The sequence below is a fragment of the Periophthalmus magnuspinnatus genome, chromosome 1 (genome assembly GCF_009829125.3).
Source record: "Periophthalmus magnuspinnatus isolate fPerMag1 chromosome 1, fPerMag1.2.pri, whole genome shotgun sequence".
Classification (NCBI taxonomy): Eukaryota; Metazoa; Chordata; class Actinopteri; order Gobiiformes; family Gobiidae; genus Periophthalmus; species Periophthalmus magnuspinnatus.
Window position 1 is genome coordinate 16,794,930 of NC_047126.1, and position 72,089 is coordinate 16,867,018.

The 72,089-nt window shown below is 38.2% G+C and overlaps 3 protein-coding genes across 3 annotated transcripts in view; 2 read left to right on the forward strand and 1 right to left on the reverse strand.

Annotated features, from left to right (window-relative positions):
- Window positions 1–3,026: 3,026 nt before the first annotated feature.
- LOC117394120 (collagen alpha-1(XVII) chain-like) lies at window positions 3,027–20,940 on the forward strand. The gene is made up of 54 exons (XM_055232497.1): window positions 3,027–3,117; window positions 4,906–4,978; window positions 5,360–5,389; window positions 6,651–7,169; window positions 7,736–7,783; window positions 7,861–7,914; window positions 8,014–8,061; window positions 8,465–8,608; window positions 10,304–10,408; window positions 10,593–10,658; window positions 11,075–11,152; window positions 11,407–11,457; window positions 11,530–11,691; window positions 11,774–11,854; window positions 11,941–11,985; window positions 12,067–12,189; window positions 12,769–13,089; window positions 13,213–13,251; window positions 13,326–13,352; window positions 13,434–13,460; window positions 13,541–13,603; window positions 13,781–13,885; window positions 13,968–14,030; window positions 14,114–14,149; window positions 14,223–14,276; window positions 14,365–14,436; window positions 14,577–14,639; window positions 14,719–14,790; window positions 14,902–14,928; window positions 15,009–15,044; window positions 15,125–15,160; window positions 15,240–15,356; window positions 15,432–15,611; window positions 15,681–15,770; window positions 15,859–15,909; window positions 15,997–16,059; window positions 16,151–16,219; window positions 16,307–16,324; window positions 16,399–16,458; window positions 16,533–16,595; window positions 16,834–16,953; window positions 17,032–17,112; window positions 17,579–17,728; window positions 17,803–17,901; window positions 18,002–18,127; window positions 18,197–18,268; window positions 18,344–18,478; window positions 18,553–18,702; window positions 18,888–19,022; window positions 19,095–19,235; window positions 19,306–19,464; window positions 19,535–19,606; window positions 20,397–20,441; window positions 20,542–20,940. Exons 2-54 carry the CDS (start codon window positions 4,915–4,917, stop codon window positions 20,592–20,594), a joined length of 4,908 nt encoding a protein of 1,635 aa, XP_055088472.1. The 5' UTR covers window positions 3,027–3,117; window positions 4,906–4,914; the 3' UTR covers window positions 20,595–20,940.
- slkb (STE20-like kinase b) lies at window positions 20,832–48,876 on the reverse strand. The gene is made up of 18 exons (XM_033967182.2): window positions 48,034–48,876; window positions 46,246–46,410; window positions 39,130–39,178; window positions 38,553–38,702; window positions 36,689–36,761; window positions 36,080–36,274; window positions 35,494–35,575; window positions 33,918–34,049; window positions 32,749–33,462; window positions 32,102–32,232; window positions 31,582–31,705; window positions 30,028–30,207; window positions 26,693–26,822; window positions 24,965–25,089; window positions 24,498–24,689; window positions 23,793–23,918; window positions 23,286–23,399; window positions 20,832–22,759 (listed from the first exon to the last, which is right to left on the reverse strand). The coding sequence occupies exons 1-18, from the start codon at window positions 48,181–48,183 to the stop codon at window positions 22,613–22,615; spliced, it is 2,979 nt and encodes a 992-aa protein (XP_033823073.1). The 5' UTR covers window positions 48,184–48,876; the 3' UTR covers window positions 20,832–22,612.
- Window positions 48,877–53,910: 5,034 nt separating this feature from the next.
- The window catches only part of LOC117394130 (SH3 and PX domain-containing protein 2A-like), a 122,257-nt gene continuing 104,078 nt past the window's right edge, over window positions 53,911–72,089 (forward strand). Inside the window, exons 1-3 of the mRNA XM_033992158.2 lie at window positions 53,911–54,032; window positions 56,895–57,029; window positions 69,838–69,918. Of these exons, the coding sequence (XP_033848049.1) occupies window positions 56,934–57,029; window positions 69,838–69,918 (177 nt within the window). The 5' untranslated portion in view covers window positions 53,911–54,032; window positions 56,895–56,933. The remainder of the gene's footprint in view (window positions 54,033–56,894; window positions 57,030–69,837; window positions 69,919–72,089) is intronic.

The following is a 72,089-nucleotide window of genomic DNA, read 5'->3' on the forward strand; positions in this document are numbered from 1 at the left end:
AACAAAAACATGTTTGAATCTGTCAATCTTTTCACATGCCATGATATCAGTTTTTTAAGACATAACACATTTCTATCTAATAGGTCATGAGTTTGCAGTTCTCAGCCAATCATAGCAAACCAAACATAATGGTAAGCAGGAGGTATTAAGATGGTTAAAAGAATTAACATCATGTTAAACAAACAGCATATTTTTTATAATAGAATGTTAATAATAAATAAAATAATTTGATGATAATGTCTGGTATGTAAAAATAATAGTTTCATTTTGCCACTCGGATGTGACCTGTAACTTGGCCTGATGGTGTCACCTGTTGATCCCCATGGAGAAAAATACGTTTAAGGCCATACTATGAGTAACAGGTCCCTGGAGACAAGCAGCTTGCAGATCCTCCTACAGAAAAGTTACATAGTACACCTTTAAATGATCTGTGGGTAACATTTGAATAGTTACTTACAGCTTAAATAATCTTGAGGCTGCTTTTGGTGAAGACCATTAATGTTTATTTTAGAATACAATTCTATCTGAGTTACAGATAGAATTGTATTGTATTTAGAAAAATTTAATGGCAAAGAAAATGGGATAATGGTGTAAACATGCTAAAAATGAGCTATGTTGTGCCTTGTTTTAAAGAGAGACAAAGACTGAGTTTGAGGAAACTGAAGGAAGAGAGTGGATACAGCGGTACACCTTCCATATCAGGTGAGACAAATATAAATTTAGTTTCAGTTCACTATATGTAAATAAATGCTTAAACGTGTACTATGTCTTCAGGGCCGGCCCAGCCTATGAGCAGACTAAGCAGCTGCTTCGGGCCCCAAGGCCAGCAGAGGGCCCCCAAGAGCCCATACATGCACAGGGCTTGTGTGTTTGCAGCACCCTAAATATCCTTTAAAGCAATTACATTTGTTTTATACCTATAATGGCAAAATATCTACTGCTGCCTACATTTGTTTATGAGTTTATGGCACAGGTGAGGGCAGCTATGTATTTACACAGGTGCAAGGACCTTTGTATGATGTAAATTAAAGCCCACTGTCGCCAACTTGAACACATTAAAATCCACCAGAAACGAAGAAAAAAAATTCTAGCATTTTTAAAATCTTAACCCCCCTTATATGTTTGTTCCTGTTCTTGTGACTATGGCCCATCTGGATGTTTTCAGTCTGATGTTGGTCATATAAATACAAATACAACTGGTCAAAATGATGAGAGCACAGTCAAATGTGAATCATGCTGAGATGCTGAGCCAGAAGGCATCTGCTGGCGAGGGCCGCAGAGACAAATTCAGCTTCGGGCCCCCTGAAAGCTAGAGCCGGCACTGTATGTCTCTATGGAGACAAGCAAGTGGCAAATTTACACTTCACCTCTGTGGAGAGACGAGTTTGCTTACTCTAATAATGTGTGTGCATGTTTTTCAGGATTTTTTTTACCTTAAGAAAACCTGTAATTATATAAATACAAGATTGATGTTTAATGTCATATTGTGGAACAGGCAAATGGTGTGAACCTTTGACCTTAAGCACATTTGATTTATTACTAATTAATTCACTTATTTAACTTATCTGAAACACTCAGCTCAGAAAAATCTTCTTTTTAATATGATTTGTGGGGACAGAGGTGCTATGAGTCATGTAAAACCTTTTAAAACGTTTAATCGTGATAGCGTGGAGCTGCTGTCCGAACAAGATGGAGAAGTGACTCATACAAAAGTAATCTTTAAATAGAAATTTATTATGACACTAATATTTTTCAGGGAAATAACAGACCGAAGGACCTGCACATGGCACTAAAACTGTAGCCTGCAGCAGCTAAAATAAAATATATATTTTTATGTTTAGCCTGTGGACATCTCTGAACTAAACCAACTTTTATGGGGACAATTAATCAATCAACATTTTTGTATGACCCTTTACAAACTAAGTATTTTTTGTCTTTCAAATTATTTAGGAAAGGATCAAATGTAAAAGATTTGGCAATACAGTTATTTTAAAAGTTATCATGAGCAATCTTTGTTCCAGATGCTGTTTAAAAAGTATTGAAAATATGTATACTTTTACATACATATTTGCGTTGTTACTAACTGTACTAGTGTAATATGTATTGTACAGTCACTTCCTCATTTTGTCTTTGTGATTCTGTGATGTATGTTTTGCTGCGCAGGTGTGTGAGAGATCTGTAACGCTCCAATGGAAAACAATGTTCCAGGCTCAGGTGAGAACTCAGTACCAAAATAAAGACTTAATTTGAGTAGTATTACACTTTGCAAAGTAAAAACTTAGGTAAGCTAAATATATGACATACTATGAATGGACTTGCCAATGCGGGTCAAGTGTCTGGAAAAGGACACAATGGCAGCGAGTTCACAATTGGATTGGAAGTTGGAGCTACATTAATCACTGTGGTGCCTAATTTTAATGCATAATATAAAAGTTATTCAAGTAAAAAGTTACAGTGACATAATATAGTAAATTAATTTCAGAAAAAAATGTAGTGTGATAAATGACTAAATAACTAGAGCTAGCTAGAGCTTTAGTTAACTAATTAGTTAGATTAAGTTAAGCTAATTAGTTAACTTAATCAAGTAAGGGGTGCTTGTTTCATCAACTGAACAAAAAAAGTGTTTGTCCATTTGTGCTTACTTTTTGTATCTATGTGATTTCTTTTGACAATGTTTGTGAAAAAGAATGTCCCCTTGGGGACAATAAAGGTCTATCTTTATTGACTATTACATTGCATAGACTTGAGCAGTGTTTTTACAAGTTCAAGTTTACATTCATTTGATTATTCTTGAACTTATCTCTGTGTGCGTATAATACCACAAGCGTGTCTATAATTACCCAAACAATAAACCATCAAATAAACTGGTGCCTGTCGAACAATCACTTTTACTATCGTCATAACAGTTGTTTATTTCTGTCTTTGGATGGGCCTGGGGGAGGGGGTAATTCTCGCGCCCCCTCCTGTACCTGTCACAGCCCTTTCTGTCGAGACATGCCGCAGATCTGACTCAGACTGAAGCTAATACTTAAGCCAGCTGAAGTCTGCAGCTGCTCATCCAAGCCTGTTCCTTTGGGAATACGGCATCTAGGATTATCTCTACAAATTAACCAAAAGGTAAGAAAATGTATATATTTATATATGTATATATATATTTTTTTATATTTGGTGTTATATTATTGTGTACACTGTAATTGGACTAATAGTTGCAGTTAGGAGCACTATTTCTGAAGTGTAAGGAAATACAAAAAGAGAAGTTTAAAAGTTGAGTGTTTTACCTGCCTTTAGCTGCTCTGCAAACTCATATTCTTGTTGAAGCAGCTTGTTGACTCATTGATCAATATGTGTCCTCCTAATTCAAATAATAAATAATAAATACAAATATTCTGACACAGGAGATGTGCAATGTGTCATAATATATTTTCTATACTTGTATTTTCTATCCTGAAGGTCACTCTCCAGGCCGAGGTAAAGCTAGAAATCAGAATGTCTCTGTATTGGAGATGCAAACCTTTTATCCATTGAAAACAGAGTTGGAATATCTTTTTATTTTACATTTTTTGTTTGTACATTTACAAATTAATGTCAATCAAAAGGTTATTTTACACAACTTTACATATACCAAAAATACAGTGCATGTAACGCCAGTGCATACATGCCTTATTGTTATTGCAATAGGTTAAGAAAGGGTCAGAAATTAAACACTGCGCCTTGATTTGTAAGTAAATCCTGTAAAGACATGCTGACAGTGCATAGCTTTTGTCCTTTTGGGCCATGATAAGTCCTGGTGCTGCAGGCCACATCCTGCTGCTCGACTCTCGCAAATCAAAAAGTGCAGGCATCTCCAGTGAATCAAGGATTTTAATGCACCTGTCTCCATCTTTCACAAAAATGTAGCCGCAGGAAACAAACTATCTGGAATTAATGTCTGTTCAAAAGTCAGAGCTGGGTTAGGCTGCCTGTGATTTATGATTTATAAAATACATGTTTTGACTTACCATTCAGCGACACATGCACGAAAGTTTTTGTGCCAGTTGTTCATGAGCTAATAATCCATGTTTAATGCTATAATAAAGTGTTATCTAATGCAATAATTGAGTAGTTATAAAACTTAATTTAGATTAACTCAAAATCGTTGTTAAATGTCTTAAAAGTTTGTGATGACTCAAAATGTATTTTATACTCTAGACTCTAGGATACATACAATAAGGTAATCAAATATAATATAAATCAGTATTACACACTGTACATTCATAGAAACGTCTAACCGTTATTAAAAATTATTATTAAATGATAAATCAATCAAATGAGATATTGACCTTAAATATACTATAACTAATTTTGTTTATATTATTATCAAGAGCAAATAATTTAGTTCTTCAGAATAAATACATTAATTTAGCATACAATATTTAAATGAAAAACATATTTAATGAGGGTCAACAGTTTCAACAGTCCACATTTTTTTGAGTGTAGGTGGGTTTTGACTGGCCGTTCATCATCCGTTCACCTCTCTGTACATTTTTATACTCTTCAAATAGAGCTACTTGTAAATCTATATTATTGGAAGCACTGTCTGTTCCCCCGTGACACCTTTGGAGCTACTGTACATTTTTGTTCTTTACAATGTGGACTCCGCGTTCTTGTTCTGTAGCGGGATACGCCTTTTTGACACAGCTGCAGGGGAGTCCTTTAAATCAATGGGACTTCTAAAGGCCCAGAGACACAGGGCTGAAAGAAAAGAAATATGATCACAGCAAACCCAAAAATAAATGTATTCAGGAGTTTGTTTGCCTTGAGGTAAAATGATTTTTCACCATAAAGAAAAGTAAATCTGCCTTCACTCGACTCCTCTGTATTTCAGGCTACACCAGCCTCAGTGCATTTGTTGCTTTTGTGTCACAGGTGGAGTGAATGGATAATACAGTCATCACCAAGACGGTCAGCTCCAGTGGAGGAGGAGGGGGAGGGACCAAAGGTAAATGGTTAAATCTATAGTATATAGTATTAAAGGTGCACTATGTAACTTTTCTGGTACAGGGTCCACCACTTGCTTTCTCCATTGTGATGCTATTACTTTGCGTGGAATGTATAACAACATCTGTCTTTGTCAAAGCCACCACCAACCAGACTAAGAATGAAAACGTTTTTTCAGGATATTTTTGTAGCAAAAACACATACAGTTTAATAAATACAAGATAGGCTTAATGCCATACTGTGGAACATTCCATGCAAAGAAGTAACATTTCCATGGAGACACGCAGTTGTTGGACCTACCAGAAATGTTATATCACTGTATTTAAGTTGTATTTATGCTCTATTGCAAAGCTAATACAATATAAATCTTGTTTCTTTACAGTGGTCAAAACAACCAAAGTGGTAACACAGAGTAAGTTACACTTGTCCAAATACTGTTTGTCCACAAAACACTCCTGAACTCCACACATTGGTCCATCTACAAATGTGACTGCAATTTGTCAACGTAACAAAAAAGAAAAAAATAATAATGAAGAAAACTTAATGTACTTGAACTATTGTGCATTTCCAATATATTTTTCTCAGTTATATTGGTTGTGTTTAATATTTAACTAAAAACTATAAGCATCCTTGAAGTTTTATGATTGAAGCCTTTGCACTACAGAGAACTACCTGCAATGACGTACAACTGTACCAACCATTTTTTAAAAAAAGATCAAATCACTTAATTAGTTTGACTGATGGCCTTAACTGATACTAATACATATTTATACTGTAATACTTTTAATGCTTGAAATGTCCCTAAATGTGTTTGAAGCCTGCACTAGATTTACCATAAATGTCTGACAATAAAGACCACGTTGGCACATACTTAATCAAATCCATTATACTCACCCACCCAAGAAACTGCATTGTCTGAGTAAACCTTTGCCTGTACATGCCTCATGAAATACCATTCAAATTATGGATAGCTTCCTCATATAAGCCCTGTAATGATTTTCTTCTTATCTAATAAACCCTACAGGTCCCCATACTGGGCAAAAATATACTGCATTGCTCTATTAAGCATGTTGAGGCAGGGGCTGTATTTGGGGAATGTACGTTTATGAAAAAATGGGTGTGTATAAGGCAAATTCCAATGTGGTCTTGTAGGAAAAATTTAATTTGAGGCTAAATAAAAGCAATTGATCTCTGCTACCTCTTGTGTTATCTCAAATTTTGGCTTTGACATCAACTGTCAGCCTCATGTCATCTGCAGCAGTGGTTCTTTAAATGTGGGACATGTACCGCTTTGCAGTATGCGGGCAGTTCTCATCTTCACCTTATTAATGTTGTCCTATTTTGTTTATAGCTATTGTTTAGACCTGTTTTGGACCTCTTCCAGAACTTCTTAGGACAAATTGGCTTTGGCCAACAGTACTTTGAGAAAAAATATGTGCTATGTTATATCTCTCTGTAAATGATGAAAAAATTGCTAGATTTTGCCCTTGTTCACTCTTTGATTAATTCTGTCTATAGTTAGTCCTATAGTTTAATCCTTATTGTCTTGGTTGATTCTGGGTCATAATACTAGAAAGCTGCACTGGTACTTGTTTTTGATTTGAGATTTCCTTCTCTGTAGTTGAGATTAACATTGAACCTTAAGTGTGTGACCCTCTCTCTCTCTTCTTCAGGTGAGTTCTCGTCGGGGTCTGGAGCTTCTGGGGCTCTCCTGTCAGGAGGCTCGGGCAGCAGCACCAGCTCTGTCCTGCTCACATCCTCCTCCACCAACAGCAGCAGTGGCTCAGCGGGAGCAGTAGGGGGTGCCAGTGCAGGAGTGCTCTCGATCTCCTCAGGGGGCGGGGCTTCGTTTGCTTCAGGGGGCGGGGCTTCAGTAGGTGCACGGGCTGCGGGGGGATCATCTTATGCATCCTCCGGGTTTCTGAGCAGCAGCAGCAGCAGTGGAGGGGGGATAGGGTCCTCGGTCACGAAGAGCTACAGCTCTGGAGCTGAGACCAGGAAACTGTCCTCTGGGGGTGCACTGTCCTCTGGCGGTGCACTGTCCTCTGGTGGTGCACTGTCCTCTGGGGGTGCACTGTCCTCTGGGGGTGCACTGTCCTCTGGGGGTGCTTTGTCCTCTGGGGGCTCGTACTCTGCTTCAGCCATTGAGAGCAAGAGCACTCTGACTGCTGCTGTGTCGGGCGTGTTCGATGGTTAGTAACACGTCTGAAGAGGTGATTCACTGTTAAACCTGAATGTCCAACTGTGTCCCATACAGTCAATTTGACATGGTCAAAAGTACATAGTGCAGTGCCCTGTGGTATATGTAATATACTGGATTCTCAGATATACTAATATATATGAAATCTTATGATAATGTGAAAGTGCATTATGTCATGTCCATGAGTTCACTTTATGATACTGCAACTACACTGCCAGGCCTGACTCAGCATTACATGGAACATAATGTACAGTTATCATGTTCTCATCGATATATTTCATATGTGTTATTCTGTTTCCATGTATGTTACCAACTTACCTTGATTTGTTAACAACATGGTTTACTTAAACTAGTGCATTGCTGATCTCAGATTACTCTGCATTGTGTACAATTGCCAAAATAAAGTCAAAACAAATGATTAATTTGTCCCTTATAAAAAAAAATGAATGGCATCATTTTATTTTATCAAGCATTCATGTAATTTAAAGTACTAGACAGCCTGTTTTCAGGTTTATGAAATGAAATTTAGAAAATATATTTGTATATTATTTTTTGCAGAGAGTTCAAGCACCAATTCCTCCCCTGAGTACAACAGGAAAGACTACAGTAAGTGTAAACACATATGAGTGCCTGTACTCTTATGATTCTTATATCTCTTTCTAAACAATAACTTTTTTTTGCAGACATGACCACTACAACTAAGACTACGACCACTAGAGGGCGGACGCAAAGCCGGGGTACAAGAAAATACCACAAAATACTTTTAAAATATTTATATTTATATTTTATAGATTTAGTAAAAACTTGATTAATTTGATCACAACTGGATTTTTTAGAGAGTGAAATCAGGACAAGGCTTCAGAGTTCTTCTCCACCTGGAACATGTGAGTCCAGTTGTTTGGTATTTGTACATTGAAAAGTTTACATATACATATACATATACATTCTTGTTGACATTTGTACCACATTTCTTGATTGAATTTATAACTGACAAATAAGTCACACATTTTTGCCATTTTTTGTGGATTGAAAACAACCACATTATGGATATTAATTTCCATAGCATTTGACATTTTTAAAAAAGCTATAGAAAGAATGAATAGGAAATTTACAGTGTGGTTGTTGAGCTCTGTTAAAAATGATGGAGCTATGAAAACATGCAGTACTCCCTTGAAAATGTTTGTTTAATCTGGATTTTTTAAATTAAATAAAGGTTAAACAAAATAAAAAACATACATCTCTTGAGCCTTAAGTACTTGTATTTTTATGCATCTATTGTGACTGCAGGGACTGAGTTGGACGATGTGAAGCGTTTGCTGAGAGGAAACCGCTCGACCAGCATCAGCCCCCCTCGCTCCCCCAACAACACCCTCCCCATCCCCAAGAAGGCCAGTATGGAGACCAGGACCCTGTCTGAGAGCTCTGGGGGAGGTCTGTGTGTTATTGCTTTTGCCTGGAATGTTCCATAAAATGGCATAAAACATAATCAACTTCCAGCTATTCAATTACTGATGTTATTATTAATTAATAATTGGGTGCCTCTCCATAGATCTTGGCTTGGTGGTGTCATCTGCTTGTCTCTATGAAAATACTTAAGTTTAAAGCTCCATGGATAAAATGCAGTGGCCATATTAGACAATTCATGCAAACATGCAAAAATATAGCCTGATTAGTAATTTTGCAATACAAGTCATTTTGCATCAGGTGGACGGTACAGACAATACAGTGGGTGCAGAAAGTATTCAGACCCCCTTCAATTTTTCTCTCTTTGTTATATTGCAGTCAAATAATTTAAATTCATTTTTTCCTCATTAATGTACACACAGCACCCCATATTGACAAAGAAACATGAAATTGTTGATTTTTTGCAGAATTATTAAAAAAGAAAAACTGAACTATCACACAACCATAAGTATTCAGACCCTTTGCTCAGTATTTAGTAGAAGCACCTTTTGAGCTAATACAGCCATGAGTCTTTATGTGAATGATGCAACAAGCTGGATTTGGGGATCCTCTGCCATTCCTCCTTGCAGATCCTCTCCAGTTCTGTCAGGTTAGATGGTGAATGTTGATGGACAGCCATTTTCAGGTCTCTCCAGAGATGCTCAATTGGGCTGTCACGGAGTTGTCCTGAAGCCACTCCTTTGTTATTTTAGCTGTGTGCTTAGGATCATTGTCTTGGAAAGTGAACCTTCAGCCCAGTTTGAGGTCCTGGGCACTCTGGAGAAGGTCCAGGATATCCCTGTACTTGGCCACATTCATCTTTCCTTCAATTGCAAACAGTTATCCTGTCCTTGTAGCTGAAAAACACTCCCACAGCATGATGCTGCCACCATCATGTTTCACTGTTGGGACTGTACTGGACAGGTGATGAGCGGATTCTGGTTTTCTCCACACATACCACTTAGAATTAAGGCCAAAAAATTCTATCTGGGTCTCATCAGACCAGAGAATCTTATTGCTCACCATCTTGGACTCCTTCAGGTGTTTTTTAGCACTGCACTGCACTTGCACTCTGCCACTCTACCATAAAGCCCCGGCTGGTGGAGGGCTTCAGTGATGGTTGACTTTTGAGAACTTTCTTCCATCTCCCGTCTGGAGCTCAGCCACAGTGATCTTTGGGTTCTTCTTTACCTCTCTCACCAACGCTCTTCTACCCCGATTGCTCAGTTTGGCTGGATAGCCAGCTCTAGGAAGGGTTCTAGTCGTCCCAAACATCCACTGTGCTCTTAGGAACCTTAAGTGCAGCAGAATTTTTTTGTAACCTTGGCCAAGTCTCTGTCTTGCCACAATTCGGTCTCTGAGCTCTTCAGGAAGTTCCTTTGACCTCATGATTCTCATTTGCTCTGACATGCACTGTGAGCTGTAAGGTCTTATATAGACAGGTGTGGCCTTCCTAACCCAGTCCAGTCAGTTTAATCACACAGCTGGACTCCAATAAAGGTGTAGAACCATCGCAAGGATGATCAGAAGAAATGGACAGCACCTGATTTTTTATTTTTTATAAATATGAATAATCCATAAAATATTATCACATATTTTTAGAATAAAAAAATAAATAAATCCAATTGCATAAACTATTTATGGATTTCTTTAGTAAATGTATTGTCTTTTGTGTCCTTGTAGATCAGTATGGCAGCATATGGACTGGCACAGCAGGTGGAAGCTACAGCTACAATGGTAACCTGGCCAACAACAACCTGTCGGCTACCTCTACCATGTACCAGTCAGGTATACTAAACAAAAGTAAAAAATATTGAATCTCTTTAGAAACATCGAAGTGGCTACGAGGGCTGGATAATATGGAAAGAAAAGAGATTTTTTTTTTATCATAGTTTTCTATATTCTAATTGTTTGACATCCTGTATACCCTGGATACAGATAATCAAATAGTCAAATATAATTCTTTTGGTAGGGGTTCAGAACAACATGGCGATTGGAGCACCCTCTGCTGGAGGTGGACTGTCACTGAGCAGCACAGGTGAGTTAGGACTGAAAGACTCCCTCCCTATCTGCACGTTCACCTCTGTGCCTATAGGCCTACAGCTCAGCCTATCCTTGCCCCCTGACACCTACCAATCAATGCTCAGCCAACAGTTTTAAACTGTACTCTTGCTTCTTCAGTCAGCTGTTCTCTCACTCTTGCACCCCAGCTCCACCTTTGACTTCCTAATTTTTCACCTTTTCAGGCCTCTTTTTGTTAACCTCCATCCCTGTCAGGCCTAAGTGCCAAAGTGACATTATTATCTTCCTTATGCATTCATTTGTCTGTCCAGACTAAAACTAAAACATGTATTTCCCACCTCCCACATATTTTCTTCCTGTAAATATGTAAATAAATTGACAAAGAAATTAATGTTCTACATATTCAATGATGATTATGTTTTTTCTCATCAGTGCCTGTCTATGGAGTTCAAAATAATCTGGCTGGTACAGGTCCGCTCCTGTCTCCCACCTCTAGCACTGGACAAATAGGTAAAGGAAATATCAGCTATATAGACCACATACAAATAAGTGTAAGGATTTAGAGCTATGTATTACATTACGATGTGACTTTTCAATAAGTGAATTCAAAGAAAAGTAAGATAAATGAAAAGCTCTTCATTAATGAAACCTCTGAACTCGTAAAACAGAAAACATGCAACATACACAACAAATATTAAAAATACAAATATATATATATATATTTTTTATAATATAAAATATGTAATCCTTTTATCTTTTTACAGTTTACGGTGTTCAGAAGAATGTGTCAAGTAGTGGCCTGATTCCAACTACAGGTTGCTGTTCAAACATTGATCACAATAAAGATAAATATGTTTATTATATATTTATTTTGCTTGTCCTTGCAGTGAGAGCTGCCAGTCCCATTAAAGATGAATCGACCACCAAAGATTTTAAGTTTGTTTTTGTGGAGAAAGAAAATGTTCCAGTGAAGAAAGAGACAGAAGGACTGATCATGGCCAAAGACACAGGGAAGAGTTTTATGTCCTCTGCTCCTTCAAGTCTCACTGGTATTTACCTTCAACAAACAATGTATTTCACTATATAGTTGACTTTGTCTGCCTATTTGCACAAGTATTTTTTTATATTTAGAAGGCTACTCCGAAGATTCACTGAAGAGAGAAAAACAGAAGATGTCTGCAAGCACAATGGAGGAAGGAACAGACACAAAATGTAATTATTTTTTTTGTCAATGTAACTAGAACTGTAGCGGATAATTTTAGTGCAAATTTAAATTAAATGTATTTTGATATTTGCAGGTGGAAGCCTCAAGACATCAACAAAAGATAAAGCTACTTATGCAGGTAATCTTTTAGTTAGAAATTTCACTTGTGTTATTTTAGTATATTAATATGTATAATAATATATTTCACCTGTTTTTGCAGAGATCCGTAAAGATGCCGCTGGCTTGGCATTCTGCTCGTGCTGCAGTTGGTGGAAGTGGTTGCTGGGTCTGCTGCTTTGTCTGCTGCTCCTCCTCGGACTCCTGTTTGGACTCATTGCATTAGGTTGGTTAGGACTGGTAAACATTTAGGCTACTATGAACAATTATTAGACCCACAAATTGTGCTGGGGCAGTGCAGGGAGGAGGCATCTACATCCCCTTTTACTGCCTTTCAAGATGCAGGGCCAACTGGTAGATAAGATAAGATAGCCATTCTGTTCACTTTATACATACTGGCATAAAAATTAGGTGTGTAGTATTTTGCGTAAAAATCTAATAAATAAAAAATACTAAGCATCAGGCTGTTCATTACAGCTGGGGATGAGTCCTAATAGTATTGGTGGCAGTGGCTCGTTAGTGGTGTGTGCATACGGTTTTTGTGTACTTGGACAAGGCATTACTGTTTTTGTGTACCTGGGCAAGACATTTTGCCTAGTATAAATGTGGTATGTGCATTTGTGGTTGAAAAAGTAACTTTAGAAGATTTTAGCTATCAGACAGCTACCCAGTAAACAGAAAAAATAGTACATGAATACACTAAATCCATTGTAATTGTATGTATTGAAAGGAATGCCAAGTATAATTTAGTTACATTTTTATGGTTACAATTTACACCTTCTAAAACTGTACGAACCTCTCACAGGTGAAGAGGTCAAACGCCTCAAGGAGCGTGTTGACACTCTAGAGGCCATCACTGGTAGCGCATCCTCCGCTCACACCAGCCGCCTCTCTTCCTCCTCTGGAATAAACATTATCGACCCTCTGGACACAGCCTACATCGACAGGAGCTCTGCGGGGAACACCCTGACGCGATCTGATCCCAACAGCATCAACATAAATCTGGGTTCATCTGGGGCAGGTGCAGGAACGGGGGCAGCTGCAGGTGCAGGACAGGACAGTGCCGCCCTCCAACGGACCATACAGCAGCTGATCAGGGCTGAACTCCGATCAGACATAGTAAGAGGTAAAACTGAAAAATAGTTTTGGTAGTGAGAAGCAATACCAAGACTGGTCTATCTTATTTAGGACTTGGGAAAATATATGTAAAAATACAAATTCAAATATTAGTGTCTTTTGCTTTCTGTAGAATCTCTAAGAGGGGCAAAGGGAGATCCTGGTCCTAAAGGTATGTTGTTGTACGCTATACTTTTACTCCTAATAATTTCAAAGTTAATCAAATGACTGTACTGTGCTTTTCAGGTGAGACAGGAGCTATGGGACATAAAGGTAAGCTATATACATGGCTGTTGATGTTTTGTATGTTAATACCAACTGAATACTACTCCATCTCTATGTGTGTATTTTCAGGTGAAAATGGCTTCCCAGGTCTACCGGGTAAGGTCCTAAGGATAAACTACTACTGTATTTATTTAAAATGTAAATGACTGATTCAATTTTTTGTTGATTACTGTCAGGTCCTCCAGGACAGATGGGCCACCCCGGACTGGAGGGACCACGAGGGGCAAAGGGCAGCGCAGGTGAGGTCTCCTCTGGCACAGTAAAAACTCATCTGTACAGAAGTGCATGGACTACTGATGCCTGTTTGTGTCTCTCTTATATGTGATTGCATTTCGACCTTGAAAAGTCATCAGATGAATTATGAAATGCTTGTTTAGACAGAACATAGATAATGGTTTAGCTGTTTTTGTGTTAAGGTGAACATGGGCCAGAGGGGCCTCCAGGACAGAGGGGCCGAGAGGGTCCGATAGGCCCTAGAGGCGAGACCGGTCCTCCCGGATTTGGAGAAAAAGGAGAAAAAGGTACAATGTTTGGAGATTGTAATGTGTTAGTGTTTATATAAATGGTATAACTGCTAACCTTAAAGGGACGTGTGTGTGGCAGGATCTGCAGGAGAGCCTGGTCGTCCTGGTGCTGTCGGTTCTCCTGGACCTGTGGGACCCAAAGGTGGGGTCAATATATTAGTCAGATGTTTGTTAGTTTCAGTTAGATCTGTAGCACTGACCGGTGTATAATGTTGTCGGTTTTAGGATCAATGGGAGAGCAAGGAGCTCCTGGAATCCCAGGTAATGTTTGTTGATTTTAGTTAAAGTTTGAAACGTTGTCATAAAAACTAAAAGTAATCTGCTTTTGATGCAGGTGCTCCGGGTCTGAAGGGTTTTATCGGTGAGGCTGGCGCTCCAGGAGCCAAAGGTACGTCAGACTTTACAGACTCTACAACATAATAAAGAGACATAAGAATCATTTATAACATAATTTATTCTATTTTTTCATGATAAAGGTGATCGGGGAACTCCTGGGGCCTCAGGAAGCAAAGGAGACCAAGGAGAAAGGGGACCTCGTGGACCAGCAGGTGTGTCCCAAACAACCCCCAAAAAAGCTTTCTACCATTACATTGGACAAAGCTGTTTTTATGATTTGCTCTGTCTAATTTTGTAAGGAAAAAAAACCAACACTATTCTGCTTTAATTGTTACTGTTTTGGTTTATTAAGGTGAACCAGGACAGCCAGGAACCCCTGGTCCAGCTGGACCAAAGGGAACCAAAGGACTTGGAGGTAAAACAACATGATTAAACTTTTTTTTTCTACACTTCTTATGGTTAGACACAGTGTTTAAATCCATGCTCTTTAACAGGTGAACCAGGCTCCATGGGACTGCCTGGTGCAAGAGGACCACCTGGACTTCCTGGAGACATTGGACCGCCAGGTGCAACACTTTACGTACATTATGCTGCTGCTGATATATGATGGATGTGTTATAGGATAAATGTGATATGAGCTATTTATCAACTTCCCTAATGATCTTTTTCTGTTTTAGGTGTTCCAGGTATTCAAGGCCCACCAGGTAACATTGAAATCAAAATGCATGCGTCACTTCTTCAGTTGTAGTTTGTAATCTTCTACACTTGTTGCTGGATTTCACAGGTGTCGCTGGAATTCCTGGCCAACCTGGAGCTAAAGGTGATAGTAATAGTATTATGCATGTCATAGACCGAGAACTAGAGTGTGTTGAGATCCAATCAAAATCCTTGTTATTGCAGGAGAGTCTGGTTCACCTGGGAAAGTTATCGCTGCAGGTAAGAAGATAGGTCCGAGATATACTTAATGTCACTTTGTTTCTCTGTAAACACAAATCATTTGTTGTGTTTCTCTTAGCTGGCTCTGACACTGTGGCGATCCCTGGTCCCCCCGGCCCCGCTGGCCCTGCTGGTCCTGCTGGGGCCCCAGGTCTATCAGGTCCCATTGGTCCTGCTGGAGTCCCCGGAGCTTCTGGTAAACACTGTCTAAAGTGAGGAGTGTATATCAGCAGGCAACAGGACTCAACATCATGTTTATGTTACCATCTAGGTGCCAAGGGAGAGCCCGGAGAGAAAGGGGAACCAGGTTCAAAGGGAGAGAAGGGTGAAAAAGGTGAAAAGGGAGAAAAAGGAGAAAAGGGTGAGAAAGGAGAAAAGGGAGACAAAGGAGAGAGTGGAGAGCCTGGTGCCAGCACCACCTCACAGTCTGAGAGTGCCACAGAAAAGAGCAGTGAGTCTCTAACATCAGCTTCTCCTCAAATGAATGATTCGGCATTTGACTTGTGTGTTGACTTTACAGACCTTGGCTCTGCTGCTGGGCCTCCAGGCCCACCTGGCCCTCCTGGACCCCCAGGACCACCCGGAGAAGCCGGACCAGAGGGTCCACCTGGTAAAAGCTAATGTTTTCACTATATTTGTGACTATATGTTTTGATCTGTGCACTTTTTGTATTTAAGTTGACTGTGTCATGGTTTCAGGTGAAGGTAAACCTGGTTCTCCTGGACGCAGAGGTCCTCCAGGCCCTCCAGGTAGGGAATGGGTTTAAAGTGGATAAAACCACCGCACAATATAAAAGGACACTACAACTACAATTGACTTATGCCTTTCAACCTCAGGTATTGGCACACCTGGACCTAAAGGTGACCAAGGAGAACCCGGCAGCTTTGTTCCTACGTCAGGTGAAAAATACAAAAACAAAGTGAATCAGTGATGGGTGGTGCAGGAAGATAATATAGTGTTCATATGTATCCTTATGGCTGTATTTTTCAGAGACCTTCTTTGCAGGACCTCCAGGGCCCCCAGGGCCTCCAGGCCCCCAAGGCCCCGAGGGGCCGACAGGTAAAAGACTACATTTCTTTTTCTATTGTCAATGTCTGTTGCTCTCAAAACATAATAAGAAATAATTCAGATTTACCCCTTTCATAGGTGAACCAGGGTCCCAAGGTAAGTTTTTTCTGATTGAAAATAAGCTTATTAGTATGTTGTTTTAACTATTGCATCTTTATTAATTACTCCAGGAGAACCAGGTCAACCAGGACTTCCTGGAAGCCAGGGAGAACAAGGAGAACCAGGACACGGTTTGTAAACAGACTTTTAAATGAGCTCCATTGTGAATCTGTATGATTAGTATTATCCCTATTGTACTTTTCAGGATTCCCTGGTCAGCCTGGACTACCTGGACCTGAAGGACCAGAGGGTCCCCCTGGACAACCAGGTGAAGATTTGTTTAAAGTAGAAAAGAGTGAGCATGTGTGTGTGTTCAGTTTTATCTTTTGTTAAAATAAAATTGAACACTGTAAATATTAGGTGCCTATAAGACATTTTGGTTCAGCTAGCGGTGCCATATATACAACCATGCAAAGGTCACAACATGAATAGAATAAGAAATGTATTAATTGAAAAAGTATGAAAAAATAAAGGGCCCTGACATACTGTATATGTGCCTATGACAGCTCCTGCACCCCCACCGGGCCCTCCAGGTCCCCCAGGCCCCCCCGGAGCTCCTGGTCCTCCAGGACAAGATGGCAGTGACTCTGCAGATGTGAGCCAGACTGTCGCTGAGTTATTACAGAGTGGGTTATTTATTTCTGATAAACACAAATATATGATACATCTCATCTGTTAATTCCATGACTCTTACTCCTTTGCAGGTGATGGTATAAGGCAGTACCTGTCCGGTCCGCCAGGACCCCCAGGTCCTCCTGGAACACCAGTTGTTAGCTATGGACAAGGTATTAGGCTATTCTTGCCTGACATGATTTTCACATATTGATACTTTGGCCTGACATCATGTGAGGGGTGTTCTACATGTATCTTTGTGGTGAAAAGTTCAGCTGTTACTATGAAGGCATAATGCACACATTAGCAACCATGTTTTAAGATTGTCTAAAAACTGAAGCCTGTGATCGATATGAGCACCCATGGCCATGTTTAGGTGTTTGATTTTGAGAAAAAAAACTGTTATGCTAATGCTAGCTAGATCATAACCGTACTTTTGTTTTGTGTGTGAGAGACTTGTTTAAGAGCACAAATCATAAAGTCAGTTCTTTATGGTCAGATTGTGTAAAAATAAAGCTCAGTTTAAAGTTTAACAGAGCTTCAGACAGAGCAGTGTCTACAGCTTCACACCCCGGGCTAATGTTGATGATATCAACTGGAAAGTATCAATAGCCTTTACACTAACACTTCTGCTGTTAGGTGCAGGTATTCCAGGACCTCCAGGTCCACCTGGAGCTCCAGGTACTCCAGGTACTCCAGGTGCCCCAGGCACCCCTGGATATCCAGGAGGGGCCTCTGCAGATGGGCAGATAGAGGACATAACCAACAGAATCCTCAGCTACATTCAAAGTAACAGTCCATGGGTCTTACAGTATACTCTGTTTAAATGTTTAAAAATCTAATTATATAACATATGTGTTTAGGTCAAAGATATGACAGTGGTTCTGGGGCCCCTGGGCCTCCTGGACCCCCTGGACCACCAGGAGCTGTCTCTCTCAATGATATCATTGCTCTCATGCAAAGTATGTAATGCAAATTCATTATTACTTTCAGTAATTTTTCAAATTGAAGTGTATATAAAGTGTATATATTTTTTTTTATTATTGTACATTATGTGTACAGGAGATGATGTGAGGAGATATGTTGGAGGTCCACCGGGTCCACCAGGCCCTCCTGGGGCTCCAGGAGGAGGGGGTTACTCTTTTAACCCTGTGGAGGTCGCAGAAAGAGTTCTTGCTCTCATGAATGGTGAGTTCTGTGCTTTGTAAGACCTGGTTTCAAACCAAACTGGCTCTGACTGATGTGTTTCATCTTCAGAACGAGGGCTGGCAGGTGTCCCGGGACCTCCAGGACCCCCTGGATCTCCAGGGCTTCCTGGAAGCTTTAATGGTAAAACACTGTCTATTTAGGTTTACTCCTCACTTCTTCTGTGTAAGCGACATGATGCCTGTCTTTATAATTAAGCTATTGTAGGTCCTCAAGGACCACCTGGGATCCCAGGATCCCCTGGACCAGTGGGACCCCCAGGACCTGTGGGACCACCTGGAGCTCCGGGACTGGCCAGCTACATCACCACTGATATCCGTGACTACCTGCAGAGTCAGTAATACTCCTCTGTTTGTACTTGCAGACAGTGTTTTAGAGTCCCTATCATCACTGTCCTTTGTTTACAGGTGTTGCCTTCAGGGGTCCTAGAGGTCCACCAGGCCCCCCTGGACCTCCAGGTCCAATGGGACCTCCCGGGCCTTATAATGGATTGGTTTCATATGCGGAGCATGCTGACAGAGATGTCCCCAGAGCTGAACTGCAGGACTACAAAAAGAGTAGGTCTATTACAAGTTAACAAGGGGGGAAGAATCTGTTCACAAAAAGTCATTTCAGTACGGTTCAGTTCAGTAGAGCAGATGAGGTTCTGTACAATCAGCATTGACATTATTCTAGTTAAGATAAGAGATGATGATATGATGATATTATTTCTACATTTTGAATGGTTAACTATCCATTGCAGTTGACAACTCAGGAGTGCCTATGTTCGGGCTCCCCGGTCTGCCTGGACCTCCTGGACCCCAAGGAAACAAAGGAGAACCGGGTGACATTGGGGACTACCCCAGCATGGCCCTTAGAGTGACAGATTACATCAAAAGTAAGAAGCACATTGTAACCCTTTGTGAGGCTAGTACTTAGCATTAGCCTGTGTTTTATTCTTTCACTTCAGCTCATGGACTTCTGCGGGACGTCGGTTCACAATCTATGGTCCGTGGACCTCCAGGACCCCCTGGGCCTCCAGGTCCCGCTGGCTACACCCGATGGTTATCGTCCCACACAAATGCCACAGAACTGGTGGATTATATGAAATGTAAAATTTAAAATAATTACCTTATATTCTGCTTAGTCCTGCACATAGCTGAAGCTGTGCTCTCTTGCAGCTCATGGAGTTTTCAGGGATGTATTAAATGAGTACCACAGTCACTTCCACAACGGCCTCCCTGGACCACCAGGACCCCCAGGACCGCCCGGATCCCCGGGCCACAGCCGCCTGTTCGGTTCTGATGCAAATATCACTGATTTAGTGGAGTACATCAAAAGTATGTTCATTTAAAAGTCTGTGATTTTAGTAGATGTGAAATATGAAGTGGTTAAATGTGTTCTTCACAGGGTATGGGGCCATTGTGGGGAGTCCAGGACCCAAAGGGGACATGGGACTTCCAGGACCAAAGGGAGAAAGAGGTATCAGAAATAAAAGTTCCTAAAAACATAAAACAGTGTCATGTTTACTCTAACTATGTGGCTCAAGTGCAAATGGTTGAACAATGCCATAGACTGCATTCCACGATCATCAATGTCGACAAGACCAAAGAGCTTGTCCCGAACAGTCCTGGCCCTGTTCAGTGTCTCTCCGTCTCTTATCAGGTCATTGACGTTGTGAGTAGATTCAAGTATTTTAGAACGTACATTGATGACAAGCTAAACTTCACACAAAATGTATACGAGATCTATAAGAAACCAGACCCTACATGATCAGAAAGCTCAGGGGCGTTGGAATGAGCTCACAGACTCTAGAGAGTCTTTGTGAGCCTGATTGAAAATGTTCTTGTCTTTAACATCTCTGTTTGGTTTTGTTATCTGACAGTGGCTAGCAAGAACAAGCTGAACAGAATAGTAAAGAACACAGGGAAAATCATTGGCAGAGAGAAGAGCAGAAAAAATGGGAACTGCTTTACTAATCAGCAAAGCACAGGATGGCCAAGTCCTCACTAGTGATATTGCGCATCCTGTGTGTGATGAGTTTAAGTTAATGTCTTCAGGGTGTCGATTCAGAATGTCCTTAGCAAGCACTGATGTAATGTCCATGTGTATGTGCAGCAGACATTTTATAACATATTTACCGATAATCAAGCTCTGAAGGAATTACTGTTCATGTTGTGTTCATGTGATAGTGAACCAAAGACGAATTTCCACTATGGTGGACACTAAAGTTTAAGTTAAGTTACTTATTGTTTATTTTGTGTCATGACAGGAGAAAGAGGACTTCCTGGGCCTGAAGGACCAAGAGGCCAAAAAGGTAAGATTTACACTGATCCATGATATTGAAATTATTGTGTGGGTGGTTTAGTTACACATGTTTGTGGCCATTGACTGTAATTGTAATTGATTTTTTTCAGGAGAGTATTCACCTGCAGCCAAACGAAAGAGGCGGAGTCTCAGAGGAGTTTAAAATGTTTAAATAAATGTACAGCTTTTGTAAGATTTAAGGATTTATTTTGTTAAGGACTTTAAAGCATTGTAAATGTTTTTTGTATTTTGCATTAGTATTTTTGGGATTGTTTGTGACTTCAGGGATGTTTTCACTTGGCACTTAATTTGAATGTTTATGTGGTGAAAAGTTTTTTGTTTTTGTTTTTTTTTGTAAATAGAGCTTCTATTGAAATAGGAGGCATTTGACAAGACAGCTCGAATAGAACAAATTGTTTATTTACATCCAAATGAGAAAATCACCTAACTAATACAATTGTTCTAAAATTTTACATTTTAATAACAATTTCAAATTAATTTTGTGCATTTTACTCAATCAGCATTACAATAAATGATCAGGAGCTGCTAAAACTGACAGTAAAATAAGCTACAGCACAGGCGCTGGAGTGAATCACTTCATTTAAACACCACTAAAAGTATCACTTGTGCACAGCACTGCTTCATGTAACAGACTTTTGTACAAAACAAATGTGAAACAGAGGAAGGGAATAAGACATGTGAACATGGCCTAAACCAGTCAGGTCCATGGTTTTCCATGTGAGTTTACATCATTTCATGAACCCAAATAAAAATACTTTAATAAAATGTCATGGTAATTCTTCTGTCAATACAGTTAATGAGTATTGTAGGTTGTGCTTCATTATCTCAGTAAACAAAGGTTTTTTTGGCAGGTCTATCCACAGAGCACAGTAATCCAAAAAGCCAGTTTTGAGGCTCTTATCTAAAACATGTTAAAATTAAAACAATACAAATAGCTGACAAAGCCACACAGGCATAGCTTGTTTATGAACATTACAAAACTGAGAAGGCATCTTAAAAAAAGACTGTATATTCACTGCAGTCATTTTTCTGTAAATAATTTGGAACATTTAATCCTGTCTTCTTCTTCATAAGAAGATTTAATACAAAGAGAACACATTTATATATAACTATTGTTCAAATGCTTTGCCAGAATTTGTTTTGGCCTCTCAGTGATTTCCTTTGTGTCCAATTAACAGATCCTTCTAGATCTCTTAATGTAAACACTTCATTAACTTCAGACAGCAAGTGATGAGAACAACAACTCCAATAAAAAAAAAAGTGACACTGCAAAATATAAACACAATGGCAGGTTGTATAAGTGAGATTAGATGAATAAGTTTCTTTTGAATCAAATAATATTTAAATTTAATAATATGTTACAGCCTACACTTTTTTCCCTAAACTATAAAACTGAGTACTAAATGCTATCATCTGAGATGACAGAAGTTCATTCAAACAGAAAGGATGAGGGGATGGCTACTAGTGCATACAAAACCATATATTTTTTCTACATTTCTAAGCCTATTTTTGTAACATAGTTCTCAGCATTATGTTGCCTTTCCTTGTCCCAAGTTAGAGAAATGATACTAAGGTTTGCTTTAAAATGTATCTCATTTTCACAATCTGCTATCTTGTAACAATGGTCTTTTTGAAATTGGAGTTGTTCTAATCTATTTAAAAATGCTGACTCAATAAGCCCTGAAGATATAAGTTGCACAAGTCACAAATTAACTTTTTTTTTAAACCTAAAATCTAGCACCGTATACACTACTATTATCCATATAAATGTCAGCATTCCTTCAATAAAAAGTTTACATTCTATTAAATATTCAACTACAAATCAATGGTAGTCTTTTTTCTGTTATTTCCAGAATTCTGAATGAAAGCAATTAAGCAGCAAATTAGATATTTTAAAACTGTGTCAGATCAGGCACTGGATTTTTGTTTTAAATTCAAAATGTATAAAGATAAGAAAAGACGATCTTCATTTTAGTGGCATTGCTCTAAAAATTATATTACAAAATTGAATACAAGTAAAAATGAGCTGGATACCTTTACTTACTTCACTACTGTATCATTAGTCCATAGATTAAGGCAATACAGGCACCGTTTTACAGTCCAAACCATGAGTGTTTTTGTATTTGAGGGTATACATATGTAATATTATTGAGGTTTCAGTTATGACCCAGAGGAGTGGACACTGGGGATGGGGTAGAATTTGGAGATGCGGCTCTGTGTGGAGGGGTTAAGGCACTCGGACTCTCCGCTCATTTTGAAAAACACTTCCTGCTCCTGCAACTTCCGAGCAAACTCCTCCTCCAGGGCCTGAAAACAAAACAAATGTTAATGGCACTGTATCTGATTTTGACTATCTTAAAAATATGAAAAACTGGTTCATCTAAACAATTTGCAGTGGTCCAAACTTATTCCTCACTTTCCTAAAGCACTCCTAGCATCTTTAATGACACTCTTTTACTCTACTGCATTTCCTGACAGCTAAATACGGTTGCTCAGTGCATCGCAAATGGATAGATGTTGTAAATCAAACCACTCAATACATTGGAATAAAATACTCATTGTTCATTGTGACTTGACAGTTTGCCCTGGTTATTATAGTTTTATGCTAAATATCACACAACTAGGGGGCACTCTTACTCCCACAGTACTACATTTACTTTCTGCTGACCATGACATATGATAAAAGATGTGACTGATGCAGTGTATATGGATATAAGAGTTAGTTACTGAACAGATTTGTTTTAAACATGATCATTTGGACCATTATCTATATGGCAACCAGTAAATAGTAATAACAGTAATAATCAGCAAACAGTTTGAAGAGAGTACATACCTTCTTCCTGGGCCGTAGCTTCTCTCTCCACTCCTTCAGCTCTAGACTGTGCTCTTCGTCTAACTCCTTCAGCTTTTGTGTCTCATGTTCGATCAGCAGGTGGCACTTCTCATTCTGAAACAATAAAAAAAATACTATTTAAAGGAAAAGTAAAATACAGATTAAAAATTGTGGAAATTATAAAACTGAGATTTGTCACCAAATCATGAAAAAAGAGTCTATTGAATTTCACTTTGAATATTAAACAATATTTTAATTTTATAATAAGCATAGCCTGGCCAGTCAAGACTATCTCCATATCCTGTATGTTCTATCTCTTATCTCCTGAGTCAGATAGGGATGATTAACAAGCACATTAACCAAACTGATGCAATACACATTTCACACAAATATAGAAGCAGTATGAACAACAAAAGCCAGTTCTTTTGTCTAACAAACAAATATTTCCTAAACTCTTGGAAACAAGAGTGCATAAGCCCCTCCAGTCCCATCAGTTTTGTATTTGACCTGTAGCTGCTGTAGCTCCCTGACGTTGGCGTCACACTGGAGCTGCAGGTCTCTCATCTGGTTCTCATGTTTCTGCTGTTGCTGCAGACGCTCGTTCTTCTGACGCTTCTCCTCCTGAGCTGCAAACTAACACATACACACAGAAACAGATGATTAAACAGATAAATAGCAGATGTCATTAAATGTCACTGCAGCATAAAATTGACCATGGACCTCAGGTGGAGGGCCAGCCACCTTCTCTATGGAGATGTTATTGTTTTGCCTGGAATAAGAGACAGCACTGCATAAAGTTACAGGGACGCGTCTGCTCACATTAAGAATATATGTTTCACAGAAAACATGTTTCACGGATTTCACATGTAACTGAATGACTATGAGACAGATGGGTTTAATGCCATAGTGTGGAACACACAACGCTGAGCCATAACATCTCCATGGAAACAAGTGGTGATGAAACCCTCATCAGATAAGTTGTATAGTGCACCTTTAAATACAAAACCAAGACTAAAACATGAATAGCTGTGCTAACATAAGGAATCTCTGCTCAATATACATGTCCTAAATTCTTGATCTGTTTTGACCAGAAAATGTACAAGTGCGATACAATCATACAGTTTGTAGCTTCTAAAAAACAATGTTTTTTGTAAATCCCTGGTTTTAAAAGCAATCTCTCTTACATTAAACCAAACTGTATGTGAGATTCACCTGTTTGACACGCTCCCTCTCTTGCTCAGCGGTGATGGTGGCTGCAGTGATACGTAGGCTCTTCTTGAACATGGCCATGCGTGTCTTGGCCTCACTGCGTTGGATCTTTGGGAGGCGGGTTCTCTCCTGGGTCTGTTTGTTCTTCAACTCCTCGATCAGACGCTGGTTATAACGCTGCATCTGCTCCATCTCCTGCTCCACGCCAATCAAAAACATCAAATATGTAAGGAATAAAGTGAAACTACCAGTATTCTTTCATGACTTGGATTAGGTCTAAATTAGCAAACAATATATTGTAGGTTTCAACATTCTCAGTCCTTATATGCAATGTGGGCTGTGGACGCGCTGATTGTTGAGTCAGTCACAATTCAGTCACATTTTGTATTAATAACCCACTTGAGTATTTGTAATTTTTTATTTATTATTTATTGGATTAGAGAGAATAATGTGTGAATGCTGTTGCCCACCTTCTCATGTCTCTTGAGCAGTTGGTGTCTCTGCATGAAGTACTGGTCTTTGAGCTGCTGTTTGAACAACTGGTGCTTCTCCTGCAGGTGGCGCTCTTCCAGCTCCCACATGGCAGCTTCTCTGGCTACAGGTGAAAAAAACAAGTGCAATTTTATAATTTTATCCTTGACACAAACATAGCACAACAACAAGGTGCAAATCATCATTTCATACAGTTCTTGTATTTCAGTTATCAGAGCTTTTATGAATATGCTTTGCTCTCTTCTGGTTAGGAAAGATACCGGAAATGAAGACCAAACGTTTTTGTGTTGATATTTATATGTTATATGTATTATAGACTCTGTTACTACAAAAAAAATACGATTTCTGAACGCTTAAAATAGTCAACATGCCTTAACTTTCCTAATGAGGTATTAGAACCACTGAAGTATTAGTGTGGCCAGTCAAATCTCTTTACCAGATCCTCCACAGACTGGGTCTCGTGACAACGTTCTCAGGGAATTTATGAAAACTGATGTTTGTGAAACTCCAGGGACCAAGTCTGAGATTAGAGCCAAGACAAAGAGCTTCCAGTAGCTTTAGATTGGGACACAAAAGGAAAACATGTATTACCCTCAAAGTGTCCTAAAGTAGGGGTGGGCAAAATTGACAAAAATGATTTTTGAGTTTCTAGACCACAATAATAAGAAGATAATTTGACAATACTAAAGTGTGTCTTTAAAGTTGGAGTGAACACCTAAACTCCACCTATGACATTTTAAATAAAGCTGGAAACTTGGGCAGTACGTGGATGACTAAAGAAAAGCGAGAGGAAGGAGGAGGGTGGGGTCTGTGGGTACAAGAACAGTGTGATTGGCCTAACAGGTATCCACATTTCAAACACCGACCCTGCAGCAAGGTGTTTGTAATCTGAAACACCTGCCTTTAATCAGAGCAGTTTTTCGTGGTATGACAAGTGGCCATTGAAGGCAACAATAACTTTTTTGACCAGAAAGCTGCAAATGTGCCTAAAATACTAGGAACAGTAGATAATGCTATATAATTCTCTATATAGTACAGAAAAAGTGTATTTAGTGTTTAGTTCCACTTTAAATGTATTAGTTGAGGTGTCAGTATCAGACAAATGTGTCATCCAGGTAGGTTCTATTAAAAAAAAAAAAAAAAAAAAAGAAAATTCTGTCAACGGACAAATGTTTTGTAGTGAAAAGAGTGAAGCATCCAAAAAGTGTCCTAAACTAGGGCTAAAACTGGTCTATAACAGGACTAACCCAGGACTTAACAAAGGATCAAATCATGACTCAAATGGTTCTAAACAAGGTCTAAAGGAGTAAAGAAAGAAAACACAAAAAGGTCAGAAGCCTTTTGGATGAGAGGCAAATCATTTTCACTACAAAACTTTTGTAGAGATGACAGAATAACATTTTATTTTGAAATATCAGGCAATCAACAATATGAAAGAACTCCAAAATTGTCCACTAAAGAACAAAAAATCACACTTAAAAAAAAAGTTACAATGCAAATTATGCCATTTCAAATTGTAATGAAGTTTTTGTAGAATGCTGCCAAATAATAAAAGTTTTAATCAAGAACGAGATTCAATAATTTCTAATCACCTGGTCATATTAAATGGCAGAAAAAACCAGTGAAACACACAAAAGGATCTGGGTTATTAAATGGTAAAATTATTAGTTAATTAAGTGCATGGTAAATGAAATGTTTTTGTATACCTCGGAGTAGTTGCTGTTTGTGGTTAAGACAGTCCCTCTCGATTGTAGCCAGCTCATGTTTGTGCTGTTGAATGATCTTCTTCAGAGCACTGTCCAGATCCTGCTGCTGCTTCTGGAGAAACTCTTGCTCCTAAAACATACAAGTATTTTATTTCAAAATGAGAAAATGGATAAAAATTTACTTGAGTGGTTCTCAAACTGTGGTGTGAGGGATCCTATTTTGGAGTTGTCGTAGTTTTATAAAAAAAGAGAGTAACACTTTATAATAACTACATTTGTAATAGCCTTAATAAAGCATGAACACAGAGTTTAATCATAATGGACAAATAGTTTATTAATTATGCTTAATTAATACTACGATACTAAGTCCAAATCATTCTTAACTATTTGTCCGTTATGAATGAAGTCTTTGTTCATGCTTTATTTAGACTACCGGTAATTAAGGTGTAGATATTACAAAGTGGTACCAGGACAATTATATTTGTGTTTTTGTACTCCTTTGGGTTAGTCCATGTTTAAAAGTACTTGATGCATAACTTAACTATTTTACATCTGGAGTATTAAGGCATGGTTTAATCCTGTTATAGACCAGGTTTAGTCCTAGTTTAGGTCTGATTTAGTCCTGTCTACCACCCAGTTTACATCTGGTGGTACAAATACTCATCTGGGTGTTACTTGGTGAGAAAAGTCTGAGAACTCCAAGTTTGAGAACCATTCATCTAATTCAATACAAACAACAAAACAAACCACTTGAAAAAAAAAAAAAACACAACATATCATAAACATATCACACATCTCTGCCTGCTCTCCATTATTATAAAGTGGCCTTGTTTTTATCAGGCGACGTGCCAGGTGGATCTACGACTAATCTGGCTGATCAAGCAGACAGAATGAACAATGGGCTGTTCCACCTGCTGTCACCTACATTCATGTCCTACTTGGCTCACAATAAACCACAGTCTCCAACAAGGCATTTCACGGTGTACACATCAGATTTTTAGAAGCTTATTCTATAAAGGTGCACTATGTAACTTTTCTGTGTGGAGTCTGCAACCTGCTTGTTTCCATTTACAAGTTACTGAATTGCCTTGATGGTTCCACAGTAAAGCATTAAACATATCTGCCTCGCATTTATCAAATTTTAATTGAATATAGTTGTGGTTTTAACTTGTCCTGGTTGTCGTCACTAGCTTGTCTCCATGGTGATAAGTTTAATGCATACTGTGGAACATTCTAGGTAAAGCATCTCCATGGAAGTAATCAGATGACGGACAACAAGGAAAGTTACACAGTGCACCTTTATTACATTCATTATTAATCATTCATTACTCTACAACCACATTTCCAAGTACTTTATTTCCACCCACTCAATTTTCAATCGAACAGATGGATATATTTGGCCCCAAAATCAGCATGTTTCTTAAATGAAAAAAGAAGAAGAAAAGATGACTATATTTTACCATTTCATATTTTAGTAAAATTGTGGTTGTAGCTTATATTGCTACTGTATTTATTTGTTTAACTCAGTAACTTTTAGCTCACCCTGACCTCAACAAATAATCAAATGAAAAAAAATTCATGAAAGTATTACAGAAAAGTATACCAGTTTCCAAACCATCATCACTGCACACTCACACGGGGCTGTTACTTACATCCTGAATGGGAGTGTGGCACAGTGTGTATGAGGAACACAGAAAGGACTGAATCATTACATGGGCCACTCCCTGTAGATCAAATTACATCACCTAATATTAAATGCAGCAATCCACAAGGGCCACAGCAGCTAATCGGATTAATAATAGCTGAACGGCACAAGAAGAATATAGATCATTGTGGTTTAAAAAAAACAAAAACAAAAAAACAACAACACATTTTTAACTGCAAGTTTGCCTCGAATTTTTGTTCTCTCTACTCCTCTTCATGGAAAAGCCAGTTTGGGTATAATCTTGGACACAACAGAATTCATTGTTGAATAGAAAAAAAGAAACAGAAGTAAATGGAAAATTACCAATTCAGTTTAAATTAGAAGGAGAAGGAGGTTACATTGACAATACACTGCAACCAGAATCGGTGTTACCTCCTCTGATGGGGCTGGGATAATGACCTCTTTGATAGGTTTCATTGTGGCTTTTGTCACAAGTTTGGGAGAAAGTCGCACTTCCTGTTTGTCCAAAGTCTGAGCAGCCGTGAGCGAAACAGATCCAAATAAAGGGAGATATATTAGCTGTGGATGGATTCGAGCGATACAGGAATAGTAATGTGATGTGGCCTGCGATGCTTTTAGCCTCTAGTAAACACAGCACACAAAAACCCAAACAAGGGCTGAGCCCAGAGACACGTATCCCTTCAACAATCAAACAGAACACTATAAATAGTAGCTCCAGGGCCATAATAACTGCAGACTCACACCAGTGACCTCTCCTCGGGCAGCAGAGAAGTGAATTACAGTGTACAATGTGGAACATGGATTGGACTGACCTCCAACAATGTAACAATGTCAGAATTTAGAGCCACAAACCACTGGGACAATGATTTTAGAGATTTTAACTTAAAAGAAGGAATACAGTGCTCACTTCCAATCTCAAATCTGTTCACTTCTTATCTAGTTACTAGCAGCTGGTAACTGATTGAATAAATAAAGCTGGCAGTCAGATTTAATTAACTTTCTTAAAGAGATTATATCTCTTATAGTTTTTAAAGTAATATTTGTTTTACCTCAGGACAGATATCGTACATGCAGCTCTTAGGGTTAAAATGAGACCGTTGCGTGTCGTCTGCATCTAATTAAAGCGTGCTTATTATACCATGGTCAGTGAGAATTCCCGCACAGGTAGTTCCGGCAACAGTTAATCACTGTTCTATATCACTACGCTGAGAACATCACCATAGCAACAGGTAAACAAATTACCTACAGTCAGGAGGAGCCAGCTTCAACTAAGACAAAAATAATAACGCTTTGAACATTCATAGACAGATAAAAGGTTGTCAGGTTTAAAAGTGAACTATTTTCAGTTTGTGGTACCATGGTACAAGCGGTTTAAACAACTCGGAGCAGTACCTTACACTGTTTTATGTGTAACGCACTGTTTTGAGTTGTTTAATCCTTACATATAAACTCTACGGTGAATATTTAGGATGCTGGGAAAGCATTAGGAAAGTGAGGAATAAGTCTGAACCGCTAAAAACTGGTTAAAATGAACTAGTTCAGTTTTTCACGTTTTTTAAGGAAGAGTAATACTAGAGTCAATAGCAAAACTATTGATGATGAAAAGATTTTGTATGATTTTGAACTTCATCAGAACAAATCTAAGACATAATGCTAAAATTATACTAACCTCCTTCTTGCGGTTCTTGAGCATGCTCTGATACTTGGACAGCTCTTTGTCCTGCTCGGCTTTGATGCGTTTGGCTTCGTCCCTCAGTCGTGTAGTGTGCTCCTGCTCCAGTCTCTCAATCGTTTGCTTCTGCTGCCTCTCCAGGTTCTCCACCTCCTGGTCGTACTGACGCTTCTTACCCTGCAATAAACAGCAAGAAAGTCAACAGATCATTTATACAAGTTCTTTATAGTGGAGTATTTGATAATTTGTAGCTGATGTCATCAACATTCCCTGGGGGTGATATGCTAACTGTAGACACTGCTCTGTCTGAAGCTCTGTTATGCAAGTTAGACTTTAATCTGATGTTTGTTTTAACACAATCCGACCATAAGAACTGACTTAGTTGCAACAGATGAACTGATTTTGTACTATCCCCTTCAAATAACATGACAGTCACAAGCTAGGTAACACCATGGTAACTGCTGAACATTCCTCCATAGACAGACATGAAGAACCCTCCATGTTATCAATAACATGGTAATAGCATAGTGATGGGAAACACTTTTTGGTTTCTGGACATTCATTGTATTCATATAGGTTTAAGGTTCGATTTAGGGTTAGAGTTAATCTCTACTGTGCTATGAAGTAAAGTGCTACCAGTTACTTTATGGGCTGGTAAAGTCAAATAGTTTTCCTCTGAATATGGCTTCTTTACTCTTAGGATTTCAGTGTTTCCCATGGATTTTAACTGAGAATTTGAAAAACTATTATCTCCTTTATTAATGAGAAACATTAACTCTGACTTAGTATCGGATTAATGAGGGGTCTGCTTAGGGTTTTGAATTAGCACCAATTTTATTTTCTAACACATTTTTGTTACAAATTTCACACCTATACAGAACAAACTAACACTTTCAATTAAATGCTTTTCATCTGGGCGCTGTTTGAGAGTCGATATTCTTTTGCTTCTTGTAGCTGCATAACTAAGATCACAGCTTGTTCAATCAATGAGTTTAGATTGGTTTGATAATCTTTATATCTCACAAAATGCACTACATGCAACTATACAAATATTTACTATTTATTTATATATTCAGTAGACTTTAGATGTAGAAATAAACCAATGATGGCTTCTCTAGATTAAATCAAACGACAGGCACAACGCTCAAAGTAAAGTGATTTTTGTTCTATACATATAAGCTATCCAATCGGACTCTCTAATCAGTATGTCAATAATCATTTAATAAACAACTTTCATTAAATGCAGGTACCTCTTATTTTATGTCTATGTTTGTATGTGATGTATATGAAAGACTTGTTAGCAGAGTGCTATACAATTTGCATAGACTTAAATGTATATGTAGCCATGTTGCTTATCTCTTAAAAATAAGCTGTTCATTTAGTAGTAGTACTAGTACTGGTAGTGGTAGGAGGAGTAGGAGTTCAAGTAGTAGTTCTAGTAGTAGAAGTACTAGTACTGGTAGTGGTAGGAGCAGTAGGAGTTCTAGTAGTAGTAGTAGTAGTAATAGTAATAGTAGTAGTAGTAGTAGTAGTATGTAGTGTTTTACTCACTGTTGTTTCTTGCTCAAATCGTCTGTAGATCTGCTCCTTTTGTTGCTGGAGTTTGTTGCTGAGCTGCTGTTGGGCTCTTTGCTCCTCTTTCTGCAGCAGACGCAGCTCCCTCAGCTCCTGACGCCTGAAGAACAAAACATGTCTTATCATATATTCTGTGACGAAAACTAGGAAAGGTTGGTTTCATGTGTGCTCTAACATTGTAAAGACCCCATATTTTAAAATCTAGTAATTAGTGCCACACATACAGAAATTATTATATTTTTGTCTATCAAGGCAATCAGACAGGTATAACTGTTGTCACATTAAATATTTTTTGCCACAAAATGTCTAATTTGTGGACTCAAAAATGAAAGGTACAATATTTGTGGAGTTTTGTTTTTAGTTTAGGCACTTCCTCTCCATTTGAATGGTATCAAATTGTATCTTGTGAACACTATTAGCCCTATGAAAAGTTACAAAATGTTAAGCCATTCAAATAAAACAGAAATTCTGTAAAAGAACTGGGAAAATGAAGTACCTAAGGAATCTCATCTCCTCGTTCTTTGTGTCGTTGTCTGTGACGATCTTTGAGGTGGTGACGCTAACTTCAACTCCATCCACCATGAACTTACGAGTTTTCTTTAGTGTCTTCCTCTGACGTCTTGTCTCCTATGAAAAAACAACACAAAACCATTTTACATAAATTACAATACGCGCTGTGCTAAATTGTAGGAGGGCAGCGTAAAAAAGCATATTTCTAAATAGCAAAATAAAATACATAAATTGACCAGAACTTGATTTTTCAAAAGCTTGAAACCCAATTATAATTTTTTGTGAGATGAGGTTTGAGTTCAGGCAGCTAGTACTGTGTAACTCTATATTGTTTTTTTTTAAATTAGTTTAAGACTATAGGCGACCACCTTATTCTCCATTGTGTCCTACTCCCCGCCATAGTCAAACTTAACAATGAATGCATACACACACATTTTCACACAAGTAACAATATTCTTCAATGATGATGCTTAAAGAGGAAATATACTTAATATGTGGCATTTGAATCATATGTTTGCACGTGTATCCTTAATAATGATCAAATTACTCAGAAAATTGAATTCAATAAAATGATTAAAATAAAGGTTGCCTGCTGCTCCATAGCCTCAGCAGATATGTGTGGGAAAGAGTTACCTGTATAGAAACTGACGCTGGGTCTTTAGTTTTGGACAGAAAGCTTGAAATGGACAGGTTAAGGTCAACACTGCTATTATCCGCTGTGGACTCCTTTTCATTTTTAGCCTCCTCCTTCTCAGCCGCCTTCTCTCCATTCTCTTTGTTTGAAGCAACTTGTTCTGGCAGCGTGACGGTAACTTTCAGATGTTTGTACCGCTCCTCCTCTTCTTCTTCTTCTACCTCTGTTGGTGATATTGGCTCTTGCATGGCTTCCATCTTGTCTTCCTGTGGCGTTTGAATTGCCTCTGAACTGTCCGTTGTGGTCTCTAGAGCCTCCGCAGTGTCCACCTCCTTCTCATCATCTACAGTTAACTCCAATTCTTCCATTTCTTTTGCAGGAGCGTCAGGTTCTGTCTTTGCAATGTCCTCCTCTGCTTCTGTAGGTGTTACTTCCATTGCTTCCTCTACCTCTTCCATTGGAGCTCCTGTAACTTCTTCCTTCTGCTCCACTGCCACAGGGGATCCAGGCTCGTCCACATGGTTGGCCACAGATAGGGCAGCATGAGTAGGTAGGGGGGTAAGAGGGGTGACAGGAGTGAGGGGAGTGATGGGGGTGATGGGGCTAAGAGGCTCCATGTTCTCCGGGACAGACTCCAAACTGGTGGGAGATAGAGGGATCTTCTCATCCTCTGAACTGGCAACACTGACATCCGATGGAGCGCGTTTGTGGCCCTGCAGAGACAGAGGGGTCAATAAAAATATCAGCTGGTATTTTATAATCTGGAAACCTTTCAGAATTAAGGGATAACAGACATAACTATAAAATACATGCAATGCAATAAAACTGTTACCACAATTATAAGGTTTGAGTAGCTTCACCAGATTTATTCAATACATTACTGTGCATTGATCCGTTTGGGACTTTATTATCAAACAAATAAAGTCAACAATAGTGTGCAATGGAGAAGAGACTAAAGCCTAAAGAAAGGATAGGAAACAATACCAAATGTAGTTATAAATTGATGATGATGACTGATTCAAGGTCAGGTTCTTCAACCTTCACAGAGAAGCAAGTTAATTGCTTTCACCCTTTTGAGGGCGCAAGGATGGTACAAAGTCAATTGACGCTTAGAACTGTATAATCTTTTGTAAAACTGAGTGCAGAGCAAATGTCAAAGGTCACTCACGAGCCGTGGCTCCGGCTCCTCCTCCTCTTCCTCCTCTTTGTGCTCTTCGATCTCCTCAGTGACCTCGGCCTTGGCTTCAGCGATCAGCTCCCGAAGTGGCTTATTATCCAGCACACTCGACACAAACGAATGCTGTGAAAAACACAATATCAACAAGGATTAGGCTGGATTTTCAATGTTTTAATTTTAATTTCAGTTACATAACGTTCTTGATGTAAAATCATAGTGTGCACCTTATCTAGATAAAGCATGTACCGGTAGTTTTAAAACCTCTATGTCCTAACAATTTTGGAAAAAAATATGAGTAGTATTGATTTTTCCATTATATTTCTCATTCATTTTTTTTTTTATTAAAAAGTCTGAAATATTTAAAAACTGAATTAAGAGAAGACTTTTTTGCAACCTTATGCATTTCTTAATTACAACCATGTCGATTTAAAATTTTATCTTGATTGTGATCTTATTTTGCAGGCCTAATAATCACCTTCAAAAAATATCTTAATCATTATATACAGTATACATGTATATTTGTACATTTTCTCTCATATCTTACTGTCAAAAGTAGTTGAACATAATACAATCAATGCACTGCTAATTTTCTGCGAGTCAATTAAAAACTACAATGCAACCACCTATACTTTCTATACAACATACCTTCTTTGGTTTTGATAGCTGCTGCACATAAAGAATTGCTGGCCTTAGAATATGCATCTTCTTAGATATCAAAACCTTCACTGGTGGCACTCCACAATTTTGCATTTTCAGTCCCATTTTCTTCTCTTTTTTCCGCCTCTAAAATCTATGTTTAAGCCTTTTCAATAACTCTGATGTACACCTCTACCTGCACTGCCTGTGGAGTGACACAGATTTGTCAGTGCCCTATAAGCCTGATGGAAAAAGCACAGCCTGCTCTGACGTCAGTGCTGGACACGGGGATGAGAGCCAGGTCTGGCACACCTGTCGCACTGTACAGATGTCCTGTGAGTTCTACACTATCTGAATGACAGATGGGCAGAAGTCAGCACTGGAATTATGGTTATGGTTAATTTATAATCGTCCTACAAACAATATCAGGGGTTAAAAATGTATTTATTTCACCAAACTGGCTGTGTCTTGATAAAAAAATATTATTATAATTTTTTTATGATATGATTATATGATTTAATTTGTAATCGCAAAGAACTAAAACCATTATTCATTCAATCTTGTGGCCAAAGTTGCCCTGGGTTTGAATTAGAGGCTGCAGTTTGATCAGCACACCACCTAGCGCTCACACGAAGGTTGTCAGAAAAAAACAATATTCAGACATATTATAGAAAAAAAACAAAAAACAAAACCAAAAAACCCCCCCAAAAAACAAAAACTAAAACAGGATACTCGCGTAAGAGCAGAAATGTCTAAAAAATGTTTATTTTTAATGATTTTGGTATCAAGATCAATCTCAAGTGACGTCTTTTCCCTTGTATCTTAAATCTTAGTCATGTGACACAAGCTCACACTCCAAACAGGTGAAGTGCCTAGTCCTAAGTTTATTTTATCTTCTGACACAAAATGACAGACAGAAGCCTTCTCAAACCTGTAAAAGCTGTGCAGCGTTCCACCTGTTGTCCACATTCTTGTCAAGACATCGCCGCAGAAAATCACTGAACTCTGGGGACCTAGTGAGATGATAAAAACAGATACAATGAAATGTTACATTTGCATACATTACAAGGTTTAAAAATCTATCAAAGTAAATAGAACTAAAAACCTAAAATATAGCAATAATACTTAAAACTCTTGGATTGTTTGCATACATTTCAAAATACTATATTGCCTATGACAACTCAAATAAGAGTGTGCAAATTAATCAAATTATGTAAAAAGGGATTCAGTTATGTCTAATCATCAGTGAAAATCCAGTCAGTAAAAGCATGTGGTTTTGAGCAGATTTCAAGCTTTTGAGACAGAAATTTGACATATTTTTTTTCAAATTTCTCTATTGTTTATGACTAATGAAAATCATTGTATTAAGACAAATTAAATCAAATTGAAATATTTTTTTTCTGTCTTATTGCCTAGCCCTAACTCAAATATTCAACTATAGACTGTGTTGTTCAGGGCACTTGAAGCGTTATATTGTTATTTATACAGTAACAGACCATCTTTGTAGTTTGACTCACCATCTGGAGGGCTGCATGAGGGTAGGAGGGTCTGCTTTGGCAATCTTCAACAGAACTCTCATGGGATTCATCTCATGGTTTGGGGGCTCGACCTGGGCCAGTTCAATCAGGGTCACGCCCAGAGACCAGATATCTGCCTTATAGTCATATGGACGGTCCTTAGAAGTCTCACACATCACCACCTCTGGAGCCATCCTGAAAAGAAATACAAAAATAAAGGTTAAAGTGGGTTGTACGGATATACAGAAAAAGCAGCTCTTGAACTCAAAAAATGATTACTGTGTGCACTGCATGTAATTATTAAAGTGTTTTTGTTGTCAGTCAACCAAGAAGTAATGCTGGTGCTGTTAGCATGCTAGTATCACTGTGACGGTAGACTCCGCGCTGTTCTCTGGAAATTGTGAAAATCATCACAGTGACCAACTGAGATGCTAGCAATGCATTAGTAAGTGAGGAATAAGTTGCATCGCTGTTAGACTGCTTCAAAATATTTAAAATGTTGTTGTTTGGTTCTTCACATTGTTTTGTCACAGTACAGCACCTTCAAATCATTAAAAATAAAAATATTCAATTTCTATATCTACTATAAGTACTGACATAGTATCTCACCAGTAAGGCGTTCCTATGAAGGAATCTCTTCTCTGCAGTGTTTTGGTGTTTTTGGCAGACACTCCAAAGTCAGCTGAAAAACATGTGATACAATTAAGAAAATCAAAAACTTTATTTTACTAAGATGGACTTCAAATCAAAGTGGTCCAAAGCTGTGCCCTTTATTAAAATAATCATGTAACAGGCTACTAATTATTAGTTTATACAATCAGCACAAACTTTGTTGTCCAGCTATCTAGTATTATGAATAATATCTGGATTATCTAGAAAACCTCCCTGATTATTTAATGCACTTTAAAAAAAGAAGTTTTAAAAATCCTCCACGCCATTAAAGAATTACAGGCCTATAAAATCTGGGGTCATGTGAAATCCAGTAATCATGAAAACACAGCTCACATAATCACATTGTGAGTTATGCCATTGGACTAAAGGCTCAGTGTGTGGCTTCTGTGAGCTGCAGTGTCCAGGGAGGAGTGACTCATACACCACTGTACTGTGACGTCTATTACAGCTATGTACTCTGCTAAGGTTTAAATAATGTCTGAAGCTAATTCCAGTATGCCAGACGTATGTGGATTCTGGCATTCACTCACCAGTGTATTAAGCATGCATCACGGGATGGATCACGTGGAAGTGTAAGCCATGTGTACTAGCATCAAAGGAAACATAACATTTTTATGTATTATATATTATAAATATTATTTATATATTTTTTGAGTGATTCTTTCATTCATTTCAGTATTTTCATGTTGAGCTAAAAAAACAAACAAAATTAAAGCATGTTTTTTCATTTTGGTTTTGGTTTATTGCATTTTAAGCTCTGTGTAAGAATAATTATGTTTCTTCATGAGTGTAGGGTTTAGGTGACTTTTGGGGCTGCACTGGTTTAAAAGACTATAAACAGTTTGAATGTGAGGTAGTATTTCCAGGAGTTATATCACAGACCACAAGAGGAAAGTAGAACTGAGCAGTGTATAAAAGAATAAAGAACACAGCTCAAAAGAAGTCTTTTCAACACAAAAATAATATGCTATGTAATGGGAATACAACAGATTTATCAATGGCTGCAGCAAAAACAAACAGTTCAAAGTAGTTAACAAAACAAACCACTGTGAAATAAAGTTATTTTATCACTCTGAACCATTACATGTAAGGGTCAGGTGCATAGAACTATAGGTCCAAGATACTACACTTGAGAAATGGCTATTTAGTTGCATCTTTTGGATACATGGAGATGGATAAATACTACATTAGGTGTAGGTTGAGGAAAGTCAATCAATAAATGTAAGTCCGTCAGTCCATGTTTCTTTTGCCATCATAAAATTACCATTAAAGGAGAAGAGTGCAGAATAAAAACCTTTCAGTAGTATGCACAGCTAAACAGAACCGTTTTGAGCCTGGATTTAAATATTGTCAAAGTAAGATATAATTAAAACAGTGTTCAAAGAGAACCCACATTACTATGAAGAGACACAAAGTATCCCAATGGGTACCATTTCTGATGCAGATTTTTTCAAAAGCTAAAGTAAGTGTCACAGATTTCTTGATGCTTGTATCACCAGAATCAGTTTTATTGCCATTGTAAATGAACAAAATTCACAAACTAGGAACCTGCTTCGATGTTATGGTGCAACATTAAACAAAGAATAATAATATGAACTATGATAAAATAAAACTAAGGACATGCATTAAAATAAAGTAAAAAACTAGACTTACATTTTCATTTATTTCCAATAACCTGACTAGACAAGTTCCTAGTTTGTGAACTGTGTTCACAGACGATGGCAATAAAAGTCTTTTGATTCTGATTCTAGATATTTGAGTTATAAAACCACTGCTTTTTTGACATATTTGTGTTACTTACCCAGTTTGACCTGCCCGTCCATGGTGAAGAGGATGTTCCCAGCCTTCAGGTCTCTGTGAATGATCTTGTTTTCGTGGAGGTAAACCAGTGCCTCCAGTGTCTGTTTACAAACTACTCGGATCTGGGGCTCGGTGAGGGGTCTCTCCAGCTCTGCAGAAAATCAAAGTAACACAATTACAACCAAATAAATACAATTACAATGAGATCATCAGTTGAGTTAACCCCAAATAATGGTATGTGCTAACTGAAATAGAATACTTACAAATTAAATGCAATATTGTCCAAAATCAGATTTGTTATTTACTTTTATATTTAATAACTGCACTGTTTTTGTTATCAAAAGCTATGTGCTTTAGAGTCTGTATAGTTCAGATAACAATAACAATTGAAATATAATTTTGATTATTTTGCTTGCTTATAACAAAGATGGCAGATTTAGCCAATAACTATTTATGACGTTTGATCCTGATCTCTATAATCTGGTTTGTGGGACTTGTGGGTTTTTGCTGAATTGCATAGGAAAGGCTGCTTTCAAACTGATTTTGGTTACCTAATCTAAAGAAAAATGATGACTCACCTAGCATGACAGCATCGACAGCCCCTCCTGCGCAGAACTCGATGAGAATCTGTCAAAGAAAAGAGAAAATGGACACAAAGATGACAAATTCAAGTAGGTTTTGCTAAAAAAGTGAGGCATTTTAAGCATTAGATAAATCCACTGCATTATTATGTAGAGGTCAGTCAGGCAGCACCTCTCTGGACTCTGCTCCATTGTGTGGGACTGGAAGGTTCTCTTCTACAGCATTCATTTATCTGTCCTGCCTAAACATTGACTGTGCTCATACCAACTGACAAAACTCCCAAATCATCACAATGAATCTCACACTGCAATAAGACACCAAGAAAAACTGATTCACTGATGAAAGTGGAGTGATGGAGTGAGTTAGATGAGTTAGTTTCTTACTATGAAAGCCTCATTATGTGAAATGCAAGAGATTTTTGAATTACTTTAGAACAGGGGTGCTCAGACTTTTTCAGTATGTGAGCTACTTAAATGATCGTGTCTGAAAGATCTACCACCTAATACAAAAATGGTAAACATATATTTATTTGTAAATGGATTATGAATTCTTACATGTACAGTGCATTTTGATCTACCTTGCACAACATCATGAGATAATACTGCACAACACAATTGAACTTCCTACATGTTCATAATTACTTGAATGATGATTAATGCTCTGATGACTTGCACTGAATGAAATCAGTGAGGGATGCATAGTTCGGGCAGTAGCTTCTGACAGCCAGGAGTAAAATTGCATTTTTCGTTTGATAACAGAGCTAATCATGTTGATTACGGTTTTGTCTTTTTTTTATAGCCATAAAAATCATGTTAAACGAAGTATCAGAATTTACTGCATTTTTTCACAGAACTACTTCTATTTTACACATCCATTAGTATTTTTTCTTTTAAGCATCGAATAAATTACTGGGAAAATCCCCGCAGCCCCGCGTTCTCATACGTCACCTTCGAGGGACAACAGAGGCAGATTACCGTAATGACGGTAAAATATTTAGGTAGCCCCATGTCTCCGCTTTGAGACGCCGTTTGAATTTACATGAGAGCACGACTATTTGCGGAGTTACGCTGCTGGAAACTCCACAACCGTGCTCTATCGGCGACGATAGGATCCAGCGCCCATGATGTGACCTAGGGTCAGGTGTCATCTGACTGGTTGTCCTGTATATTAGTCATGTGACTGGATAGATGACGGGATGTGATCTACCCAAAATGCCTTCGCGATTGACGTAATGAACACCCCTGCTTTAGAAGATCAAGTTTCAGTGTTCTTTCAAATGTTACCTACTGAAAATAATTACGATTCGAGCCTGACAAATGTTTTTTTTCCCCAGTTGCAAAGCAACCGAGCAAGCTCAGCTGATATTTATTTTGTAAAATTATTAATTACATATCAGCCTAAAAATATGTTATTTAAATTTACTACAAACTCACCCAAACACCCACATTTTTTCTAACCAACAGCTGTTTAGTCATATTTTGTGCAGTTTTCTCCTTGCATTAAAGTGTTAAAATAAATTTTTATGTGCACTCTTTAAGCAAGAGGTTGGCCAAAACAAAAACATGGGCCTGTGCTGGAGGTCTAATAAGTGCTAATATTGGGTCGATATATCAGCCAGCCAATATCAATTTCCATCTCTAACTAAGATGTGAACTTTGAATGTAATCCTACTATTAAAATGCTAATCTATTTCGCTATGCTTCAAATGAACTAAGTGTCATATGAACTAAATGTGAGTGAATGACCTGGGCCTATTTGTGAATGAGCTCATAGGGGCATTTAGGAGCTGCAGTTTGGCTCTAACATAAGAGGATTGTCCCAGTGGAGGCTGCAGTGTGGACGTGTTTCACCACTCGGCCAAAGCCTCATGCCGTTAATAGGATTAGTTTCTATGGACACTGCACCTTGGCTTTGGCTGTGGTGTAGTTGCAGATAAGGTGAAGCATCTGGAGGAGACTTTATTTAGCCTGGCAATAGAAACAGTGTATCTGAACGATTACTGGAAAATATCAAATTGTGATTTTCATCAAAAATCTACATTCCAATGAATCTTAAAAATGTTCAATAGCTCAAACATTTGAGGAAAGACATGTGATATGTGAAGTGCACCAACGTAAAAACTTGTATTTTTACTTGACACATTATTTTTGATGCATGTGATTATTTTATCATTGACTAGTGGTAAAATGTAAACTTTGTTTTATGTTGCATCGTATCACCAAAGCCAGTAGATTGTGAATTTTTCACCGACAATGACAATAAAAGTAATTCTAAAAAAAGATAAAAGAATCGCATGAAATTCATTTCCAGAACTAAAGGGTTCACAGAGGTTCTACTTGAGTGATTTTATGTAACACTCTGGAGTTAGAAAGTCAACTGTATGATTCCATAGAAAAAGAAAGTTAAAGCCATTCTTGTCCATGAAAGATTGTCCATGACAGTATGGCTTTATGCAATACTGTGAAAGATTATAGCCACACAAACAATATTTCCATGGAAACATGTAGGAGGAGGCCCTCTTCCAAGCCAAACGAGTATCAAGTTTGTGGACAAGCAAGCCTGCTCACAGTAAGGATGGATGTTTTTCTGTGTTTTTTGGTGTAAAAAAAAAAGCCCAAACAAAACACAAACATAGTTACATACTATGGCTTTAATAACATACAGGGCTGTTTTGTTGTTAGCCACGGGTGCAGTCAAGTGATGTGATGTCTTCTGAAATTTATTAATACTAATGATGAGTGAAAATTCTAAATGTTCAGTGTTTCCCATTAATAGAGGAGACCCTCCTTAGTCCATTCTTTGTCCCCATAGCCTTAACTACAAGCAGAACACAAATGAAAATGTAAAAGCTTGTAGAATTATAATTAGAATGTTTTAATAATATATACTCTATAAATTTTATTAAATAAAATCATTCAGATAAATATTTGAGCTACCATAGCCTCAGTGCTAACCTGTGGGAAACACTGTTGTTATTCAATTGCGATTAATCTTGAACCCCTAAACAGAAAACTGTACTAATAGAGTAAGGCCCTTAGAGATTTGGTAAACATTAGTCACAGGGAGGAGGAAGTACAAGCGCAACTTCTACATTCATGAAGCCATTGAGAAATGCATTGTGGTTGATACGGTTACTCAAACTATTTCTGATACACTGTTGGTCAGGGACTGGATGAAACTGAAAATCTTTGTAATCATAAGAATTCTCTGCTTTAGGAGAGCTGATTTATTCTGTCCTACTTCAAACAAAAATGCTCTAAAAGTGTCCAGCGGGGCTAAATAACAATACAAAAGAGACTTGCAGTGTCATATTCCACTCAAAGAAAATAATTTAAGTTATATTGGCAATCCTACAGAAATGTTCTAAAATATGTCTTTCAATAGTTGAGGATTGAACAATTCATCACAAAAGTGTTTTGTGTATTATATACAATAAACCCAATATTTACATTATCAATAGTTCCATATATTGCCACCTCTAGATGAACCTCAACCGTTTCAGCACATTTCTTATGGATTCAAAAATATGATCTGATTGTAGTTACTGTTAAGACTCCCCAAAAATATGCTGATTGATATTATTTTTGTCACCCAACCCTACTCCCTGAACAATCGTGACTATTGCTCTGCTCCAGTGTTGGTGAGTCTGTAGGCGTGTTGTTTTAGTGCTGTACAATGGGCCCCTCTTAGGCCAATGGCAACAGCACCAGAGGAACTTGAGGCCGGGCTGTGGCTTCCTTCTCTCTGTTTTTCTGACACACAAACAGCTCAGAACAAGTGCACAGCCTCAACTGACACTTCATTCATGTGGTTTTACAAGAGGTAGAGATGGGCCTCACGATCCAATATTTGGCCTGCTGCTTTATCTGGAATATAAAATAACTTGTCACATGTTTGTGTCAATATACAGCAAAATAATGCTCTACTATTTACATTTTTCTCATGAGTCTGTTCAAAAAGACTCATCTGATGCACTGAGGACAATGTGGGAGTGACACATGGGCATACACACAATGGGTCATGCAGCGAAGATTGGTTAATGAATATTGGCACAGAATATCGATATCAGTCAACACAAAGTAGTGTCAGTACTGAAAGAAATGACATAAAGGGGACTAAATTGGACCCTTTCAATATCAAAATCATAAGACCACATTGTAATGTTACAGAAACTAGAAGCTAGTTTCTCCTCCTTGCTCTAGTGGTGTAATCAGTGTGGTATTGGAGTTGCACACTACACTAAGGTTAAATTCCTGCTTAGAACATGCTTCTGAATACTGGATTTATTACCCAGAATGCAGTGTGCTTTAAAGAACTGACAGAAGTTAAATATGATTTGACAAGCAAAGAAACCAATTTGAAACCAGTAGCTCCAACTACCCAGGATATTCTTTGTATCTAGTTTTTATTATCACCATGGCATCAAAATGGGTATCACGACTTTTCCTTGGTGCCAAATAGACTTTGAATTGTCAGTATTTGGCAACATAATGTGTCTGTCCATTGGGTGAAGTTGGAGTATCATAAGTGAATTTTAAAATGAACCAAAATAGCAGAATAATCATATTCATTATTTTTCTATTGTTGATACCTGATATTTTACATCCCTTATAAAACAATTACAACGATTTTGTAGATAATATATTGCCTCCCTCTATCTATGATGTGAAGGGAGAAGTTGAAAAACCTGTAATACAACACAGCATTTTGGTTTGTGGTGCCAATGCAAGATGAACAATATGTGTATTATGTGTAATTTATGCACATTATTTGAATTCAGGGCTTTCATCTTGAATGGGAAATGGCCTGAATAACTTCTCCCTGACACAAACAGGTGCCACAGAGGCCATGATTAAAATCTACAGACAAACTCCACCGGGCTCTGACTATTGTCTGGAGCACAATGGAGAGGAAAGAGACTGAGCAGAGAAAGAAATGCACTGGATTTTAACACCCAGGTAATTATTGCAGTATTCCCTACTGCATAATACCAGTGAAAGTGATTTATACATTTATGACAGGGGACTAGTCTTTGGGCATGGAAGGTTAAAGGTGTACTAAGCAAGTTTCTGGTGGAGGGTTTGTCACCTTCTTGTCTCCACAGATATGCTACTACTTTGGAATCTTCCACAGTATATGGCATTAAACTTGTCTATCTTGCATACTATGGATATAGGTCAGAAACATGTTAAAAGAAATATAACTTCTAATTTGGCAAATCTTTATATCGATATATAAATTATAACAACAACAACATTGATGGTACTTCATTATGGTTTCCTGAACTATCTAGTATTTGCACAATACTAATAAATATTCATATTGATTCTCCTGTCAATTTATCCAGCAAGAAAAAGTCATGAATCTCTGTGGTGGAATGTTCAGCTGTTACCATGGTGACACAATGCACATTATAGTACCGTAAACATTCCCAAAATAATTTTAAGATAGAAAAACTCAAAAAAAATAAATAAATACAAAACAGATTTAAACAACACATTTTAAGGAGCCTGTGATCAATATGAGACCTCATAGTTCTGTTTTGATTTTCACCAAAGCTGAGTCTGTAATTTTATGTGAGAGAGACTTGTTTTACAGCACAAATCAGCTCAACTATTGTAGTTTCAACTAAGTCAGCTCTTTAGATTGTGTTAAAAGATTAGATTAAAGTCTAATAGAGCTTCTGACAGAGTAAATCCCGTGCAATGTTGATGACTTCAGCTGCAAAGTATTAATAGGCAATCGCTTCATGCTAACCTATGTCACATGTCCATGATAGAATTAAATTGAGGTTGATTGGAGCCATATTGTTTCTATGGAAAGTGGTAAGTGTTTAGTCTTTCTACTTTTATATACACGCAAAAAGTTTCCAAATGTTGTGTAAAAGGTGTTGTTAGGGGTTAAGGTCGCAGGGTGGTCAGTTCAGGAATAGAGGCTTTTGAACAGCTTTTCAATAACTTTACAGAGTTACAATGGGCACTGTTATCAATCTAAAAACTGGAAGCTCAAAATAATTCATATTTTGTGCAGCACTACTACCACAAACAAGGAAAGTTAGACACTTACCAGTCAGGCTTAAGGTAATAGAACATTTCTCAAAGTTCAGTATAACTGGCGTGTATGCAAACCATGATCACTAATCATTCATTAGCATTTAATGAATATCACCCTGCAGCTAAACCAAACTTATGTTTTAAAATGCAGCTATACTTTTGTATAATGCCAGTTATTATTGTATAAATGTCAGACCACAGCTGATAGGACAGGAGCTGACATTTGTTTACATTAGGATTAGAACCAATTTGGCTGCTGATTGATTAATAAACTGATTGATTGATTAATTGACAGGGTAAATGGCATTGTGATTTTTATATTAACCCTTTAAGGACTGAGCACACTATGGGCCAGTATAGGTCACCTAGACTTTTAGATTTTTGTTAGCCATAAAAATCATATTAAAGGAAGTATCAGAATTTACTGCATTTTTTCAAACATCTACTTCTATTTTTCACTTTCATGCGTATTTTTTCTTTTACGCATCGAATAAATGACTGGGAAAATCCCCGCAGCACCCGCGCTCTCATTCGTCACCTTCGTGGAGCAACAGAGGCAGATTACCGTAACTGACGGAAAAATGTTTAAATAGCCCCGTGTTGAGACGCTGTTTGAATTTACATGAGAGCACGACTGGTTGCGGAGTTACGCTGCTGGAAAGTCCGCATCCGCGCACTATCGCCGACGATAGGATCCGACACTAAAGGGTTAAGATGTGCTTAAGGTTGAAAAACTGGTGGACTGGGAAAAAACAATCAAATTGTGTACATACAAGTGAATGAAAACTGCTGTAATCATTATACATTGCAGTAATATGTCTGAAACAAGCAGACTATTGTTTAACAGGAAAATAGAAAATACCTCATGTGAACCAAAACTGCTGTGGGATTTCACCAATTATCTATATCTCATAACTGGGATTAAGGGTCAATTAACCATTGCACAGCATGTTTTACAAATAATACCTCTTTGTGTTTATGACTGCTTTCTTCTTGAACCAGTCAGTTTTATCACAAACAAAGGAAGCTCTGTTTCACTCCTATCAGTTCAGGACTCACCCAGAGTTTGCTCTCGTAGTAGAAAGCGTCCAGCAGTTTGACAATGTTGTCGTGGTCACAGGATGCCAGGATGTCAATTTCCACCATGTAGTCCTCCAGCTCTTCCTCGCTTTTGGTGTCAATGACTTTGGCTGCAGCCAGAATGCCAGTCTGCTTATTTTGAGCCTGAAATATAATAATTGCCAATATTACAAATGTATATCATCAAAATTCAAAAGTAAATTTATTTTAACAATTGAAAATAATTATTTCTCCACATGAAAAATAGGGTTGCAGTTTATCGAATTTGAATGGATTCACAGTTTGGTTGTTCTTATTCGAGAGGTCTACAGCCAATCCTCTGTCAGTAAAAGGATGTGGTTTGGAGCAGAATTCAGACTTTGGAGGAAGAAATATCTGTTAAATAGCATGACAATGATTAATAATAAATAAAAAAGAAAAAATACTTCTACAATGCCTTGTTGAAACCTTATCTATATATTTATTTATTTATTTTAAGTGGGGACCATCATATTTTCTATCTATTAATGTGAATCCCAATAAGCATAATGGAAGTAAAATAAAGCCCAAACTACAAGCTTTACAAACAGCATTACTCTTTTGTTCTTAGAGGTTATCTCTTTGCAGTTTGCTCCATCATTTGCAAAACAATGAATGAGACTATTCTACATGGTTGATTCATTGCGGTCAGCAGAAATGAGACATATTGACATAAAGTGGAAAATTCAGCTGTTTGTTTTGACTTTTTGTGAACAGGAAGTGCTAAATGAAGTGATATAGGATGCAGCCACTTCCTGGTGACCTAACTCACATTGACATTAGGAAGAACATACACTCTAGTCTAGGCTTAACAGTAGTGTGTAATTGTTCACGTATTTAATTTCTATAAAAAAGGTTAAAATGTTTTATGAGAATGAGCTACTACTACTGTAACCTGCAAAAACATGCAAGTAGTATTATTATGTTGCACTTGAGGATTGCAGGTTTAATGCCACTAAAGAGGAAACTTGTGACTGAATTAATTATGCAAGAAGATTAGGCTTAATACAAGTACAATGGAAAGCAACAATGGGATACAGAAGAGACCAAAATAGAAGTCGACGGTTAAACAAAAGAGACGTGCCTCCCAATCCCAGCGAAGTTCTTCATTTCTAGATTGTAATTACAGTTAATACGTTATTGACAGAAGCTGCATTGTCATATTGTGCTTGTGTCTTATGGTGAAATATGTGGATTTCATTTTCTTGTTATAAGTGACAAGAGACACAACATTTTGTTTTTAATTGTTACACTAAAATATTTCATCATTCTGAAACCCATGGACCCTTTTGAGCTCGGTGAAAGTAATGGTAGGACTAGCAATACCTAAATCTGGCACAAATAATCTTTTCTTTTGTAAGATTAATGAATTTGTACATGGTCCCTGACAAAGAAAGAATAAAAGAATAAAGAAAGAAAGAAAGAAAGTCTGTAATTGTAATACGTCAAGATATGTTTTGCAGTCTAGGTGTTTGACTGAAAGTTGCTCTCAAAATTCAACAAGTCAATCAGAAAGAGAAAGGCTAACAAAACTGAGGATTTCATAAATATTGGCTGTCAGCAATATGTCACGTGGGTTCAACTCTGGTGTGGGGTTGGAGGAAAGTGGTGGGTGGGTAATCAATATAAAACAATGAATAGAAAGTGCCTGTGTGGCGAGATAAGAATGAGTGGATGAAATGGATTTGCAAAGAATCAGATTAGACAGCCAATTTGCATTATTGAGTAAGTTTTAGAGGCGGCTCATACCTTGAAGACTTTCCCAAAGGCTCCATCTCCCAATTCTCCAATGATCTCCCAGGTCTCCTCCGGGTTCTCATCCCTGCGCACGTTCTCATACTGTTTCTTCTTTTTGTCAGCCCCCAATTTAAATATTTTACGGAAATTAAAGAATGACATCCTGAATAATGAGTCATCCAACCACTGAGGTAACAAAAGCAGTCAAATTGGTTAAAAACTAGTCAGTCACTAAAATGGTTTGCGCTCACCCGTTGTGCGACTAAACAAAATAAAAACTAGCTTAGCCTTTAACAAGTCTCGGACCACTTCGTAGAAAGCACAATCCGCAAAAAATACTCATTGTTAACCCCTAAACATCTGAGGTTAACCTAGATATGCCAAAAAACAATAGAAAATCTCCCACTTCGACTTTTATTTTAATGCAAAGTAACGCTTAAAGCTCGCTGTTCTCCCAACTCCTGGCGTCCTACAACTGGCCCGACAACCCCGCGGGGCTTTTCCTAAACAAAAAGAACATAAGAAAACGTCCTTAAAAACAGATCAATTCCACGAAAGAGTATAGTCCGTTTTGGTGGATAAAAACGAGACGATATTCCTTGATCAGCAGGTTTTAAAGCGTATAACGGGACCAAAACAGTCATCTGGTCCGTGGCATGGTAAAGGTTCAGTAATGTAGCGGATTTAGTGTCAAAGCGCGTCCCCGAGTGCGCGTCCCCGGTTTCTTTCTTCGTGTCCCTCGTGTTTGACAGTTGGCGGGGTAAATTTAGTCTTTTGCTGCCCTCGTCCGTACTGGAGATCGAAAATGACCATGAATACACTCTCGTTTTGCACAAGAATTAAATATATAATGTGTTGTTCAAAGGCAAAACACTAAAGACCACGATATGTTACTTTTTGGCGATAAAATGCAGACAAATTTTGCTGCACTCTGGTTTCTTTGTGTATGAAACACTACAATTCCCAAGATCCAATGCGGCACCAGACACGCTGGACAGAGTGTAAACTACAATTTTAGGCTTTGATTTGTGGTAGTGTTGTATTTTATTATTTCTTCTTGACATGATTTAAATTAGCCTTAGTAAGAATTACGGTTTTATATGCTCAAAATGAGATAATAGTTTTCAGACAATATAATGTCACGTGATTTCCTCAACCGCGTCACTTTTTGAGACTTGCTGGGGCTAGCCTTTGCTGTTTGGCTGTACTTTTGTAAACTTAAAGAAAACCTCTTGAATATTTGTACACAATGACATGTAGTTTGTTACAATGGAACCAAAGGAAGAAACGCCGTTCGTGTTATGGGGACTGGATCCGATATTTTCTGCATATGCAAGACTGTACATCAGAGATATCCTACAGATGACAGAATCCACACAAGTGCCAGGTTGGGCATCTGTAACTAAACTACCCATTATTATGACATGATTGGACGCTACTTTCTTCAAAAGCCTATAGTTTGTTTTTGTATATTTTTGCTATGTTGCTCAAGCAAGCGAGACAACATTAAAACCACTAAAATCTCTTTATAATCAGGCAGTAAAAGTGCTAGACAAGAAGCTACTAAAGCATCATCATTGTCAAATCTTTACAAAATAAAACATTTAAAATTTGAGAACTTGATTTTGTATTCGGATGTGCGATTATACATAGAATTTTAAACAGTGCTGCACCTCCACCACTTAAGAGATTTGTACAGCTTTGCTCTGAGCAGACCACCAGAACATCCAGGTCCACAAGTCACAATGACTGCACGCTCCCCAGATGTAGCTCAGCCTTTGCACAGACAGCTTTCTCATACAAGGGCATTAAAGAATAGAACAAGCTCCCAGACAAGCTCAATCTCTCCTCTGACCTGAGGGAATTCTCTTATAATGTTAGAAAAGTCCTTTTAGAAAGTCAACATTGTCAATACTTATCTGTATTTGCATGCTGTAGCTTATATGGTAATTTCTGACATAAAACATAACATTTTGGTCATTTTAAATGGGGAAATGCGGAGTGAGATGTTTTTGAATGAACAAATGTGATAATGGTTTGATTGTAAATGGATGAATACTTGGATGCAGACTGCAGATGGAAACTAGCTTTAGCTAAATCTGGTGTAAAGCATCTCTTTTTATGAGATTAGTGTGTTTGCACATGAAAATAAACCAATAAACTAAATAATGTTGGTTAGTTATCTCTAATCATCACATTTGTTGGTTTACTTACATTTTTTTTCAGGTGTTTACTTCTACAACTCACATCCAATCTACAAAGTTGACGTACTAGGAATAGTGGTTTACAAAAGGGAACGAGATGACTTCTTTTGCTATGGAGGTAAGAAACTGTTACCAATTGTATGAAAAGATCATTTCAGATAGCTATTTACATACTTAGATTTTTCTTTCTATTTAGTGGATGACAGTACTGGAGTTATTAACTGCCTTTGTTGGAAAAATGACTTGTTAAAAGAGGCTTCACTTACAGGTACTTAAAGTAATTACAATCTTTAATAGACATTATAATCCTCAATATTATATCATGCATGCACGCTTCTTGTTTTTATTGTAGTGCTTTATTGTTTTCAAAGGAGGAACTGGTGGAGCACAAGGAGGGTTTGATCCAGTGGCGGAGATGAGGAAATTACAACGTGCCCAGCAGAGTCGATGTTGCGTGGAGATCGGAGAGCTGCTCAGAGTGAGGGGGTCTGTGAAAACAACAAGGCAGCAAAGAGAAATCAGTGCCTCTGTTTTCTGTAAGTTATCTCTTTGTAATAACTGACCAGCAAAAGGAAATCAATAAGTTATGTACTAGTACTAATAATTTGTTTAGTTAACCAAGATGTAGACACCAGTTGATACCATGCTTGGACTTAAATTGCCTTTATGTCTTGTACTTTATTTGTGGTTATACTAGTGTTGTCACGATACAACATTTTCAGACTTGATTTCAATACTAAGGAATAAAGTCAATATTCAATACACATTCGAATACCACAATGATTTAGACAAAAGACTATCATTTAAGTTAATTTCATTAATCATTATTTGGAGTACTTTCTGTGTCTGAAAAGGTTTCCTCTGAGTCCCCGACCCAGTGTCCTGTGTCCTGTGTCCCCGACCTCCAAAAGCAGATGGGTTTATTCTGAATGTGCACAAACCTTCAGAATAGACCCACCTGCTACAGTCTGTGAAGCAAAAGTCTTCACCAAAATTCCACTGGTGCTATAAGATACCATAAGAGAAACCATATAATCCATCACAAAATAGACTTTTGTCTCTGACATTTCACGGTACATTCATAACAGTTATAACGTTTACACAGTGCATATGCCATGAGTAGTGTTTCTATGTCTTCAACCTTTTTTATTGCAGTTAGTATGAATGACTTACTGTAGTGACATTTTGTGACCATTTTCTGTTTGATGGCAGTTGTTTCATGTATACATTATTTAGTGCAACTGTCTTGTTCTTGCCTTTTCCAGGAGCTTGGAATAATCCTAACTGTCTTCCACTTGTAAACTGTTTCTCAGACTTTTCCCATATGAGAGTATATGTCATCCTCCACATCTGTCTTTTAGTCTTGTGCATCTGTGTGTTTTCTCAGATAAAGTGGATGACCCGGTGATGGCGGTACAGATATCTTGGATGATGGAGGTTCCTGAGCTCTACAGACAGTGCTACGACAAACCACTCCAGCTACAATCTAACACTAGGTATCCATTTCTCAGCAGTCTGTCAAGGTGCATCATGGCACTATGTCACTTTTATTCAAGATAACACAGCTGACAACTCATGAGGCCACAAACAATGTTGCAACCTGAAGCTCTACCAAGATTAAACATACATGCTGTGTCGGTCAGCCTTTTTAAACATGTAGCTTTTGTAGCCTCAGTTTTGTTTGCATTAGTTAATAATTTAATGTTACTAGTATAAACTATACAAAACATTATCATTCCTTTTAAAAATGCTGTTGAAGATTAGAGGTGCAGGATATATTGATAAATGGCTAATGATATAATCATAATTTTTGGTCAAGATATGCAAATTTAGAACTTAAAGTAATATTTATAAGATAATAATAATAACAAACATTTACCCCGGGCAACTCCCGTAGTCCACTCCAGTCTGTTTTGACTCCTGACAATAAACATCCAGATGATAATAAAGTCTTGAACATGTCTAGTGTGGCACAATCATTAAACCTCAAAATATGTACTGCAGAGACTTCAAGCTTATATTGATGTCCCTTATCTTTAGTGATGCATCAGTCAGTTCCATAAGTAAGGCGGCGACCATCATCCGGGATTTTCTAAACCAGAAATCTGTGGCAAAGTTCAGGCCTTACGATGTTCAAGAACTTTTGCAGCCTCTCATCTTAAGTCAGCTCAAAACTACACCAGGAGTTCAGGTAAAAAGTACAAAAATGTTGCACATCCTTGATTGCTTTTATTCAGGATTTCTCTTGATGTCAGTACATTTATAGTTTAAACTGAAGCGAGATCACAGCTAATTCTTTGATTGAAATACCTTATAAAGGTTCACTATGCAACTCTTTTGGTGGAAAGATCTCCAGGGAGATATTTCTTTGCCTGAAATGTTCCACATAATGGTATTAAACTTATCTTGCATCTACTCTTGTAACTTGGCCTGTTTGAGTTATTCTTTATTATTAGTCTGTCTACATCTCCAAAGCTCAAAATGCTCTGTTTCACCTTATGATGTCATGAAGCAGCAGTTTTCTTGTTAACAGTTACCTTTTACTTTTCTTCAGTAGAGATGTGCAATTTCAGGGCTGAAATGATCCAAATTATTCTAGTGAAGGTGTATGGAGTTTAAAAACACAGTGGAGCACTTCGTGTATTACCACATGACATCACATCATAAGGTGCAACAGAGTGCTTTCTGTTTGAGAGAAGAACGTGTGTGAATGAAAAAAACACAACTGTGATGAGAAAACAATATTATAACATAGATCAGAAATGGTGTAATATGGGTCATTTAACTTTAATGACATACTGTGGATCATTCCAGGTAAATCAATAACCAGCTCATCTTTAAATTGTAAAAAGGCAAATACAGTATGTTAATTTAGTTGACATCTATTTAATTATTTTGCACAAGAACAAATAATCAAATGTAAAATAATAATCCCAAAATATTCTTAGAAGTTGTGATATTAAGTCGCAAGTTTAGATGGTAAAGCTAAATGATTAATGAATATGATCTAAACTAGCATGTGTGGATTTTCTAGATATAGCTTTCTAAAATACTGCCCCTCTTATAGTTGTTTTGTTATTTCTTTATTAGGTAACTTGCCTCCTGTTGTGTTACAGGAACCTGTGGCTGGTCCATCTGGTTGCCAACAGCTATTGCAACTCCTGAAGGAAGCGCTGCAAACTTTACAAGATGAAGGCTTTATATATCGCAAAGTTAAATCCCAGGATGAAGTTTACTCGGTGAGGATAACTTCAATATATTTTAGTCAAAGCACCTCTTTCTAGATTGAATGTGCTGTTCTGCCTTTAGGTGACTGGACAGGACAAAGAACTTGTCATTGCAGTGAAAGATGTCATCCGTGAAGACTCAAAGCGAGAAAAATGCAAGTTAAACTAATCGAATTTCATTTTTTGATTGACACTTGTATTCTTCTTTGCTGACTTTCTTAATTATACTGTCAAAGAACTAATTAGCAAAAACAATTACTCCTACTTAAGCCATTATGATAATTATTCCTATTATTTTAACAGTCAGAATGGGGGAGTAGTTTCTTTAAGTGCAAACCTGACTTTTTTTCTTGTACTGTAGTTGCAGAGAAGGGATGTCACGTTCTTCACATCCTGTCAGCAGTGAGACAGCGCTATAGCCTCAATTTGAGCAAAACGGCGCTGGAGCTGGTCCTCAAATCACTGGAGTGTAACAGTGACATTATCAGCTGCAGTGACAGTCATTACACAATGCTTTAAAGCCACCACTCTCTCAATAAATTGTGCATATGAATCAGCCCTATATATACCCACCATGTGAGTAGGAGACATATGCAGGTGACATATTTGTAATGATTTTATGTGGATGAATTATGCAACTCAGATAATTAGAACAGTTTTTTGCATTGCTTTCCTGCAATGTCACACTTTATTAAACTTGTCTTTCTTGTATTTTGTCAATTACAGGTGTTGCAGATAAAAAAAATAGCTTAAAAACATGCAGTCATTGTACTGGATTCATGTTGCTCTCCCACAGATCTGACCTGTAACTTGGATTGATGGCGTCCCCTGCTTGTCTTCATAGAGTTATGCAAAATAAATGAAATGCTGTGGAATATTCCATTCAAAGCAATAGCATCTCCATGGCGACAAGCTGGTAACAGACCCTCCACTACCTTGACAACTAGGTTTAATCAATAAATACAATAAAGCAATTGAAGTACAAATCTACGATGGAGTATAAGGGCCAAAAATCAATTATGTGTATTTTACGAGAATGAAGTCGCAGTCAAAGTAAAGATGTCATTTTATCAAGATTTAGGGGCTGACATCAATGTCAAAACGCACAAGAACAATTCGCCACAACCACGTGAGTGCAAAAGACAGGCACTTATTTGAGCTTAAAGCTTAAATAAAGACCTACGTAAGAGGGATGTAAATCTTTATATTGCTGGCCTTTTAAACATCTTTTCAGCGTGTGAAAAGCTCTTTTAGACCAACTTCACAGTCCAATGTGGCCCTCAGACCAGTTTTTATTGGCCCTCAGGCCTCCTGCTGAACCGGCCCAACTGATCATAAGCAGTACTTTTAACAGCAAATTAAACTATTTCTACCACTCTAACCTCACACATTGCATTGCATTGTGACACAGAACTAAAATGAATGTGTTTCAAAACTTATTAATATACAGCGGCCCTTCGAATATGTTTTGAGATGTGGCCCTCGATTAAAAAAAAAAAAAAAAAAAAAGTTTGAGCATCTGTGTAAGTGAACAGAACAGTGTCTCCACACTTTGAGGGTGCTTCTCAAGTAAAAGAAAAGAGCAGATTTCAGCCCAAGCTCACTGGTGTCTAGAATGGTGTTGCGAGGGCAGTCAGTTTGACGGAATTCAATACAATTTGCCATAGGGACCCCCAGAACCTGAAAAGTGAAGTTGTGAAAAAACTACAATACACTACTTGCACAGCCACAGCCACAGCCATTGTTGCTGTGCAAGTAGTGTGTGGGGACCTATACAAGATAAATTTCAAACATTAACAACCGTTGAATTATTTCCCCGGGAAATAATCCCCATGCGCCCACGATCCACACCACGTACAGGTGTAGAAGTGTTAGCGCGATGCGCGCTGATGGCGCAAAGTGCCACGTTTAGAACAGTAGAGAGGTGAAGCTGAGTACAGGAAACATGTGGGCTGAGACTCCTCCACCTGTGTGCGGTTCAGAGCACAGCCTGTATCCTGCCCAAAGAGCCGCAGGGAGCGCCAAGCTCTGCGCGCTTTTTCAGAGGAGTCCGGTCACTTCACAGAGGAAAATGTCAACCAACTTCATTCAACAGTTTGAGACTGAATGGAGAGGTGGCAGCTAAACTGCGGTGCACTTCTGTCTAATTACTTAAAAACATATGGGACGTGTAAAATGTCAGCATTTTAAAGTTTGACCTCCTCTTTGGGCCTTAATGTTAGCTTTTATTAACTCTACCCAAGCGCCAGTCTTTTATTTTTGGGCTACCTCCAACATATTACGACTTTATTCTCGTAAAAAATCGTTATACTGCGTCGTAGCGTCTTACAAATCAAATCAAAATCACTTTGGCACTAATGAGCAAATTTAAGAACATCCCCATCCACGGAATTTAGAGTGAACTGGTCCACGAAAAGTTCTCCTCTTGTGGTTCTGATGGTTGTTGGAGCATATCACTGTAGAAATCTGCATATCTTCATCGTGACGTGTGTTTATGCCATAACAATGACAGTGGAAGTTACTGAAGGTCCAGTGGGCTCATTGACTTACACCGTGGCGTGCGCAGGGGGGCAGTGTTTAGTTGATAATTGGCTCTTTCACGTGAGGCTCGCCGCAGCTGATTGGTCGCCTGTGAAACATCTGTATCCATAGTTGAGTTGCCCGTGTCTCCGACCAGAAAGCGGCTTCACATGACTCAGAGCCTGCGGAGTGTCAAAGTGTGCACGAGGCTTCAAGGCAGAGTGTCAAAGTGTGCACGAGGCTTCAGCACGCGCGGGATCGGACTGTTACCAGCCGACACTAGAGGGTCTGCCTAAAGATTGAACCTATATTAGGCTAATAATGCTCTCGACATCAGAGAGAAAGTTATCCGGACTCAAGTGGTGGATTTGATAAGCCTGTTTATTAGCTGTGTTTGCGAACACGCAACAAACAACACGTTTCTTATCGCTGTGGCCGAATTGAATGCTTTATTGAAGTAGCCTTGTGTTGGAAGACGAGCTCAAGCCCATCCCACTCCGTCCCCCAAATCCGCTGCGCCTGCTTCACGCAGGAGGTGTTTGGCGCTGGATTTGCCGGCTCTGGGACCACATTGCCGTCCAGGTACAGGCTACCGATGCCCCTCTTCTACAGACACAAAGGAACTCGCCGCACATTTGTGTATTTTTGTGGCGAGCACCTTCCTTAGCGCGCAGCTGTTGTTGGCCAGTCCGTGTGTGCATGTAGCCTTAAATCGCTGCATGCCTGTATTTTTGCTGTGGGTGTCCCAGCGCCACGGACCAGCGTGATCCTCCCGGACTATTGATAAGTTTCCAATCACATTGATGCTCATTACGTGAGCGGAGGGACGTGGGAGCCTCGGATACGGATCATCTCCTCACGGAGCATTGAGCTGTTAGATGACACGATGCGTGTTGTGTTTTCTCTTTGCTGATATCGTTAGCTGATCTGGAGCTGCAGCAGCTGCGTGCCCGCCGCTTATATGCATAGCCTTTGCAGGATCAAGATGCAGTTTCGGACTGTGCTGGACGTGAAAGTGGTGGACGTGGAGAAGAGGCGCAGTCCGTCCAAGCACTACGTGAGTCTCATCTTCTGTGTCACCCATACATCTTGTCCCAAAGCTGTGTCAGCAGTGGCCTGTACGCAGCCACATACTGGCTCTATAAATGCACTATTTTCAATGATGCCAATGTGAGCACTTCTGTAGGCTAAATATACATAAGCTATAGGTTACACCACTTTTCATGTGTATATCAAATATTTTCATCAACGATCATTTGTCTTCAGACATGAGCTGTCATCAAACATTCACACTGTAGTCACTAGGACCATAGACAACTGCTCTTAGAGGCTTGGTGGTCATATAATATATAGTCGACATATAGTTTATTTCAGCTATGATGAGAAGTTTCTTTCTTGGATGTGACTTAAGTCACACACTTTAGAGTTGTTGTTTCATATTAAACAAACATACTGGCTACTGCTAGAACTTTCTTTGAAGTTCAAGATTTAATGTTATGAATAGGCCTATTAACCCTATAGGCTACAGTACTGTCAGTTCAGCTAATTAAACCCAAATGTCTGCATAGCAACAGCCCAGAGAATAGCCTGATGCTACGATTTCTCATATATATATATATATATATATATATATATATATATATATTATATATATATATATATATATATATATATATATATATATATAATTTGTTTACACAGCACATGAGCAGTGACTGTAGTTGCCTGCTTCATCATCAATACAACACTTGTTCTCTTGTTGAGCCTGTGGTCTTCCAGCTCCAGTTCAGCTTCTATTTGGAGCTCATAAACAAGTTGTAATAAATGTCCTCTGAAAAGAACATAATCTTTTTCATATGCAATTACCGTTGTGTGTGCCCCTGGGCTGTGGGGCTGTAATTGCATATGAGGTGTGACATGCAGACACAATGGGCCCACATCTACTTTAAAATCATCTTAGTGCTCCGTCTTCCACCCAATCAAACCTCTAAATCCGAAGGGCCAGGGCTAGTGTTTTTGAACTTGACATGAGGATCTGGACTTGTCTGAATGTTACAATAAGTTGTTGCATACATATTTAAGACTGACCATCCAGCTGAAGCTTATGACTGTTCAGGGTTATTATAGCACCTTGAGCCTAACAAACTGTGGGCTGCCATGGACTCCCATTTGCATCCCAATTGAATGTAGTCTTCACGTATCCATCAGCAAGTGCAGCATCATAACATGCTGAAAAACTTGTAATTGTGATGTCAAAAAGTGATATCGATTCTGCTCAATAATTTCTAGCAATTTTTATTAATAATCAGTTACCGGTAGTAATCATGTACTATTGGCTGTAATCATTTATCTACAGCATTGCAGGAAATGTCTACAGTTGGTAATCTCATGGCATATGCAATGTCATTATTACTATTGACCCACATGAAAATAGGTTAACCCAAACATTTCTAGTGGTAGTTATGGAGTAATAGGGAAAAAAAGATAAGAGTTGGAATTCACAATTTCAGCTTCTGAAATGTGACCATTTGTCCATATAGATCAAACAGAAACAACTCTTTTGCAAAAATATAATTACTGCAGATTATTCCCTATCATGTCAAACTGCTGACTATATGCTTTGGCACAGAATCTTGCAAAACATTGTCTGTTGCATTACAATGAAAAGTCAGTTTGCCATAAGCATCACTTTAGTCTGTGGTGACAGCACTGTAATTAAACACAGGTGTGTACTGAGGAGACAGGATAAGTAGTGAAAGTGCAAATCCTGCTGCTAGGTAGTCCTGCACAAACAGCCAGTGCAAGGTCCCTCAGATGGTATAACTTACCTCGCCCGTGTGGCAGTAAATACTACCCTGGCAAGTAGGTTACTTATTGTTACTCAAGTCATAACTATGTAAACACAGTTTCAGAGCAATCAAATGTGGTTATGTCACTGTAGCTGCTTTAGCTAAGCTTATAGAAGCGTATCATCATACATTATGCCAGTACTGTTGCTTATTATAACTGAACTATCATAGCAGGCACACATCCAATACATACTTTTGTTCTGTGTATGTAAATGCACTTTGTTGTAGTACTTTATGAAGAAGTAGTTGAGCTTCTTAAAGCATTGCTGTGTGTTGGACCTGTTGTGAAGAGGCCTATCAGTGCAGTTAATATGTAATCGGAGCTTGTACTGGTCTCAGGCATACAGTGATTGGACCTGGCTCTCAGCGGGATGGTCTGTGGCCTAGTTTCCCCAGTTACTCTGTCTCATGGGACAGATCCAGCCTGTGTGAGAGGAGACGCAAAGGACACTGTAGTTTGTACCAGCTACTGACTCTAATGTTTGTGATACTTTGTAAAACATATCTGTGGAATGGCTTAAGCTGCTCCGTGAAAGTATACAAAAAGGGGCTGGAAGATCCATCCATCAAATCGAAATTGCCAGTTGAATGGGCACAATTAGTAAATCACTAAGGCTGCAATTTTTGAAGTATCATAATTTCTTCCTCAAAAAACAAAATATACTGCATAAAAACTGCTAACTCTATAGATTTCAGTTTGATTGCAGTTAATCTCACAGCCCTACCATCCACCAGAAAAGTTGCACAGCTCCTTTAACTTAACGCTTTCTCCTCCTTGTTCTGGGAGCGCTGGACTGCACCACTATAGCGACTGTTGTGATGAACGTGAAAGCAGAGTTGGCTACAGCTCTGTTTACTTTATACTTGTGTTTCCCTTACAACTCCCAGTCCCATAACATTTCATTTTCCGGAGGCTCCCGTGATGCGTTGGGGCCCAGACGGTAGGACGGTGTTGTTATTTGGTGCCATAAAACATGTCTTCGGAGACCTGTTCCCCTCTCAAATATTTATTGGCCTTTCAACACAGAGTGATATCTAGCTGAAAGGAGTCCCAGCTTTCAAATGCTCACCCCTAACAGAAAGATGCATGCAGTGGAACAGGTTTATGAGTGCTTTGTGTGATTTTGGCTATTGTTTGAGAAAGCTTCACGACTTGCTTTGAACTTTTAGGGTTCCTGCGAATTTGGGAACTTGTATTTGCGGTTGTTTTGGAGGAGTATTTGGCCACTGGGGAGCATTTAGGGTTTTGATTTGTTTGTAATAGAAACTGGAGCTATTTTTTGTAAACACTGGCACTAAACATGTCACATCCTGTGCACTGCAAAGCATTTAGTGAACTAAGACAAAAGTAAATGATAAAACTTGAATCATGCTCATGTGACATGTCTATATTGATGAGCAGTTTCAGGTTATAACTCCTCCCTTAGGGCAGAACTAATCTAGCTCAGGGCGCTGAGGGCAGTATAAATTCTAGCTTCTCAGAGCAGTACCTTCAGATTGAAAATAGCTTCTACGTGGCTGTTGAAATGTCTCAATTTCAGAAACAGTGTCTCTGAAATTTTTACACTGACGATTTTGATGCTTATTTAGCAGTATAGCTTAGCTTACAGTACGATATACAAACAATCAGATTTTGCATACCAAATGCTGTATGTCTACTTATGTCGGTTTCAAGGTATGGGTATTGTAGAGCATATTTGAATTTAATATTTCATTAAGTCATTGATAGTAAATTTTCTGTTGCAAAGGCTGTATCATATTTTAAAAATGCTTTTGTGGCAGCTTATGACCTTTATTATTTGAGTAGCCATGCATATTTTATCACATATCACATCACACATAATATTGTGCAGAAAAATGACAACATCTTCCCATTGTCCAAGTTTTTGTTTGCACACTACTCGGTATACTCTGACAGGCAGCAGAGGATCCATAATGCATGCTGTCTGCATTGGTCCCACTGTTATTACCGAGTTGTCTCACACATGCTGAGCCCTGTCTTCACGCCCATAGCACCACCAGATGTTCTTTGTGACTTTATACTTGTCTTCTGTTGGAAACAGGACAAAAGCAGTTCATTGTGGTCTTTTGCTGATTTCAGTTGTACTGTTAGATTTGCCTGTACCCTCCTGGTATTTTTCACCTGACATGTGATTGCATGATCATAAAGGGCCATGAACATGAGTGGGCATTGGGTGGCCTACACTGGCTTCTGCTTTTGGTTGTCATGGAGAAATTAGACTCACAGCCTTAAACTTAATTGATATGCACATTAAAACAGTGCAACAGCTATGCACCAAACCCTGTTGAATATAGCAGTAATAATGTAACTGTGAGACTCAGACTTTAAAAACTGCGATTGGGAATTATATATCTTTAATTTAAGTAATAAAATAAAAGAAGCATACCCTGGTATTATGAGTTGCACATTTTAATTTAGCTCCTTATGAATTTTATGAACATTTATATTCTGTTTTATTAAAATACAGTGTAACAACACAGTATTGGGAAGTCGTCTTAAGTTTCTATAAACAAGTAATGGAAATCTGAGTATAAAAAGCATCATGTTATCTGTAAGAGTAATACTTGGTTGCAAGCATCTTTGTAAGTGGAACCATTCCGGGCAGATTTGCAAGAGAAGTTTTAGTAAATGAAGATGGACGTGTCTCGCTTGAGGTCCTTTTTGTGCGATGAACAGATAGCCAAGGAAATTGGATAAAATGTTATTAGACTGGATTCATTTAGCACTAGGAGACTGCTCAATAAAAAAGACTGTGAATACTACTGGATGTCCAAAGAATGACAATGATATCCAAAGGTTATCTTACCATGAACTATGGCATAAAATTTGTTAAGGAGGACAAAGAACATGTTTTGGGTATGCAAAAGTAGAAATGATTCACTACAACTAATTCTACTTATTACTACTAATTGTACTACCAGTGTCACTGCTACCTACCTATTTCTACTACATCTATAGCTTTGTTCACACTTACTTATTTGGTCCTTGTTTGAGCCCAGTTTAGTCCTGGTGTAGACTTTGGTTTGGTCCTTTTCTAGTCCTGGTTTAGTCCTGGTCTTGTCCAGGTTTAGTCCTCATTTTGGTGTTGACATGCACAAATGTGAACCCACCCTCAATCAGAAGATACTTTCACCTTAGTTAATTTAACATTCATTCCTTTGCAAGAATTTTATATGAAGTCAAGTCAGAGCAAGTGCATTTTAAACCAAGCTCTTTATTGTATCAGAAGCACTGAGGTGAGGTGTTGTGACAACATTCGTCGTCCATGGAAACCAGTCCACATCCACCTTGCTCATCCCATTAGAGAGTTACAGGGCCCTTAAGTACATTGTTTTAGTTTTACAGACCACAATTTTAGGGTTTCACTTCCCCATAAACACTGGTGCCAGCTCCGTCTCAGCCACAGTAAGCAATGTTGGCCATAAAGTTAGATAACAGTCAGCTACTGGGAACAACTTCATACCACAGTACAATTTGATGGGATGGTTTTATTATTGCAAACACACTTTCTTATGTCTTAATCATATTATATCTGTTCTCATCCAAAACATGCCTGGTGCTGTCATGTCTAATGATCAATGATGTGCTTCGGCATTTTTAATTGAGAGGTGCACAGCCAATCCTCTGTCTATAAAAGCATGTGAAAAAATTTACTATTATTGGTGTTAAATGGTATTTATAAAAAAAGTCTTTTATGGTCATGGATATGTATATATTTATCTGTTTCAATTAAATAACATTACTTTTTTTTATTGAGAGATGTTTGTCCCCCAATTTTGCTCCTCTGCTTTTATAGAAGACCTACTGTGCTTGTGTCTGCCCTATAGTTATGACACTCATGGAACATTATGTCGAAAAGTTGATTTTACATAACAGGTCTGCTATAAGTCCACTCAAATTTAATAGACTCATTCTGACCATTGGAATTGCATCTCCACTCCAGTCGCTGCAAATAGTCAGCCTGATTTAAACCGTGTCACTCTTTAGTCCAGAGCTGCTACTACATACAGCTAAGAATATAAAAGGAAGAAAGTTTAGTCTTGGAATCATACACGGAAGTGGTTAACTTAGGGGATGAAATCCAAAAACCTGTTTTCTGGGAACTCTTGAGGTTTCCAAGCCAAAGCGAGAACATATCCCTTATTCCCCACAATTTGCCTAACTTTAGTGACATTTTGGTTGGCTTGCTACTATGTGGAAGAAGGAATTGTGTTTTTCTTGCAACTAACTTAACAGGAATATTAGAACTAGTGACTGTATTTTTTCCAAGTTGTGGTTTTGTGGGGGAAAGGCATGTCTGTCTCCTTGCATTTCTAAACCTGGGTTTTTGTTCTTAGCTCATGGGTTGCTTTCATGGTCTGAGACTGTGGCGCACGTCTGTTTTTCAATGCAACTTTAAATTTAGTGGTTTAGGCGGGGTTCAGTGCATTTAGTGGCTGGCTCTCTGCTGCCTTTAGCTTGTCTCACTTGCACTGGGCTAGACTCCTGGTTCTCCACTCCACAATCTGTAAGTCAGTTTTTGCTATGGCATTGTCATATATCTACTACGGTGGCTGCATTATGTTTTGATTAGAGATGTATGCCAGCTGGAGTTCAGATTTAGTTCAAATTTGAGACAATTTTGCGTACTTTCAGTCCTGCTTCTGTTGGGGATTAGAGGTTTAGAGAGTAGACTGTTCTTTAGTCTGGTTGTCCTGCTTGGTTCTGCTTCTTTAGACCGAAATCTGTCTTTAGCTTTTGTGTTTTGTTTTTCATTGTAGTTTTTGTCTTGATTTTGTACAAAATTCTAATATTATTTGCCTAGACCTTGTTCACCCTAACCATTTAGTGTGTTTAAGATGGTACTTAGAGAGACGCTTAGGTGTACTTGTATGCATTGCGAGTGACCTAGCAGGCTATAAACTTGATATTTAATAACCATATTTAGTAGAAGCAATTAGACAATCAAAGTCCAATTTGTACTCTTGTAGGATTAAATGTGTCTTTGCTTTGTGCATGAATAGGGATTTTGTTGTCGTTCCACCTCCTCCATGGGAACAGCAGATGTAACCAAGGCTTGTTCTCACTATCTGGGACACTCAAGCCCCCAAAGCTTTCCTTGTGTTTTTTTTTTTTCCTTTTTGTACGTCTTTCGTTTATAGATCCATTTTTGGGTCCTTTTGTAAAGAAACCCAGTACTTTCTAAGAGGATTATCGTGGTGGGCCAATGCGGGAGGTCCCCATGAACTCCAGTGGATTCGCAACCAGACCAGGGAGTCATTTGGGAATATTGGCTGACAGGGCGTCATGTCTGCTTTTATTCTCAAAGGATAACAGTTTGTTTTCCAACTGATTTATAGTATTGGTAATCTTTAGCAAGCATGTAAGTTCTTTGAATGGTGCCAAGTTGGTCCTCCTCGAATCTCTTCTCAGATTTATCCTCAGCCTCTTCGAAGTACTTCCTTAGCATAGATTCACTGTAGGCCTCCGTGAGCGCACATGGTGAGGATGTTTCTGTATCGATTTTGCTCCTTAGCCTTTTTTTTGCTTTAGAACGAGTGCGTGGCATACGAAGGAGGAGATATTCATAAGTTTTATTCCGGCGTCTGGGTGGTTTAGAGTTAGAATAGACCTTGGTTTTTGGAACAAACACAGGGGAGTCTCAGCTGGGAAACGTCCTACTTCGCCATCTTGCAAACACTCTAACCCACTATCCAAAGAGTAGTGGGTTGTTGTAGTATATTGAAAGGATTTATTGATGTGTTTATCGGGATTTCAACACATCCTTCTTTGAAAGCACTTTGAACTACTTTGCGTTATAGTAGTAGTCAGTAGTAGTAGTTAGTAGTATCCAGTAGTAGTAGTCAGTAGTAAACTGTAGAAGTCAGTAGTAGTCGTTAGTAGTAGTCAGTAATAGTAGTGGTCAGTTGAAGCCAGTACTAGACAGCAGTAGTAGTCAGTAGTAGTTGTCAGTAGTATTTTTTGTTTTCTTTACCACCAACTATATTAACTATGCTCAGTGTAATAGTCTGTTACTCATATATTTCTATTGTTATTTCAAAACAGTCCTTCTTATATTTAGTTTTACATAATGTATACAGTTCTATTATTGTATATGAACATATGGCAGCCACATCACTTCCTAAATGGTCTTTTACTGAGCCACATTTTGTTCCTCAAAATTTCCAGCGGGTGCATTTGGGTTCACTGGATAGATTGAGTCAGACCGCAGCATGATGGACTATTTTAGAGGTTGCATGACTGTGTGCAATTCCTTAGCTGAGGTACAGAACTGGCACTTTTGCAACAACTAAAAACTATCAGCGTTCATTCAACTTAATGAATTGCAATCGTCTTGTATAATTTCAACAGCTCCATTTAGTGCCTTTTTGAGAATAGACGTTCATTATGATGTAGTGTGATATTTTGGGATTTGGTTAGACCATGGATTCTGCTGGATGGGTTTTCCACTGCGGTTTTGCATCAAATGCATCTGCTTTTGGGATTGAGGCCTTTTTATTAAGTCCAGAAGCCTTGAAAATGATGCGTAGTAGCAGTAATAGCAGTAGTAGCAGTAGTAGTAGCAGTAGTAGCACTAGTATCAAAAGTCCTCAAAGGTTGTCAATAGCTTGCTACTACTACTTTCTACTCTGAACTTGTTGATTGAGGACTTTCCATGCGATATTAAAATAGCATCACTACTTCATTGTAGCTGGAGGACTTGTCTGGGGTGAGGGAAGTCTGGATGTCTCTGCTTAGACTGCTGCCCCCGCGACCCGGCCACCGGATAAGCGGAAGAAAATGGATGGATGGACGTCAATGTAATTTTTAGAACATTTTCCACATCTGAGGAGGTGTTTTGGATACACTAATGTCTTTCTGGTCAAAGTAAATCTTCCTAATCGCATCAACACAGATTGCTTTTAATTCAATGACTTACAACTCTGCTGACCCAAATTCCAATGATAATAGCACTGAGTCGACAATAAAAGTCCCTACTGGAAATGCGCCTTCCTTTATCTGCCTGGAGGTTTTTGTCTTGTCATTTAGTCCATACCATTGTGGCCTGGCTCATAATAACAGCACTGGGATATTTTCAGTACAGCTAATGTGCACTGCCAAAACGAATGCGTGACTTACATCATTACATAAAACCCAATGCAACTTAAGGACACTGCAAGACATGGAAATTAGGCTATTTTATGTGTCATTTTTTGTTAATGAGTAAAAACAGCACCTTTGGCATATGCAAAATGGATGTTAGCCCCTTAGTAAGAATACTGGCGGTTGGTGTAGTAGACATTTTGTGGCTTTGGGGATTTTGTACCAGTGCAGCACCCCAGGGGGCCCATTTTGAAAGCAATAAATGCCAAAGCTAATCGCAGCAGACGCCCCGCTGTGGTAAGAACAAATTTGACAGTGTAGTGTGACTGTGACAGACTGTGATGCCGGTAGCACTGTTTGCATGGCACTGAACAGAACGCAGTGGCTCCTCTCCAACTGCAGCTGAACCCGGCCCAAATATAACAGGGACTTTAACCCTCTACTGCACCGGGGCATGCATTTTGCTCCTACTGTCTTTATGTTAACTTCTTATAGGACAATAGGCTATATAGAAAAATGTGACTTAAAACAAAAATGTAAATGCCTTCAAGTAATTTTTAAGCTTAGGCGAAGCAAGGCAAAATTAGCACTAAGTACAGTGTTTATTGCATTTAAAGATGCACTTTTCTCTTGGGGTGTTTTCCAGCTTTTCTCCATGGAGATGTTATTTGTTTGCGTAGAATGTTCCACAATATTGAATGTATCTTCTATCACTGATTTCATTAGTGGTGTTTTTATAGCTCAAAAATATGTTGGAAAACAGTGAGTGGGGTCACTTCTCTACAGACCCAATCTGTAACTTTAGTTTTTCAATCTGGAGATACATTTTCAATGCTATTCTGGTGAAAATACTTGTCGAAACAATAACTTTTCCATGGGAACAAGTGGCCCTGTCATAATAACATATTTTAAAGTTTGCTATATTGCTGAAGTAAATATAGATGATACACGATAATACTGAAACTAATTTATGACACTGACACAAAAACCCAAGAGCAGATTTAAACCACAAAAAAAATAAAAATAAATCTACAAGATTGTTAGAAAATTGTGAGCTGTAATAAATAAACTGCATAATTAAATACTTTAGTACTTCGTTTGCGTCTGTAATGAGTCATAGAAGTTATTAATTCAACCTTCACAGCTTAGATCTTATCATATACTACATACAAAAAATAACCAAAAATTTCCCAGTAGTGCAAAGAAAGTACATAGATAAATACTGACCCCAAAAAAATTGTTCCAGCCTTTATATATTGACCAATAAATTGATATAGTGATCATCATGACAGAGCCAGGAACAAGCAGATGGTGCACCCTCCATTAGAGAAGATACATAAATTAAAGAACTAAAACACAAAGTGGGAAAGAGAGACAGAGATGAAGAATTGGCCAAGTATTTCCTGCTGAATGAATCTACTGTTTGAATTCACCGTGGATAGCACTGACTTGATGCTAAGTGATTTCTATGTGCAGTGCATTGGCAGACTGTCAACGCCTTGTTTTATTCAGACTAACTTTAGGAGATATTTTATCTTTATGTGAAGTACACCCCAGATGTCTGTCTTTTTGATCTGCTTTTTTGATACAAGAACAACAAAACATCATGGGCCATTTCCTGTAGCTCAACACACAATAGTGAAGAAATTGGGTCACAACAATAAACTTGTTTTGTAGAACTTGATAGTGTTTGTCTTACTTGGATTCTCAAGAAGCTTTTGATTTTGGTAAATGGATTATGTTGGTCAGTGATCGGATCAACCAGACACAGGTTAATACCCACTGTAAACATAATTGTCCTGCATTTACATAACAATAGACCTTCTCTCCAATTGGAAAGAAAATCCTCCATAGATTTGTTAAATTTAGAGTTGGTTTAATTCACATTTGTCTTTTTTTTTGAGTTAGTCCATATTGAGAGCTTACTTTCTAGTCAATTAATTTGCTGCATGAAATGGACACTCTAAGCTGAACCATATGGATTTAAGAGTAGATGGTATGTCTCTCTGATTATTATCAAGAATGTACTCCAGTGAAGGCCCACAGATAGAGTAATGCTACTTTAATGCAACTATATAGACTAGAGATCGACCAATATGGGTTTTTGTTTTATGGCTGATGATGACAATATTGATTGTTTAGAATCTAGAGCAACCAATGGCCGATAAACTCAACAAATTTTTTGAGCCGATTTTGATGTTTTTCCCCAAATTATGCCATTTAAATTCACTAAAACTCCCCTCAAGGCCTTTTTTTAACCACAAACCTATAAGAGCTGTAGTCATGCTTTGTACAGCTATCTCTTCGTATTAAAAGTGTTAAAATTAAGCTTTGTATGTATTTTTTGGGCAGCAAAGCAACCAAAACAAAATATCGGCCTGTGCTGGAGATTGAAGGCCAACAGCTGATGCACTAAAAAGTAAAAAAAAACAACAAAAAAACCCCAAAATGTCCCGATATATCGTCCAACCAGTACATCTGCCTATCTCTAATATAGACAGGATGAAAGCTTGTCTAATATTAGCTTGACTCCATATTACTAAAACATGATGGATAATACTGATATTGCTCTTACACAAACATTACAACATCTAAACAAACTGCTGACCCACAATAATTTATCTGTTCTAAAATGTATCTACTTAAATTATTCAGATTTCTTTTAAACATCCCCCTATTTTCCACTGTAGTGCAAACCCCTTCTTTTTCCCTATCTGATGGCTGTGGATCAGTTACCTTGCTTATCTTTGCTTTATTATATTAGGGGTCGCCCTTAGCTCCTCTGAAGCTTAAATGAACTCCATGGCCATGTTATCGAGCCTCTCAGGGCCGCTGCATATCTCCAGCTCCTGCTAAAGGCTAACGGCCAATTGTGATGATGGATGGGAGTGATGTCACTGCTCTAACCTCCAACTTCTGACAAATTTATTACCTTGTCTAGAATGTGCTACTGGATTCTTCCACTCAGGGTGACATGGGGGTGAGCAAGATAGAGCTGGGGACAATAATTTTTTTCTTTGATACCAGTAGTTAACATATTTTTGCATTATTATCTTTTATGTTCAATGGAAAACAATATGTATCCTTTTGTTCAAATAATTCATATTAAATAAAGTAAAAAATAAAAATAAAAAAGAGTATTTCAGGGTTTAAGGGTTTGCAGTGTTTCAAAGTTATTCCTCACTTACCTTATGCATTCTGAGCATCTTAATTATTCACCACGATGAGTCAAGTGCTTTTCACAACTCTCCTAGATGAGAGCGGAATTTTGCAGTGACAGTAAAGCTATTAACAACTAGGAGCACTTCCTGATTATCAGACAGTAATACGCTTTATAATTAGATGCGGTCGGTACACAGCTTATAAACTTATTTTGACCTCATTATTTAAAACAACATATCTGTAGTCCTACTGGGGCAAGACAAATTTTGCTCAAAAAATTTATTCATGCTAATTATGGTAAAAAAAAAAAGAGATTCTTTTCAAGGGGCTATCCAAAAATAAATAAATAAATACAGACATATTTCTACAGTCATCAAAGGCGTGTGTATGTCTCATAGCTCTATTTTTTTTTTAGTTCAGTTTGTGTAGGAAGAAAAAGGCCAAAGCAAGTGACATCTCCATCTTGAATCTACTCATTTTATTAATCATTTTAAAAACACCAATTTCAGTAATTTGTAGGTGGTAATATTGCTCCCACCTCTAGTGTGACTAGGCAGCGTTGTGAGCTCATTAGATTAACCTTTTAAAATGACATCATGATCATCAAACAATAAACCCATTAGTCTGATCATCTGTCATTTCCAAGCCATCTGTAACCATGGTCATTAGCTTGCTTGTAGCTCCACTAATAGATCTATTACTACCAAAAATTGTGGCTGTTATTGTAACCCCTTTTTGTTCTTTTTCAGGTTTATGTCATCAATGTAACTTACTCTGACAACACTTCCCACATCATCTACAGAAGATACAGCAAGTTCTTCGACCTCCAGGTAATTGTCTTGTCTCTCAGCTACTCCACTGTACGCTCTCAGGCTTGTAGCATTTAAATTAACTGACATGGCCGAACGGTTTTGGAAAAACAGCTAATTGCGTTTTTTGTTTTTTTTCTTACAAGCGTTGTGATAGTGATCAGATTTGTGATTCATGTTTTAATAGGATTGTTTTCAAAGTTCACTTTTTAAACCTGTCCAGTAGCATTTATATTTGAGATAAGACTGAAATATGAAGTGCTAATACTATAATCCCATGCTTTAAGAGTGTTTGTTGAGGTCTAAACTACAGGGTTAGCAGGTTTTATACGCATTAACATACAAACACATTTTGTTGTAAATGATTAAATTATTGTATATTACTTAAAAAAAAATGTCACACTTTGCTGTAATTGTGTTTTGATATAGGCCTCATGAACTTGCAGCTTGTTTAAAATAGATAATGGATGCAATCAACCTTTGAAATATGACAATTTTATTTTTTATGCACAATTTTGGCCCTATTTTTTATGTATAATTCTTGTTTTAGTCCTGATTTCTTTGTGGCTAGTTATCTTTTTAGGTATACCAGTCCTCTTGGTTCAGATTTGCCTTGGTGGTTTGCCCTGGTTTAGTCCACATTTAGATCTACTTTAGACTTGGTTGACTGAGTCAGATCCAGGTTATTCCTGCATTATTTATTGTTTAGTTTCAAATCTCTAATTGTTTATACCTGATTTTGTTTCTTTTATCTGGTTTCACCTAAAACGGTCATAAATGAGTCCTGATGTAAAGGTGCATTATTATTATTACTGAAGTATACCTGGATTACCTGGACATCTAACCTTGCACAACAAGATTGTTTCTTGTGATATTTGTGAGTTCACAAACTCATGAGAATCCATCTTGAGAGACTCCCGCTGTTAGCCTAAGAGGGTGGGCCGACCAATCACAGAGCAGCATTGACATTTGTGTGGAAGCCAAAGGGCAAGCAAACAAACATTGCGACGCCGACAGATGCACTTCAGCCTATTTTAGTGAAAATACAGAGTTTTTGTTTGGTTATATCAAGTGCACGTTTTTCACAAAGATTTGATTTAAAAAAAAAAAAAATCTTGTTCTGCTGTTACGACACTTCGACGATTCAGATTCAAATAATCGTCATGAAGTTTTCTGATCACTTTCTGGAAGAGCCCAGGTTGAAGTGGAGAACTCAATTCAGACAGACTGCGGCACATATCAATCTGGTGTGTGCCAGGTTGCTAGACATCTGGCTTAATCTTGATTTCTTGTTTATTCCCAGTTCTCGTCGTGCTATTATGTTTAAAGATACTAAAGAAAAACAATATAATGGTGACTGGTGTGAAACCTTTGTGCTCTGCTGGTGTATAGATTCATGTGTAAGGCTCACGGCTGCTCTCGCTCCTGTCTCGTGTTCTCCACACCTCGTCACCTCCCGAATCAATGTGTGTGTTAGTAATTGGTCAGGGAGCCGGGGAGACATGCTTTGTATCCCGTAGCCTTGTAGAGACTCAGCCATGCACATCCCCCCCTCTCTTTCTCTCCATCTCTCTCTGTGTCTCTTTCTCTCTTCCTTTTCCTTCTCTCTCTCTCGCTCTCTCTCCTTTCTTTCTCTGTATATATCTCTCTTTCTATCTGTCTCTCTCTCCATCCCACTCTCCCTATCAGTCTTTCCTTACCTCCACTATTTTTGTAGATAGCGTAATTGTATGTAAACAGTATTCATATGTAATGTAAATGCTTCACCTTGTTTCTTTGTAAATCGAACGAGATGTGGATGAAATTTAATGTAAAATGTTTTTGACAGATACATTAAACGTCTGTAAAAATCAGTCGTTCCCTCCCTCTTTCTCCCTTTTGTCAGTCACTCTCTCCCTCGCTCCATGTCTCTCTCTTCCTCCCTCCCCCTTTTCCTTCCTCTTTCTGTATCTCCCCCCTCTCTCTTTTTCTCCTCTCTCTCTACTAACTCTATCCATCCCTCTCCCCCTCTCTGTCACTCCTTCTCCATCCCCCCTTTACTGCCCTTTATAGTGCACCCCCATCTCTCATCTCGCCGCCGACTTGCCCTGAAAACGTCATAGTGCTTGACAGGCCTTTTTTTAAAGTACAAGCAGGAAATTCACACAGAAGTCAGTTTACTGTCACTTTAAATCCATGCCTGTTGGATTCCA

Coding starts and splice junctions, on each gene's coding strand:
- LOC117394120 (XM_055232497.1), top strand. CDS start 4,915: ATGGATAATACAGTCATCACCAAGACGGTCAGCTCCAGTGGAGGAGGA. Junction 13,604..13,780: donor AGGGGCAAAGGGCAGCGCAG/GTGAGGTCTCCT, acceptor TTTTGTGTTAAG/GTGAACATGGGCCAGAGGGG. Junction 14,437..14,576: donor GGGACCTCGTGGACCAGCAG/GTGTGTCCCAAA, acceptor TGGTTTATTAAG/GTGAACCAGGACAGCCAGGA.
- slkb (XM_033967182.2), bottom strand. CDS start 48,183: ATGTCATTCTTTAATTTCCGTAAAATATTTAAATTGGGGGCTGACAAA. Junction 31,706..32,101: donor GAGGAGATGAGATTCCTTAG/GTACTTCATTTT, acceptor TTTGTTCTTCAG/GCGTCAGGAGCTGAGGGAGC. Junction 26,823..30,027: donor TCAAGAACCGCAAGAAGGAG/GTTAGTATAATT, acceptor TGTATGTTTTAG/GAGCAAGAGTTTCTCCAGAA.